Here is a 72,089-nt window from a genome sequence, read left to right as displayed (position 1 = left end):
TCATTCCAGTTAACTTCTATTAAGTCCTCCTCATCATTAGAAGAGTTATCTGAGTCGATTTCATTTAATAAATTTGATTTTAATTGTGCTGCCAAAATGTAAGATTCTGCTCCTTGGGTTCTAGCTTCTTGATGCGCTTGAGAAATATGTATTGAAAGTGCATGTTTATCTCTATTGATACAATCTAGTTCTTTACAAATAACAATATTTTGTGTGTTAGTAAAATAGGATAAATCTTTAATGTTAAGATTTTTTCTACAAATATAGATTAATTGAGCCCAAATTACTCCGAATTCTTTAATTAACAATGATGCATCATGGTGATATTTTGCTAAATGATTTCTGAATGGATCTCTTTTATCTGAAATATAATCACATAATAAACAAAAGAAAGGTCTAAAGTTTGTATCTTTAGTTTTCCAAATAATCTTCTTATTATGTATTGCTTCAATTAATAAACATATTTCACTATCTAAATTATTTTCATTATGTTTCTCTAATAGGTGTTTCTTTCTGCTGTTAGCATGTTTAGGTGATAAACAATTTGGGTGTGTACATGCAAACATTCCAGTTGATGGAAATTGTTTTTTTGACAATCAGTTGGATAAGTAAAGAAGTATAATTAGATCTATATAATAGCTCGTCTTCATTCATTTCTTTTAATTCTTCAATTAGTTTGTCTAATTCTGTTCTATTATTAATATTAGCAATTTTGTCTTCTATATATATAATATGTTGCTGATTATTATTGAAAACAAAATCTTGTTGATCATCTTGTTGATTATTCTGATTATTAATGTTGTTATGGTCATTATTAATTATAATATTTATTGTATTTTGGGGTTGTTCATTTTGTTGAATGTTATTGTTAGGTTGATTTTGTGTATTGTTATTTTGATTTTGAATATTCATAATGGAATTTGTGGTTACCTTCAATAAGTTGGTTAAAATATATTGTACATTTTCCATAAATTTATTAAATAAATCATTTTGTTGGTTAAGGTTCTCAGTTTGATGAGTTAGAACATTGACTATAGCCAAGTCTGCAATCTCTCGATTTTCTTTTTGTTCCAAAATGAAATTTCGATTAATTTCCATTAATTCTTGGTTATAAGTCATAATTTTATCTAAATGTTCTTTATAAAGGTTTGATTGTGCTATTAATTCTGAATTTTTAAAAGTAATTAACGAATTAATATTTTCACTCCATTTATCAATTAGAGTGTTATTATTTTCAAATATTTTAGTTAAGTTCGATGAATTTAAAACTTGAGCTTCTTTAAAAACTGAAATTATAAGATTATGATTTTTATTAATATTATCTACAATGTTCTGATTTTGATTCTGTAGTAATGCTTTATAATCATCATTTGGATTTAGTTTGATTTTAATTAAATTTTGGATTAAATCTTTATTAAATATGTTTTGATTGGAGACGAAATTTTCAATTAGGTCAGTAGTATTTTTATTCTCATTGATCTTGGTATTTTCAATGTTTTTAATTTGATAGATTATATTATTCATAATTTCATTTTGTAACTCTAATTTATTCTGTAAATTAAATATTTTGATATCTTGTTCTTGTTGTAATTTTAGGAATTGGTCAAAAGTTACCTGATGATAGTTTTCCATTGTTGCTAAGGCGTAGTGTATGCTATTTAGTAAATTTTGATCGAAAGTTTGATTTATGTAAAAATTAAATTCGAGATTATTGTTTATGATTGGATTTTGGACACTATTTTGTGCAGGAACTACCGGATTCTCTGTTTCTGGGTTTCTTAAGTAGTTTAAATCAAAGTTGTTTTGCATTAGTAGATCAATAAAATTGTCTTCAAAAATCCGAGGTGAAATACCTGAATTCGATATGCTAATGATATAGAATGCAAACATGAGACCCATTCTTCTGAATAATAAATTAATGTTTGGAGATGTTAATAAATATTTATTACGTAACTCTATTGGGACAAAGTGTCTTTCATTATTAAGATTGAAGGTGAATTTGTAGGGTTTCGTAAGTAGTAAGTTAGAGAATTCGTATAGTTGAATGACCGCATTTTTTAACAAATTCCTGCAGATACGCACTTTTTCCTAGTGATAAAATGTAATAGTCGATAAAGAGTAAAGTTAGTAAATTTGAGAGATCTTGTAGTTGGTGGTCGACTAAATTCTTAAAATGACACTCAAAATTGACTAGGTCTGTTTGGATGTTGGGTGTCGAAAAATCAGGAAAAAGAGCTTGAAAGAAGTCCAGGGAGACCGGTTTCGTAATTGGTTTCATTAATATGTTATCCCATAGTTCAAACGGAAAGATCAACAGTGAAATGGGAAGGACATCATATTCACCGAGATCATATTTGGTGATGCTCAAATTTTCTTCAATATTTTGTAAAAAAATTAATATCTATCTTGTTTTGTGTTGTAAGGTGGTGTCGTGCGTAGTTTCTGAGCTGTTCTGGGTGGGTGTCTTCCGGCCGATATGCAATTTGTAAAATGAAAGTTTTGAGTTGAGACGCGAGACTAGTACCGTTGTGCTCTACTCCAGGTAAGCTTTCTAAATCTGCAACCTGGGGTAAAAATAAGCTCGATTTAAAAAATGAAAAAAACATGGTCCCGCAGGGACTTGAACCCTAGACCTTTGCGTTATCAGCACAACGCTCTACCGACTGAGCTACGAGACCTTTACATTTTTGTGAAAAATCTAGTAAAATAATTTATATTAAGAAATTCGGTATTAAAAAATGGCTGAAGTGGAAATAAACTATTTGAAAAATTTCAATCAAAACCGATCAAAAATCATTCAAAACCCACCTGAAAAACAAGATGCCTTAAATTCTTTTCAAGCTTCAAAACTAGTTTGTATTAAAACTCATATTCGTTATCAGCTGCTTCAAAAAGGAAAAAAAGAAAGAAAGAGAAGAAAAATGATATAAAGGCTGAAGATGATGAAATAAAATCACAGAAATCATCTTCGGATACGCCAATCGTTGTCGCATTTGAACTTCCAAATGAAGAAAGTCCAAAGCCTAAAGACACAAAACAAAATATTGAAAAAGAGAAAAATGAAAACGTAAAAATGACTGAAAACAATATCAATAAAATTAAGGCTGTAAGCCAAAAGAAACACAAAAAAGAACTGAAAACATAAAAGAAAATGAAAATATTAATAAAAATATAAATAGTAATAAAAATGAAACAAAAAGCAACAATAAGAAAGAAGTGGAAGTAGAAAAGGGAAACGAAGCTGAAAATTTAATTAAAACTGCAGTAGCAAATACTAATTATTATTCTTATATTAGTAATAACAGTAATGAAAATAGAATTGTAAGTGAAAACGGAAATAAGCAGGTAACTAAAGAAGAAAATGTTTTAAAAAATACTTCCGATGAGAGCAAACAAAATAAAGAAACATCGCAAACAGAAGAAAGTAACGAAAACACAGAAAACGTTCCACAAAGCCAAAGAAACACACAAGAAGCGAATGAGGAGAATGCAAATAATGATAATGTTTAAGAAAGAACACTTACAGAATATCTTTCATAAAGTGATGGTTTTATTCTTTGATTAAAATCAAAATTTTCTTGTGATGATATTTCTTGAAGTTTTTCGATTTCATCATTTCGAATTATTTTTGCAATTTCATTTGGATTATGACCTTCTTTAATTAGTTTCTTATGTAATTCCCAATCATTCTTTGAAAGTTCTTCATAATTTGGTAAGGCACGTTCTAATGAATATTCCCTTAAATGGATTGCTAATTTATCTTTAGACATATAATGTGCAAAATAAGCACTCTGGTTGTTTTTTACAATGTTTGGTTCAATCATAGCTTCAAGAAGATAAGTTGATTCATTTGTATTATTATTAAGAAATTGTCCAAATATATCAAATATATTAGATTTGATTTTATTACACTCTTCAAATTTTCTTAATTCTTTTATAAAATTCAAAAATAAATATACGTTATTATTTTTAATTACAAAGGAATAATATATCATTTGAATAATAAATAAATCATAAGATAAAGGATGGATTTCATCAAATTTGTTGATTATTAAACCTAAAGATCTCAAGAAATTTTCTTCATTCAAACCAAAAATTGCTTGACCTATGAGTAGAAATGGTTCCCAGTCGCAATGTTCCTTTGGTTTCATGTGGAAAAAGAACCATTTCAATGATAACCGGTTATCAATTCAAACTAGTTTGTCATCGTCGATGTATAGAAAAGTGACTATAAAAAATATGATAGGGAAAATCAGTAAAATTCAATTCTCTCAAAATGTATAATAATCTATTTTTATATTTTTTATGACGTATTTCATTTAACATATTTGTAATTTGTGTTGTTTGATCTCAAAGTATGAGATATTAAATTTTAATTTTTGCCGTTGTGTGATACGATTAAAATCAACAGTAAAAGTCAAAAATTGAGTCTATCGTGTTCAATACCTAATTTTTTGATGTATGGTTCTTATTCAAAAGAAGATTCCTTAAATATGAAAGTGAATCAGTCGCCACCATTTCCTGTGTCAGTTATACAAAAAAAAACAAAAGAAACATATAAATAAGATTCAAAATAGATCTAAAAGAAGTTGCTGATAAAACATTAAAAGAGCCCAATTCTGTCTATGTAACATCAAATGAAAATTTTCATGGGCCAATCTTTCTTACAGGATTCAAATATTTGAAATAAATATTTATTTATAAAAACTTTATCATTATCAATTTTACAACTTAAACACCTTGTCATCATCATCATATGCTTGTTCAAAATCGAAGGATATATCATGATCGGAATTATTTTGTTGTGGGTTTGGTGGAACATTCTCTTGTTTCTTCAAATTTTCCCTGAAATCGTATTCAAACATTTCTCCTCCATCGCCTGCATCACCATTCGCATTGTATTGATGATTTGTTTGATATTGACCATTCAAGTAATCCAACAGAAGATTTTCGTCGAATAAGTATTCTGGTAGATTTGAGAGAGCCAAATTTCGTCTTTTCTTTTTACCAGATAGATAGTCCATATCTGTTAATGAGACAAATTGCGAAAACCCGAATCTATCATCTATTAATAAGGTTTTCATGCTGTCAATTCCATATTCTAATAGTAGTGTTAAGTACTTTTTGTTGTGGAAATCGCTCCATTCAGCGGTTTCCTCCACGTTCAAAATTGAATCAATTTTTTCTGGGATTTTGTGAAGTATTTCAATTCTCGTTTTAATTTCGCGTATCGTTCTCACTTCGACTTTTTTCCATGTTTTGAATCCTTTCATATTTTGGAATATATCTGGTGCCAATTCTATTTTGTGCATCATTTCCGGGAGTGAGAAAAAGCCTTTAGTATAACTTACAATTATTGCATAAAAGCTTTCAACAAAATCTTTAATTTCATCTGTAGTTTTATCTACAATTAATGATTTTATATGAAACAATTTTGGATTATTTTGATCAAGCAAATAATTTTTACAAGAGGAAACAATTAAATTAAATTCAATTGGATTCCAAAAATCAAAATGAATTGTTAACTCATTTGATTTGTCTTGTATTATAATATCAGCTTTAAACTTATTTATAATTGCTTGAATCCTTGGATTAAAAGGATTAAATTCTTGATTATCAACTATTGACATGAAAAAATTATTATCTTTTTGTGTCACAGGTGGATTTAAGTCATTTATATCAAATGATTCTTTCGAATTAAATTGTAGCCAATATTTTGTAATTAATTTCATTTCTAAAATCGAAAGGAATTCAAATGCGTTTTGGAAAATGAAATTTTTCGCTTTAATACATGAAGCAATTTCTTTCATAAATTCATTGTGTCCAAAGTTTAAGTCTTCCCATGAATTTTCATCGATACATATTAATTGTTCGATATTAAATTTCTCATTTTCTTGAAGTAAACTCTTTATTAGAAATGGAAAATTAAACATTTCACATGACTTAAATGATCTAAAAGAAAATATAACAAAAATCGAACAAAACATTCCGATTTCAACTTCTCCATCTAATGATAAATCGGAAAGAATTTTAAACCATTCACCAAATCCATATAACTTTAATTTTTTATAAATATTATAAATCATTTCAAAATTAAATGATAATTCATTATAATTATTTTTGATATCATTTAAATCAGTAACTGGAAATGATTCAATAAATTCTTCATCATTTTGATATACAACTTCACTAATATTTTTTAATGATTCTTCAAAAATTTTAATATCATTTGTCGAAAAATCATTTATAAGAGAACAAATTCTTGGAATTAATTCAGTTTTGAAATCTAAATCAAAATTTGTATTGTTTTCGATTGTCGGAGGATTTGTTATTACAATATCATCTTTAGTATCATTAACTTGATCTTTTAATCCTAAAATCTTTTGCCATAATTCGATTTTCTTTTCACTTTGGATAAATTCTTCATGTTCTAACGTTTGATATGTAATTAATCGATAAATATCAATGTTTTTAATTCGATCGAATAAATTTTGTAATTTGAAATAATTTTGTGGCTTTAATTTAGGATCAATAATAATTATAACATAATTCGATAATTCATTAAAATTAAGTTCTTCGAAATTAGTTCTTAATGATATTAACTGTATAAAAGTTGATTTGACTTCATCATAGTTAACATTACCAATTAACATTTCAGTTTCATAATTTCGTAATAAACAAAATTCATTTATTAGTCTTAAAACTTCATCTTTAATACTGAATATTATAACATTACAATTTCTCATTTGTAATGCTTTTAATACATTATCAAGCCATTGGAACTTAGTGGAAACAGTTAATAATAAATCAATTCGTTCTAAACCATCGAATTTCTTTTGATAAAATTCTTCTGCGCCTGGAATGAGGAATGGATGAACACAAATTTTTAAGATTTGTTGTCTTTCGATTTGTAAATCGATATCTTTTTTGTTTTGTCTTCCATTTAATCTCCATAACATGTGAAGTTTTGTTAATCGAATTAAATCATTTTGGACTTCTGTTAGATTAATTAATGCAATGTTTCCTTCGTTAATTGTATTTCGTTGATTGATTCTTGCAAATAAATGTTTTGATATTAAAAGACGTGATTCAGAATTATAAAAATCATTAAGTTTAATATCTTTACGAAAAAGTTCAATTTCATTTATTGTTTCATTTGGAGCTACATATTGTATTAATAAATAAACATCGCCAAGTGAACTAAATGTTGAAGGTTTTGTTAATATGATCTTTTGTTTATATTTTTGCCGTAATATTAAATCATTTTTATTATTATAGTCAATGGCAATTACATTCCAATAAATATTCCTTAGAAATTCGGAGTCGTTGTTTATGAGTTTAGATGATGAAAGTAATATATGAAACTTATAAAAATCTAATTGTGGTTTCCCATATTCATCTAATGAATAAAATTGATATTCACGAATAAGTTTTCGACTATTTGATTTCCCAACATATTCAACATATGTTAAATTGGTCCATTTTTTAATTAACGTACGCCAATATTCAATATCAGATGTAACAATAAGAAATGGACCTTTCCATTCAGTACAATTAACAAGATATGATAAAAATGTTAAAAGTTCAATGGAATTGTCACTTTTGACTTCACTTGTGAGGATGGAACCGTTACCGTTCACCCAGCAGTCAAAAAGCCAATGATAACCGTCGACTTGATGAGGTTGGATCTGTTTGGGGCAATTTAGGAATATGTTTTTATTAGGATCTGGATAATTATCACATGGTGTTTGTGGCCTGGCATTTTCATATTTGATTTGTGATGTATTATATTTAACAAGTGTTTCATCATCTGGAATTTCCCAATAAAACAAAATATTATCATCATATGAAAGACGAAAAAGAAGTTCAGGCTTATCGTTTGGGTTATCACGACGGTGAGCAATTGGAATGTTATTTGCTTCAATATTTGGAATATTCTCAAATGAGATTGGATGACGAATAAATCGATTAAGATGAGATTTAGAATCAGGAATCATCTCAAACAAATATTCAGGAACCCATTGACATATTTCTTCTTGTGCTTTTTTGAACCGAACAAGATATTGAATTTCTCCATCCTTAATACGACTCATAAATATGTGTTCAATACGTTCGGATTTTTTGGAGTTTCTTTTCACAAAATATTCATCTTCTTCCGAAATATCATCTTCGTAATTAAAATCATTATATGTTTGAGTGTGTTTGCGATTTTCTCGAATTTGCATACGACTTTCTGTAATAAACATACTGTCATATTCGTCGCTGTCTTCTGAAGACTCATCCTCATAGAATTTTTTTTTATTTTTTTTACGTTTGGACTTTGATTTTTCTTGTTTTCTTGGACGAGTCGGCTGATTCTTTTGTCTATTTAATTGATACATATATTGGCATAATGCAGGACTTATTGCTAGCGTTTGCCATTGCTTGAATATTTCGTCACTTACATTTGATGCGCCTACTTCGTTGATATAATCGGATAATTTAATAAAAGTTTGATAATCTTGTTGAGGATCTGAAGGAATAAATATTGGATTATCTTGTGATTTACATTTTTTTGATTGCTTGTTATTTCTTTGTGTTCTCTTTTTGTTTTTTGATCGAGGCAGAGTGAATTCATCATCATATTCTCGTTCTTCGTCAAACTCTTCGTAATCTTCCATTTGTTGTTTTCTGTGGCGGGTAACCGAAAAATCGATTGAAAACTTGGCGTTCGACAGCTTTCTCCCCAATGAAAAATCGGCGAGATAAAAATTTCAATGTAAACGCGTTTTTCGATACGGTACATCATCCCACATAAAATTCAAAGAATTTATTACCTGTGCCCTAACAAAATGTCGCATTAAATTGAGATTTTTTTATCGATCAGTTGGATATTATGATGATCACATCACATGATATTTGAATAAAAAATTGAATTTTAAATATTACAAAGCAAGCGATCGTGATTTCAAATATAACTTACGCATATAATTATTCAATAGCAAATTCAAAGCGATTTTTTTGATCCTACTTGGGCGTTAAACGTTCGCCAAAGCGACAAATTTAAAAAAGAATTTGAAATCACATAAATGTGTTATAGTTCAAACCTCGAAAATGGTAAAAAAAAATAAAGACATAAATAATTATTTATTACATGTTTAATATATAATAAACTTAAAGAATGTTATCAAGAATATTAATGGACAAATGTGGAACATTTTCTATGTCTTCTTTTTCCTTCTTTTTCTTCTTGTACATTGTAAACACAACGACAAGTGCAACAATTATAATGACAACAAATGGAACGCCGATGTAAACAAGATACATTAACTTATCAAATTCACTAAATTTTGTATATCCATCGCATTTATCCTTCAAATCATTATTAACCTCAATATTAATACCTAACCATAACGCATCATTACAAATATTAACATCGCTGCAATTGTTTTGATAATTTTCATAATCATCTTCATTCGGTAAACAAATACTTAAATTTTTATTCTGAAAGATATTATTATTAAATGTTATAGGTGGTGTTGATGCTAAAACAATAGCTTTTATGTTGTTACAATTATAAAATATATTCGTGGAATTAATTGATACTGTTTTTAGGCTGGGAAGATAAATATATTCCAAATTAGTACAATTATAGAAATGATTATCACCTTCGAAATAATTCAAATCTTCAAAGAATGCTGTACGTAATGAAATACAATCTCTAAAACATGATGAAGGTAATGTCGTTAATGAATTTAATGTAATGTTTGCAAGTTTAATACATCCTAAAAATGCATTATCTCCAATACGTACGATATGATGTATGTTAACTCTTTCGAGTGATATACAATGTTCGAATGTGTTTGTTCCTTGAATACGCATTAAATTTTCCATATTTATTGCTTTTAATGATGAACAATGTGAAAATTCAAATCCTGAATTATATTGATTCATATATTTTATGTTCGGCATATTAATTTGTGTTAATTTAATACAATTATAAAATAAAAATCCTTTACTTTCATTGAGATTTTGTAATGACACATATTCCAATGTTTTAATGTTACTAAATAAATATAATGGCGACGTGATCAATGAATCCATGTAAATATGTGTCAATGAACTACAATTAATTGCAATTGGTCCATATTCAACATGTTTTATAGTGTTTAATTTTAATGTTTGTAATGAACTACAATTAATAAATGCTGTGTTAGATATATTAATAACTTTTGGTAATGTAACATTAAAAATATTGGGACAGCTACATATGAAATGTTTTCCAAATGTTTTTAGTTCTGGAAAATAAATAACTTCGATTTTGTTGCATGAATGAATGAATTCAGATACAAAACTTTCTAATTTTGGTAATGATATATTAATTAAATTATCACAAAATAAAAATGAATATGAACCAATGTATTCAAGTTTTGGTAATTCGATTTCCTTTACTTTATCACAATTATATAAAAAATAATCACCAATCGTTGTAACATTAGGGAAACTGATCGTTTCAACAATATCAGAAGCATTTGTAAATGCATGATTACCTATGCTAATTAAATTATTAAATTCAAAATTTATAATGTTAACATGTGTTATGAAATTATTCGATGCATAACATAAATTTGGTAAATTTATTGTTGTTAATTTCTCTGAGTATAAAAACGGACTACTTCCAATTGTATGAAGTTTAGGAAGAGTTAAGTTTACTAGATTCGGAATATTAGCAAATGCATAATCAGAACATGTTTCAAGTTCTGGTAAATATATTTCAGTTATAGATTTACAATTATCCAATATATATGAACCACAACTTTTAAGTTTTGGTAATGTTAAAACTTTTATCTCTGCTTCTTTAAAAACATAACTTCCAATATGTTCACAATGATCAAATGATAAATATGAGTCATCAATAAATGCATAATTATAAAAAGCATAATCATCTATTGTTTTAATTTTTGTATCCTTAAAACAATTATTTTTTACACTGCAATAATAGAACGCGTACTTTCCAATAGATTGCACTTCCGATAATATAAGTGTAAACGAGTGCAAGAACTTAGCAAATAGCTTATCTGGAATATGTGTTAAATTTGGTAATATAATATAACTTAAGATGATACAACCGTCTACGAATGGTCCACTTGCATATCTAAGGGAAGTTAAATTAAGAATTTCTAAATTGATGTTGCGGTAAAATGCATTGGTTGAAATATTTAGAATTTTGGGCAAGTTTATGGATTTAAGTGAGAAGCAATTAGCAAATGCTCCTTCATATACTATTGTTACCTTTGGGAAATCAATGGCTTCCAGAGAATTACAATGAGTAAACGAATACGGATAAATTCGTTCAAGTGAAGGAAAATAAATTGAAACAAGGTTATAACAATCCTGAAAAGCATAATCATGACAGTATTTTAAAGACGGAAGTGAAACATTTCGAAGGGAGACACAGCCATCAAATGAATTGCTATAAATTTCGTCAACATCTGGAAAATATATTGTTTCAAGACTTTTACACATTTGAAATGCAGTTTTCATAAGATATCTCAAGCCGTGTGCCTCAATATGAACCAAATTTACGCATTCAGTAAACGAATTAGAAGTGAAAGATTCGACATACGCATAATAAACATACCTTAATTTTGGACAGAATTTTAAATTATCAAGACCATATTCCATTTTAGTACTTATGTTGAGCTTTTCCATGTTTGTTAAAAATATTAAATAGGTACTGAATTCAGTAATTTCAAATTTAGTATCACTTGAAATAGAAAAATTTACAATTAATGGGCAAAAAACATTCAGAATATATAAGTTTCCAAATGTAAGGTCGCCACTGATTACATCAACTTCTGCATAATCATTCACATATGTAATATTTTTAGCGAGTGCATTTAAAAATGCTTCTGCTAGAGACTCACCACTGACAATTACGGTTTTATTTATAAGGACTTCAAGTAATGAGAATGATAAGATTGGAAATAAACAAAGCAACATTGAGGAGAAAATTGACAAATTGGATGTGTCTCAAATTTTGAATGAGTAAAAAAAAAAGTTATTGCAATAACCATACAATTTTTGTATTCTATGATCATATATAAATATTTGACAGGGAAAATCATCAACATCGGGTTACCCCAGCAACTGCCTCGAAATGTAGTAAACGTTCAGATGAGAACGTTAAGCAGAGAAATAAAAGATTTAATAAATGTGGAAAATTTTCTAAATTAATCACACCAAAATAGAGATATAAAATACGCAGGTTTTACTTAGCTATTTAAATAATGTAATATTCAAATCAGAGTAATCGACATTAAATTATTATCCTTTGTCACAATAATCTTTCAACTAAAAAAAAAAAAAAATAGTTCAATCATAAGCCATGTTTGTAATTTCTGGAAATTAGGAATATATAAATTATACTTAAATTTTTTAAATTGATCAAAGGTTGAAGCAGAACCTTCAGTGGCAAATGTCATTATGTTCACAAAACCAGTTATTTGCGTTTACGAAATGGATTTAAAATCATTAAACTATGAACATAATTTAAAATACAGAAAAACATATTATCTTTTTATAAAACTACAAAAATGAGATTTATTCATTTATTAGAGTTCTTCGTCTGATCCATCTTCATCAACTTTTGGCGCAAGGTAAAATTTAACAAATCCGCCTTCGTTCAGTTGGTATTCTACAAGCAATGGAAAGTTTGGTGAGAAGTGTAGTGATACGCGACTTGCGAGCCCAGACGCAGCGGATATTGCCTTCAAATATCTTAACGCATATGATACTCGACATGATTCAGTAACTTGAACTTCAACATCTTCCTCCATATTTTCGGGTACTTCGCCGGAGCTGAACGTTGTGATAGCGTCGACAAGTGAATCTGAAACGGAGAATGAGACTGAACCATCTGTACAACTTACAGATACTGAGTCATTGACTTCAGAAAGACTTTTGACAAGCTTAGTAAGTCCATCAGAACCAAGAGAAAGCTTCGCTCTGTACTGATGTTCTGGAATTGATACTGGTTCCTTTTGAACATCAACAGGTTTAAGCCTGAAACGAGTTGATTTCTCATCGTTGGGTGAATTTAATTGCATTTCAATATCTTCGTTTTGATGATCAGTTTTGATTGTAAGAAGATCATTTGATGCTGCACTCTTTAAAACTTTAATTAAAGTTCCAACATTGAACGACAATTCTAATGGTTCGGTGCATGTATAGGATGAGAATGTTTCAGCTGGTAGTTCAATGGAAATAAGGGAAACATGGCTGACATCAATTGCTTGAAGTGTCATTCCATCTGAATCACAATTAAACGTGACATCTTCAACAAGATCCTTTAAGCTGTCAACAATGCGTTTGAAAAAAGATGCTTGGTGGAATACAATTTCGACCATTTTTTATAAATGGCACTTCCATACGTTTAAAAATTCATTCAATAGAAACCGTTAATAAAATCCCCCTAAAAATAACAATACAATTGCTCCACGCTGCCTAAATTTCTTAATTATTTTTTTTATTTTTTCTTTTAAAAATTATAATTATGACTAATTTTCATTAATTAGCGTTTTTATATATCTTGAAATGATTTCATAATTAATTAGGAATAACATTTAAAGCCTATCTTGAATTAGAAAAAGGGATGTTAACTCTTTAGAAAAAAAATTTCATATATATATATATTAAATTTTCCTTTTCAGGATTTCATAATAAAAACTTTAAGTAATTATCTTAATTCGAATTTATTTTATTCGAAAGTGGTATTAAAAATTTACTAAAAAACAATTCTAAGATATGTTAATACAAATTATTTACTAAACTTCGGCATCGATTTTTTTGAAATTGGATTTTATTGACTCCAAAAAGTGCACTTTTGAAGATGGAATTGATTTGAAGTATTCCAAAATTGGTTCTTGTTTCGGCAAGAACAAATCTCTTTGCTTTATTGACAAGAACATTTGGATAGCTGAGCAAATCATTGATAACAAATCATTTGTATCTTTTACAATTAATTTGTTTTCGAATATACTCCAAAACAATTCGCAATTAGTAACTGTTTGGATGTAATATTTCTCTTTTTCTAGTCTACGGACAAATATTTTTAGTTTACTATTTGGGAATCCTTTATAATTTATATTAATCATATCTGGTGATTCCGAATAAATAATTGAAATCATTTGTTCAGATTCACAATTCTCCTTAACATACAAAGAAATCAAACCCAAAGGAATCATTTCACCATTCTTAAATATGGAATAAAATTCATTGAAGTAATTACTTTCGTCAATTTTATAAACCGGCACGTAAACTTCTGAAATGACATTAATTTTTTTCAGATCACATATCACTTTTTCAATTGGTTCGTTAATTTCCTTAACGTACTCGTAAATTCCCGATTCGATCAAATATTGAATGCAAACCGCCTTTTGTTTTTCAGTTGCTAATTGTTCACTTAACAAATCTTTTTGATCATCAGCAGAAGAATCAGATACATATTCTTCCTCCTTAATAATGTTTCTAAGTTGTTTAAAATAAAATGACACGTTAAACAACTGATTATTTTTCCTTTCTGAAATCGGAGTTGAGAAACTAAATTCTTTGGATGTTAAATTCCAATAATAAAATCCGAAAGAATCGAAAATTTGTATTACGTTTTCATTAAACATTAAAATTGCTTTATTTCCTATTAAGTAATTAATTGTATTTTTATATATTATATTATTTTCTGTTTTCGAACATATTATACCTTTTAAATAATTTATATATTTTATTGGTATTAAATCCTTTTCATATATATCACTTAAGAAGTTCGAGAACGTAAGTTGAAAGTTATTATTAAATGATAATTCATTGTTCAATTTATTCAACTGAAGAATTAACAACAAAAATGAAATTATTATATTTTGATCGTTTTGTGCATTTATTACACTTAATATCATAAATATCGTCTTAAACAAATCTTCGAAATTAATAAATGGTAATAACGATGATAAATAATTATTATATGTCGGAATGATAAAGAAATCTTTTTTATATAATTCGATAATTTGCTTAAGAAACAAATCACTGTTTTGTTTAGATAAAACAAAAAGTAAATTTAAATCAACTTTTCGATTATTACAATTGTTAAAGATATGTTTAATGATATCTTTTGGAATTTTGCGATAAAATGATAAATTCACAATTAATAATGAATAGTTAATCCAAAGCGTTTCATCAAAATCATTTGTTTGTGATGGTATTAATTCATCAAATAAGGAATTGATTAAAGTTTCGGATAATATAATTTGATTCTTAAATAAATGATACGAATTTTCAATGAATTTTTGAGTCGAAATGATATTTGTAATTGTTTCACTTAAATCTGTAAAATGTTTTTGAGTTAAAGATAACGTAGAAATACTTAAAAGTTCAAATAAATTATTAATAAGTTCAAAATGTTCACTTTTATATTCTTTTGTTTGATATGATGAAAAAATAAAATCACCAAAAATATCAAAAAATATATCAAGTGGAAAGAAGGAAATATGTTCCGTTGTTTGTGCTCGCATGTATGACTTAAAATAATTGATTGTATTAGAAATGATTTGACTTATTGTTTTAATTTTTATGTTTTCATCAATGCAATTCAATGATTTATCGAAAAGTGAAAAAAACGTTTCGAGTTTTTGGAATTCATTGGTTTCATTAAGTTTCCCTTGCAAATAAGAGTCAGTGACTGTGCACAATAATTCAAATGTTTTGTTGCTCCATGAATTCAAGAAATAATTAAATTTTCCCCAATTTTTACAAAATTGAACAAATATGTCCCAAAGAGTAGAGTCGGAATAATTATCTAAAACGCAGACAAACAACAAGTTAAGAAGGTTTTGAAGGATTTTCGTATATTGCTGATAAGTTTCATTGATAAAGATATAATCAATGATACCAATAATGAGTTTGATAAATACTTGCGTCGTCTCTTGATCAAATTGTTGATGTAGGTCTTTGTAGAAGGTTCCATATTCTTGTGATAATTCTAATAATATGGACTTTTTTTTAGGAATTGAGGTGTCGAATAAACATGATAGAATCTTGAAAGACCTACGTAAAAACTCATTTCTTTGATTAGTATCTTCAAAAAAGTTTTCTTTAAATATCCAATAATGAAATATTTTAATTGCTTTTGATATACTATCACTATACATAGAAGGTAATAACATACAATATGAAACAGATTGAATAATCCAATCAAGTTGCTCTGGTGTTTGAATTATATTTAAATTTCCATTTGAAGAAAAACAAGAAACAGCAGTAATTGCAAAAGTGGAAGAGACAAACTCTGGCAGTTTATATATGACTTCATTTGGATTTTCTTCTTCTAAAAGGCCTATTTTGAAAACATGCTGCAAAACGGATTTCGACATCTTTTCAAAAAGTGGCACTTCTTTGGATGAAAGAAGAAAAAAAATCATGAAAAAATATATTGATTTGTTATTAAACATTCCACAAACTACATCTCAAGTATCGGCATAGCCTTTTGTATCGTGAAATTTTTCATGATCATTTAAATGGTCCATTCCAAATTTCACTTTCCTCCACTGATTTAGATATATTCATATATTTTTATATAAATATTTTTTTTATTTTTAGAAAATTTATAACTTACAGTTAAAGCAGAAATAGAAATTTTATTACAAAATAGGAAGCATACAAGTTTTTGTATTAAAATTAGATAAATTATGACAAGTAGGAAAATTATTTATAAACAATAAGCATGCTTATTTTTTATTCATATAAAAATATACTATCATGTATTATAGAATGCAAACAACATAAGGATTGGAACATATTCTGCTTTATGTTTTTATATGCTCGCTTTTTTAAAAAGATTTATAAGTTTAAATATGCTTACAATTTAATTTATTCTAAAAATATAATTTTTATAAAAAACTTTTTCCTAGTGATTTAGTAAGTATATTTGAATATATATTCAGATTTATACGCTAATAATTATAGAGTTTTTTAGTTTATCATTCATTAAATGACAATAGTAAGATTTAATATAGGAAATTTTGAAACATATCTATTTACATCATTTAGAATCAGTAAAATTTTAGCTCATGGTGATTAAAATGATGCTTACAATAAAAGAAGTATTTTTCTTGAATATTTTAGACTCTTTCATTGCCACCTGAAATTCTAAAAATATGGCAAGCAAGCAGGCAAAAAAATGGCAACACATTTTTTGAAAAGTGACTACAAAAAAACTCTATCGGAGCGGTTATTGTCGTAATAACAAAAAGTGACATCGAACGATAAGATTAGAAATTGTTTGGTTTATTTTTTGAAAATTAGCACTTTTGCATTTCTGAAGGAATTGTGATATGAAAAACGATCGTTACCATATGGCACAATTGCCCTTGGTTGAAAGAGTCTAGAATTTTATTATGAAAAAATAATATTCGTTCATTATTACGCATAAATGGGAATATATTTTCAAACATGGGGATTGAATGATGATGGCATTTATTCACATGTAAAAATGTTAATATTTGAATCGTATAAATTTTATTGAAATACAGTAAATTTACGATCAAAATATATTCAAAAAGTCATACACCCCAAAAAAAAATAAAAATGCCACTTTTGGCAAAAAATTTGATACACTGTATTCAATTTCTTTGTGTTTATTTGAATCATATCAATTCAAACAAATGGGAAGACGTTCGTTCAACTACACACCAATGCGCGTGATAATCTTTAGTCCAACTGCAAATAATACAATTACTTTTGAAGTTAAAGATCAAAAATTCACAGATGCTTCTCTAGCAAAACTTAATCAACTTGAAAATATGGATTCTCAATCACCAACTCAGAACAGCACCAATACGCATCCACACCCACCTCTACAGATGCAATATTTTGTTCCATTTCATTCTGTTCCTTATAGACCACCACTGCCATTTGACATTGAGCTTCATCCAATTAAAATGTATCCTCCAATTCTCCGTGACAAAATCCTTAACAAAATTCTACAGCCACTTTCTTCTTCTGCGAAGAAGTAAATTTTAATTGGAATTAAACCAACGCAAAAATTTTATTTTTCAATTCATTAAAATTTTACATAAACAATTTCAACGTATTAATGTATAATTATTGTAAATGTAAACAAAATCAAATTGATACTTTGTGACAATATAAAAAGTAAACCATTGAATATTTACCACAATTTTAAAATCTTTGACTACCGATAGAGGTCACTTTCCCACTTTTTATGAGAATATTCTCAAACAAAAAAAGTTTGTCATTGTCACTTTTAGTACCTAACTCCAAAGATTTTTCTGGTTTCCCTTTCGATAAACGGTCTAATTCTTGCTGGTGAGTTAGCATCTGCGAAGCGGTTAACAGGGAATACGTTCCATTCGTGTGGCGATGCACGGTACATGACGCAGAAGAATAAGCCGGTGTGTCTTGTTGACTTGCTAAGGTTGATACGAAAAACTTCGACATTTTCGCCAACAACCAAATGGAGATGGCACTTCTTAACATTCTTGAAAGGAACGTTGTTGAATGATGTGATCATGAAGCACAAGTAATGAGCTGCTGGTGGTAAAACTGGGAGATTGACAGCGATGATTTCATCATCACCACTTCCAACGCCTGTCCTATTATCACCAGAATGACGGATAGCGCCACCGAATTCTTGGAGCTTACTGAAGGAGACAGTGGAGACATATCTGAAGTTAGGATCAAAGATCATAACTGATGCATCGAGATCTGTCTTTGTATCCCAGCCAAGACCGACACGGACAAGCTGAAGGCTGTTGTAGCCTTGAAGTAGAAGTGCACGGTTGATAGAAATTGGAACTCCGGGAACAAATGCGATCCTCCTCTTGATGAAGCGTGGGTCAAATCCACAGATCTGTGCAAGTTCTGGGGCAACTTCAATGACTGAGTATGGAACAACTGGAACATTCGGATTAGGGAAGCACCAGGAATATGGTTGGACAGCAACGCCTTGTGGTGTGATTGTAAGAACTGCAATAACTGCTACGGTGGCTCCTGGTTGGATTTGTGCTGATAATCTTTGATGGAAGAATGGTTGAAGTTGATTTGGATCACGGCAAATAACACGCTTGCCAAATGGTTGGAAGGCTGACTCCGGTGAAAGGTAAAAGTCGACGGCAATCCATTGGAATTTGTCGAGTGTAACTTTGGGATCATTTGTTGATACTGTAATGAGAGCTTTGACAGCACCTTTGCCTTTTTTGTGGAAGAACATCTTTGCGAGATCAAGACGAAGGCTTGGACCATATGTATCATAGCAGAAACAGAAATTGATTCCAGAATGCTTAACACCTTTTCCTTTAGTCTCGCCATTGAATACGCATGAACGAAGTTCACCTCTTTGGCCAAAGGAAATAAGGCCAAGATCAAGTGGGCATGGGATATATCCAAGTCCATAATTTTGAATTGGAAGTGGTGGCTTGTATGCTGGAGCGAATGCAAGGTTGACATAAGCTGTTTGGTTTGGTGGAATTGGTGATCCTGGGAATTGTGATTGGAGTGGTTGGGAAGCCATGGTTTCGACTTTGATAAGAAGTGCTGGTTGCCAACCTTGTGGAAGCTTAGATTCATCAAAGGCTGGGTAAACTGGTACCCAAACTTCTTGGTTTAATGGGTAGAAAATTGGGTCAAAAACGGCAGATCCTAACTTATCATGTTTCTTACCTTGATCAAAGTCAAAAATTTCGAACTTGAATCTCATTCCACGAATACCGTGGCAAACAAATGATTGGTTCCATGTAGGATTAAGGTTTCTTGGGATAACATTTGTCATACCGATTTGGATCTTGGCAAGAGAATCTTGAAGAACAATAACATATGGGTCGGAAGTTCCATTTGCATCAGCAATTGGAAGTTGGCGTCCAGCTATCACATGAACCCTGAAGTTCATAATTTGAAGTAATTGACGTTTCTCAATTAACTGACTAAATTGATTCAAATTTTCCGGTTGCAGTTTTCGTGGTTTTTAATAAAATTGACCTCACAATCAAATTTGAAAGGAGCGGCCTTTCAATTCTTTTTGAAAACATAGTGGTGGTTATTCAAGGGCAAAACAAAGGCGGGATTAACTTTTTGCGCACTTTACAACGCTGATAATTTTTATGACCGAATTTTTTCTGATGTTTACATGTGTTGTTCAAGTAAGGAATTTTATAATCTGGTCAAATAACTCGTTTTGATAAAGAAATCTTTGTTCAACAATTGTTTATAAAGTCCCCAATCATTCTTTGAAAGTTTCGGAATTTTCAGTGAAACATGGATAAAATAATTTAATGTTTTTATAACTAAGAAAATCACCATTTTTCCCTAATAGATATTGTGCTTCATTATAAGAGAAGAAGAAGATGTATTGAGCATATTCAAACCATGTTTGCTTTTAATATATGTAATTAAAATTAAATTAACATTGCATTCGAGATAAAAAGAACATGTGGTTCTACATATCATGTAGTAAATAAAAATGGTTACAATCCATCAAATAATGAAAACATTTTTTTGATTCAATGTTATCTTGTAACAAATTGAAAATTGTGTCTTCAAAAGATAGTACTATATTTAAGTTTGTTTTTAGTATTTTGTATATTGTTTTGTATATAAGTAATTACATGTAATCGTGAGATTTATGAGCATTTGTTAGGTGAACTGAAAAATTATTTTAATCGCAATTCATATTTTCATATAAATGTCTTATTAATCAATTTCAACCAGCACAAATAATTTAGGAGAAAATATTAAACCCAAAAGCAAAACAATTGATTTAAATTTTCTTATTTCACTTGAATAATTAATATTTAATTAAAAAGAAGAAAATCTTGTTTTATCAATTGAACAAACAATTAAACTATTTGATTCAAATTTTCCATATTCATTTGATTATATTATAAACAATTTAGTTTACTATGCATCTTTTACGCAAATCAAAGATAGTTCTCTATATATCAATTATTTACGAACAATTCAAACAGAAGAAGAAATTAATAACAACATTCCCAAAATCATTGAATTTTTAATGAGTACATTTATGATTTCAAGTCACAAGAAGCTTATTATCTGATCGAAAAATGATTCAAAGAAATTTAATTAGGCAAAACTTTTCAAAAAAGATTCACTCAAAATATGATAATGATTTGATATGTTATTGTATTCGAAGTGGGAATTATGAAGTTATTTCATTTTTAGAAGAAAAAATGAAAATTAATGACAATGATATCATTGAATCAGTAGGAATTGGTAACTTATATCTTACTAAACATTTTCTCCAAAATAATAAAATTCCAAAAAATATAATACTTTTTTTTGGTGAGTCTAAAAATAATGAGCTTATTAAACATATTTTAGAACAGGATGGAATCGATGTTAATGCAAGAAATGTTTTTATATTTTTAAAATAAAACAAAGTTTGCATTAATATTTTAAAATTTCAAAATAATATTTGGAAATTATTTAAATTAATGTTCATTTCAATAATTTTATATTTAAAAGTAATATTTGGACTTTTTTTGAAATATTTTATACAGCACTAATATATGCATTGAAAAAGTTCATACAGAAATAGTTAAATTACTTCTTGAACAAGAAGGAATTGATATCAATGCTAAGGATAAAATTTATTTTAATAATTTTTTGATTTAAAATAATATTTGGTAATTATATCAAATATTTTGGACAGAACTTATGTTTGTATCTTACAAAGGTTATACAGAAATCTTTAAATTACTTCTTGAACAGGAAAATATTGATATTGATTTATTTTTTATAAAATTTATTCTGATAACTTGAACATACAATATAATATTTGGAAATTGTTTAATTTATTTAAAACAGCCCCCCTACCCGCAGCTTCAAATGGAAATATAGATATATTTAAATTGCTTTTTGCACTCAAGAGGGCCTATATTAATGATAAAAATCTGTTTATAATTTTCTTTGATAATTTTTTATTACATCATAATATTTGGAATCTATTTAAAATTATTCATACAGCTCTTATCCTTGCATCTAAATTTAATCAGAGAGAACCGTTAAATTCCTTCTTGAACAAAGAGGAATTGACATCAATTTAAAAGATATTTTTTGTTTTAATTTAAATTTGTTATAATGATTTAATACTCATTAATCATATTTGGAAATTGTTTAAACTATTTTATACAGCTATTTTTTATGCATCAGAAAAAGGAAATAAAAGAGTAGTTAATTTACTTCTTGAAAAAGGCGCTAAAGAAAGTTTGTGATGTTAAATGTCGCATTAAAAGATATTAAATACAATTAGTTTTTATAAAAATTTATCACATTTTAGTTTATTTACAACAAATCATCTAAAATGTCATCGAATGAGTCGTTTTCTTCATGATTTGAAAACATTGACTTCGTAACATTTTTAATACGTGAATTGGATTGAAGTGTTCTAACTTGTATTTTTTCTGCTTCACAACCATCCATTTTCTGTTCTTCCTTTAACTTAATTGGTTTTGATTCAATGTTTTCATTAATAGTTGGATTTTTTCGAATTGGTTCAGATATTCCTTTAAAGAATGGATGTAATAATGCTTGTTTAGCACTAATTCTTTTCAAAGGGTCCATTTTTAGCATTTGGTTAAGTAGATCTATAGCTTCTGGTGAAGCATTGGGAATAATAGTGGAAAGAGGAGTAGGAGCAAATTGGGGCACCCTGATTCCAAGTTTAGCTGCTAACCTAGAACCGTCCGGCCAACTATATTCAGGGCACCCCAAAATGGAACATATTTTGAAAATTTGATCTGTTTCTGATGTGCCCTGAAAAAGCGGCTTTAATGTGTAAAGTTCTCCCATGATAGCACCTACTGCCCATATATCAACAGGTGAGTTGTAAAATTCATGTCTAAGAACAATTTCTGGGGCCCTATACCATCTTGTTGAAATGTATTGTGTGTAAGGAGGACGACTTCTAATTTCTCGAGCGAGTCCAAAGTCAGCTATTTTTAGTACATCGCCTTTCCAAAGTAAATTTTCTGGTTTGATATCTCTATGGAAAAAACCACATTTATGTACATATGCAATTCCTTCAAGAAGTTGTGAGATGATAAATCGAATTTCTGGCTCACTAAAAGGACCATTATGTTCGTTTATTGTTTTTAATAAGCTTCCTTCAAGAAACTCGAAAACCAAGTATAAATGCTCATTTTCGCGAAATACTTGAATAAGACGCTCTACATTTTTGTGTTTAATTTTACGAAGGCTTTTGACTTCTTTTGTTTGGAGGCATTCATCAAAAGAAGAATATTTTTGTTTCATCTTTTTAATAGCAACAATTTCATTTGTTTCTTTTTCACGGCATTTAGTAACAGTACCAAATGCACCATTACCAACCACTTCTATTTCATCGAAGCGTTTCATGTTTTAGCTAAGCAAACTTAATCCGAAAACTCTTTTCAATTAATATTCGGTCATATAAATTTTTATTTAACGTTCTCTTATTTACTTGAATTTGACAACACCAACTTCTATCGTTCAGTTATACCAGCAAAAATGCAAGAATCAAAAAATGTCCTTAGGAGTCAACTTAAAAAGATATCAGATACCACTAAAACCCTAGAAGGTGCTAGCTTCATTCAAGAAGAAATTCTTTCACAGATCAATCCAAATTCATACTTTGCACGGAAAGTCAATTTTACTTTTGATAAGTTTTACTATGCTCCCTATGGTGGCATTATAGGAGTTGAGCATAACAATAGTGAATCTAATCTTAAAATTGTTGATTTTTATGATAGTAATTTAAATCATATACTTGCACTTTTTCCACCAGTTGATCATCTCAAAGGCCATAATGACTTATATATTACACCTGAAGATATGATTCTTTGCATATATGACAACATGCTCCATGTATATGACATTCGAAATCATTTAATTTCCAAAGACAAAATCTTTGAATTCTCGAACGAGGAGACCTATCTCTTTTCCACCTTTTTTGAGCATGGACTTTTTGTTGGTACCTCCAAAGGTAATATCTATTTTGTTGATGATTTCTCCGAATTTTCATGCAAGTTATTTGGTACATTTGATGCCAGCACCTTACCCACATATGCAGCATGTTTACCTCCCACATATTATTCCTATGATGAATCAATACCAAATGTCAAACATGGCGCCGTTGTATATATTCCAATCGTCAAAGATGCTCAACAGCAACTAATTTGTGTTCAGCAAGACCAAATAGATGTTATTGATTTTCCGTTTACAATTCGAAGCATTGAATTCAACGCATCATATTCCATGTTATTCATTATCACAGAGTTTGAGCTCATAGTCTATGATTATAAGTTCTCACAATGTTATCTCCAATTAGATCTGAGTGATTGCTCATATATTCGCGCATGTTGGTGTGGCAATTCCACGATTTTATTAACGCGCGAAAACTCGGCAGTGATGGTTGGCATCTCAGAGGAATCGATCATATACGAAACAGAAAGCGGATGTTTAATCACTCCAGAGGTTGATGGTGCACGTTTAATCACGCGTGAAAACGTTCGATATATTCGAGAGATACCGAAATATACGTTAGAAATCGCAAAAAGAAAACGCGGAAATCTTTCGGCGAAATTGTTATTTAGTTGTAGCGAGAAGTTGGCAATGGCTACAAGAGATACTATGACCGAATTAGGAGATGGACTTATCGAAGCTATTAATGGTTGCTTGGATGCAATTACTTATTTTAGAGAACCTGAAATTACACATCAAATATTAAAGGTGATAATACAAGCAAAACAACACTTAAAGGAATTCGATCATAACAAAATATCTAAAATTATCATCAACAAAAGAATATGTGAACAAATAGCTAAAAGTCCGTACAAAATGAACTTGACTTACGAACAATTGTTGGCGTTGGGCCATAAAAGACTGTTGATGAGACTTTGTAATCATCAGTTCCATTATTTGGCATTCAAAATAGCAGATTACTTAAACGTTTCGGACGAGTTCATATTTGATAATTGGGCGTACGCTGTTTTGTTGTCTGGAGCGAAGAACGAAAATATTGTCAAAAAGTTGAAGGCTTCAAATGACGTTCTTGACTTCGTAAAGTTGGCAAAAATTGCATACGAAAGAAATTTGAATACATCGAAGTTTTCTTTACTCGCTTTCAATCATGATAATTCAATTAATTCAAATAACGCAAACTCAGAAAATAAGGTTTCAATGAAGGAGTACGTTAGGCAAATGATTCAAAAGGAAACGGAGGTTTTGAAGAACGATAACCTTAAATTGGCAACTTTACTCCTTGATGCAAACCCTGTAAAGGCTCGTTCAGTCCCTTTGTTGATACAATGGGGACAATGGCCTGCTGCTATTTCGGCTGCTGCTAAATCAAATGACGCTGCTTTAATTTCTTATACTATTGATCGTGCTGAAGAACATATTAATGAATCAACTGAAATTGCTCAAATGGTTAAGAAGGTTTTGGTTGAAAATCCAATTGCTCTTAGGGTTTGGATAATAATGCATCCAAATGATAATCGAATATCTCAATATCTTATTCAAAGTAATCATTCGAAAGAAGCTGTAAGCTCCGAATTCGTTCGATACGTTGATGGTATTGATGATCTCCAAAGTGCCCAAACGATTATTAAGAAACATGGAGATAGTTTCGATAGCAAAGTCATGAAACGGATGGCCGCTTCCAATTCTTTATGCGACGAATTACACATCCCAAAGATGTCTTCTCCATACGAAGTGTTTGATTACATTCTCATAAATTCACCATCGAAGGCAAAAAGTGCCGCGCGTAAACTCGATTTGTCAAATGACGAAATTACAGCGCGTAAAATATTTGTTGGACAACAACAGTCAGTTGATAGTGTGCCATGCAAATTACTTCTTGAGACATTGAACTCTCTCGAAGATGCTGACTTCGAAGAGGCAATAAATGTGCTGCTGTTCGACTACAAACGAAGAGACCTCGTGCTGGAGCTGCAGGAGAAAATAGAAAATAAGATATCGAGAGACATTTTGCAGGAAATTGTGAACAACTCAAACGAAGTTTATTAAATCATTAATCATTTAAACTTTTTGCGAAAGAGAAATGAAAACATTTCGTGAATAAATATTATGAAACAATAAATATTTTGAATCGAGTGCATCTTACGAATCATAAAATATTCACAATCAAACACATTTTCTGAAACATATAAATATTTTGAATCGAGTGCATCTTACGAATCATATAAATATTCAATCGAATACATATTCTAAATCGAATACATATTATGAATCATATAAATATTCACAATCAAACACATTTTCTGAAACATATAAATATTTTGAATCGAGTGCATCTTACGAATCATATAAATATTCACAATCAAACGCATTTTCTGAATCGAATACATATTTACAATAGAATACTTATTCACAATCAAATCCATATTCTAAATCAAATACATGAATCACATAAATATTCACAATCGAATACTATAATCGTAAAACGGGTTCTTTAATTAAAATTATGAAAAATATGAAACAAAAAATAATAATGTAATGCTTAAAAAAATGATTTCATTTAGAATACACTATATTTTATTATATATTTATCTAAATTACATTTGCTCAATGAATTTATCTTCTTTGAAGTCATCTGCAAAAGGATCTTCTTCAATATTCGATATAGGTATTCCTGTTGTGAATGTGTTTGTTGTTTTGTTATCATTTTGTTGATCTGAAATTTCATTTTCATTTTCGTCAATTTCTTCTTTTTTATTTTTAATTCGAATAAATAATATTATAAACAATGAAATTATAATAATAACAACAACAATAACACAAACAATTATTATGATAATTGTTGTTTTATTATCATTTGAATGAATTTCATTTATATAAACAAATGTGAAGAAATTCGAATAATAATTATAATATGTCGAATAAATAATAACTGTGTAATCATAATAAATAAATTCAGTTTCGATATAAATATACGACGAATTAATTGTAATTAATGAAATTGTTTGTATTTGCGTTTTACAATAAGTAAATGAATTTGTAATTGATAATGTAATTGTTAATAAATATGAAAAAGATTGCGTTAAATCATTTTGAAGTGATTCAGTAGCTGTCTTCGATTGTGATAATATTGTATATGACTGTGAGTATGTATTTGACTGTGAATATGTATTCGATTCAGAGTATGTATTACTTCTACTGAATGTGTGCGATGCTGAAAATGATATCGTTGAAATTGGATTGCAGTTTCCTTCAGTATATTCTGGAGTAACAGATAAACTTCCAAATGTTTCATTTTTATATGTTGAATATGTGATAACTGTCGTTGTAACATTAGAAAATGCATTTATTCCAATGTTTGGCTCTTTGTCACCATAATAATAAATACATTCAAGTGAATAACAATTGCAAAATCCCGATTCACCAATTTCTTTTATTCCATTCCCAAGTATTAATGTCGTTAAATTAGAACATGATGAAAATGCATAACTTCCAATTGAAGTGACTGAATTTGGAATTGTAATGTTTTTGATTGATGAACACAATGAGAATGCTGAACCACCAATTGTTGTGACATTTCCGCCAAAATTAATCGTTTCTAAATGTGAACATGACGAAAATGCATAACTTCCAATAGATGATACAGAATCACCAAAATTCACTGAGATAACTGAATTCCATTCTGAAAATTCACCACCTAAAACTGAATAAATTCCTTCACAAATATTTATAAATTTCGTTTTATTTTGATATTGTTCAATATCAACAAAATCATCTTTATTTGTTATTATTAATGTTGAATTATCGTCATTAAATATTTGAAAAGAACATATGAAAAATATAACAAAAATTAAAACATTTTCCTGTTTTTTCTTTTCGTTTGTTTTCAATTCATAGTTGGCCAAAAATAATTTCTGTAAAACTGATTTTTTTTGAAATAAATTGACATAAACCAACCAAAATATAATTGAAAAAACGGCGGTTAAACGACCAAAAGCATTGAATTTATTTGGTCGGTCTTTTTTATCGTTTCGCATCAATGAAAAATAATGAAATTTATGCTGGATCAAAGATATATTCTCATAACATCGATTCGTTCTTTGTTTTGGGATATTGTTTTCAATAAGGATTCTGGTCATAAAGGATTTATTTTTTGTAAATATAATGTATGATGTTGGGAATTTTATTTTGTCATAAAAGAATTGAAGTACTAATGATGTAAACCTGTTGTTAGCCAAGAAATTTAAAAATAAACTAGTTTTAAAGAAATTAGAATTAATGTTAAATATATCAAAATTTTTGTTCTTTATTCGGAATGTTGGAACTTTTGCATTGTGTCTATGAGCAATTTGTTCTTTGTTAAAACTCTTTTTTATATTTGATATTTTTGTAGTTGTAAAAAATGGAATTCCTATTATTGTATCGGTTCTATATTGTTTTACTATGTTCCAAATGAACAGTAAATGAATGATTTTCATGCTTCAAGATCTATATTAACTAATATAGTTAAGGACCTTTACTAAATACACATCGGCTAATACAAAAGTTAAAAATCATACGGTTAACTAGTAAAAAATTTGTTGTTATATTGAAGTTTTTCAATCTAACCTAAATTTTTTTATTTCAATATTTAAAAACACACTTAAAAGTTATTGTAATAAATGATTACAAAGCCACTTTTAAATAATATAATTAATGTATGTGATAGAGCAGAATTTGCTGATTAAAATGATATATCTTTCTTGTTATAAAACGTTTTTATACCTGTTAAATTTTATTATTTTTAGGGTATGAATTGGGGGTTCATTAAATACTTATGATATATATAATTAAATGATTCATTAAAAAGAAAACCTATTAATGTATTTTGATATACAACAAACAAAGTTATACCAATTGTAATTGTAAATATTTCGATTTAATGAAATGATTCTTTTTAACTTAATGATTATTCAATATTATTTACTATTTACTTTAATATTTAATGACCATAAAATATATCAATAGTTTATAAAAAAAATCGATCACAAACTATTTTGATAATGAAAAATTTATATTTCCATTTGATCTTTATAATTTTACATCAAAACATTATTCACTATATAATTTCAATGTTTTTAAAAATTTGATTAATATTTCAAATATTATCGTTTCTCATTGAAATTATTTCAAACTTTTTAAAAATAATAAAAATTCACCAAATAAAAACATACATTTTATTTTACAATTAAATCATAGCCAATTGTCTTCATCTTCTTTAACAATATCTTCAACTAAAGTATTGACATCTTCCTTTTGATTTAAACTTGATGTAGTCGAATCTTTAAATTGTAATGTTGATGTCGATTTTACTTTTTTGTTATTACTTTTTATTAGGAATATAACAATTCCAACAATTATCAACACAAATGCAATTGATCCGCAAACAATTCCAATCAATGCATTAGTTGTAAGTCCATTCGTATGTAAAATGTTCGTGTGAAACATCGTAATAAAATTCGAAAAATAATTATAATGTGTCGAGTAAATAATAACTGTGTAATCATAATAAAGAAATTCTGTTTCGATATAAGAAAATGTTGAATTAAATATGGACAATGAAAGTGACCTTGTTTGCGTTTCAAAATAAGTAAATGAATTTGTAATTGTCAATGTATATGTTAATGTATATGAATATGTCATATCGCTTTGAAATGATCCAGTAAATGTATTCGATTGTGAATATGTATTCGACTGAGAAAATGTATTTGAATGTGAATATGTATTCGATTGTGAATATGTATTTGACTGTGAATATGTATTCGATTCAGAGTATGTATTACTTCTACTGAATGTGTGCGATGCTGAAAATGATATCGTTGAAATTGGATTGCAGTTTCCTTCAGTATATTCTGGAGTAACAGATAAACTTCCAAATGTTTCATTTTTATATGTTGAATATGTGATAACTGTCGTTGTAACATTAGAAAATGCATTTATTCCAATGTTTGGCTCTTTGTCACCATAATAATAAATACATTCAAGTGAATAACAATTGCAAAATCCCGATTCACCAATTTCTTTTATTCCATTCCCAAGTATTAATGTCGTTAAATTAGAACATGATGAAAATGCATAACTTCCAATTGAAGTGACTGAATTTGGAATTGTAATGTTTTTTGATTGATGAACACAATGAGAATGCTGAACCACCAATTGTTGTGACATTTCCGCCAAAATTAATCGTTTCTAAATGTGAACATGACGAAAATGCATAACTTCCAATAGATGATACAGAATCACCAAAATTCACTGAGATAACTGAATTCCATTCTGAAAATTCACCACCTAAAACTGAATAAATTCCTTCACAAATATTTATAAATTTCGTTTTATTTTGATATTGTTCAATATCATTAAAATCATCTTTATTTGTTATTATCAATGTTGAATTATCGTCGTTAAATATTTGAAAAGAACTTATGAAAAATATAACAAAAATTAAAACATTTTTCTGTTTTTTCTTTTCGCTTGTTTTCAATTTATAAATTAAAGATTTGATTTCATAAAATAAAAAAAATCCCAAAATAAAAAAGTAACGCATTAGAAATTGAACATTTTCATTGAATTTGAACATTTTCTTCATGAAGTTAATATTCAGCGAAAGTGGTAAATAAGCTTTTAATGAAAAATGCTTAAGTATCAAAGAAAAGAATTTAAAATAACACCCAACATATGATATCGGTATCTTTAACAAAGAGGAAAGATACTGATATCCTTCTGTGATGATATGAAATAAATTCGTTTCATTCTCTTTTGGCATGATAAAATTTGTGTTTACTTTAATGGATACATTCTCTTTGTTATGAGTTGGGAATGATAAACATGTATACACTTTGGGCTCTAAAGTAAGGCAAGGGGAGCGTTTGAGAGTTTGAGGAATAGATAATTGATCAGTAAAAATCTTTGAACCTGAATTTTTTGGAGAGATTTGTAATAAGCAAAAGAAATACATGGGGAAAGCCAAGAAGAAAAAACGCATTCGTGAGAAAACTTGAGAAACTTGTTGATAAATCAGCCAAAAACGATACAGAGAGCTTCAACCGCTTCGCCTTTTCGTCAATTCGTTGGTGAAACTTTTGCTGATGATGTGTGGTTTATTGTTTTTGCAATCGGAATATGTTTACAAATCTGAAACACAATGTTTTTTTATGAAAAGTGACAGATAATTCCCTCATTTAAATTGTTGAAGCAGACAAAAAACTTAAAGAAAGAAGATGATATCGTTCATCATCACTTAACAGATTTTTGAATGAAAAATGCTCAAAAAGTTTGCTCCAATACAGTTAACACGTATTGAATTTTGAATGCAATATTTCCCTCCAAATAACCGTTCGCGCATTATTTTTTTGTTCTCATTTAAAATGTTTGGACGACGAAATCAAATACGAGAATTTATATTTTATTATAACATTAAAACATTATGACAGTTGGAACGAATCTTGTCCTTCATGAATTGCCAATAGAATTTTTTCTCTCATTATGTCCTTATTTGTATATGAAGGCACCTTAAAATAGTTGGTGCATGTCATGACAGAAGGAAGTTGTGTATTTGGATCCGTATTTTCATCGTCAAATGATCTCTTTGCAATTGTAAGTTTTGGATCTAATGCAGCTAACCCACCAATGGGAAGTTGGTAATAACCCGTAATAAACTGAATCAAAAGGTGTTGATCATCTTCTTCGAGTTCAGAAAGTGTTTCAAATAACATTGCAATTTGAGGTGAATCGCGTTCATACCCATGAGATATTTCTACGTTCTCTTCGAGGTCCTTATAAGTAAACTTAGGTCCATCACCACGAATAATTCTACAAATTTCATTTTCATTAAAAATGTCAAGATAACTAAATGGAAATATTTCTGAGAATCCTTCTATAAACGCGTTTCTTAAGTGGTCCAACTTTGATCCACAAGTATATTCTTTTATCAGGCTTACAAATTCATCAAGGTTTTCCTCTGTCACATCAAAGCTATCGTCGCTATCGGACGGTTTAAGTGGAAAATCCAAACCGGGATAATTGAAAGGTAATCCGATCAATCCTTCGGGGCGCCCCAAAGCTCTAGCTAAATCTTCATCAACTTCCCAAACATCGACATTATCCCCTCTAATAAACTTAAATATAGCTGGGTTAAAGTTAATATCTATCAAGCATTCCATTTGTATAGATTTTGCGATGAATCTTCCTAATAACTTCACAGCATTATCAGAAGCTAAAGGGGAGAAGAACATACCTTTTTTAGCTATAGCTAAACCTGGTTTAATTGTATCACTTTTAAATATTTTCCTTTCATTTAAACATAACTCATGAGAGAACAACGTAAAGAATTCTCTTGTTGGCCCAACACCAATACCAGGTTCATCATTAAATATAATTTCTAACTTTTGTAAGTTTTGACTAAAATAATTAAAGATATTACATCCGTCATTAAATAAAGAATCTCTACTTACATGTACTTTAAATGTTTGAGTTTGTGGTACATTCGTTAAATCTATAGATTGGATATTAAATTCTTTAATTATCTTAAGAATTGAACGTTTCGGCTCTAAAATTCTTAAATAAAATGTAAATAATCGTAAGTCAAATGGAAATATTAATGGATATGAATATATTACTTTCATTGCAATTGAGTTTTCACTTAATGAATTAAAAGGATCGAATAATAAGTCATGAATTTTCTTATTAAATGTTGAATTAAATTTTATTTTCGTATATTTCGATAACAATTTTATAATTTTTATAATTCCTTCTAATGTTACATCAATTTTATAATTTAAGTTATCATTAAATGTATTAATTTCTCCTTTATGAATATATATTTTATTCGGAGAAATTAAATCATTTTTATCACGTATATTAAATAACGATGAATTAATATCATAAGAAATATCTTTATATGTGATATATATCTTTTCATATTCTTCTCCAAGAAATGCGCGATATAATATCGACATTTGTGTTGTAGATATTTGTCGGAAATCTTCGATGTTAATTATCGATCGAAGAAATGATTTATTATTATTTTTATTTAACGTTTCAATTAGTTTCTTCGCACCATATCCATTAACATGTTCATTATACCATCCTTCGATAGTACGAACTGAACAATGTAATGGTAACGAAATACATATTCGATCATTATTAGGTAATAATGTAATAAACGTCGAAATTTTGGATAAATATTTTATCATTTTCCGTATCGATTCTTGATTAAAATCATTCGGAAATGAGATAAATGATAAAAGTGAAACCATAAAATCCATTAACGTTATGATGTTATCAATTGGTAATGAATCATAATCATAATTAAGGAATTGATCTAAATTAAGTTTTAAGAATTTAAGTTTAGAAATGTTATTATTTAGAATTAAGTTAATAATTTCATTGGTTTCTAATAATGAATAATCTGTTTCTTGTTGAATTTGTATCGATACTTTGTTACTGATGTTTTTATACGTCTTATAAAACCAATTTCGTTGTGTGGGTTGTATTGTTGAGAAATTCATTGACTCTAAAATACGTGAACTCGCTAACAATGAAGAATTTTCATAATATGTTAAAATTAGTAAAACATATGAACATAAAGTTCGTGATAAATTCTTAAGAATTACAATGATTTCTTCAGTAAGATCAAATAAATTGGATTCAAGTGTGGATGCAAGACTTAAAAGTATTAATTTGGGACATAAATTGTTCTCAATTAAATTGTGAAGTAGTAACGGTTGGACACTTTTTGCAAATTCAGAGGAAACCGCCGGCCTGTTGTGTTTGGAACATTCGAAATTATGCATTTTAGAAGTATATGGAAGAAGATTAAGCATAAGAATAAGAATTTGAGATTGCTTGTCGGACGTCTTAGCTTCAGTTAAAAGAGTTTTAAAGTCAATGTTAGATGATATAATTTTGCTTATGAAATTCATTTTCTTAGAAAGATATATAAGAGATGTTATAAACTTAGAGGAACTACAAAGAAATGTTATGGTGTCATCGGAAATGAGATCTGGATTAACATGGCATGAAATGTTATTTATGCTTTTAATAGCACTTTTCTGGATAAATAGATTGTTATGACTACAAAGCTCTTGAAGCTTAGGGAGGTAGGCAGCTTGGGAGTTAATTGAACAAGTTGATGTGATTTGTTGAATAATTTCCATTGCTTTTCGTTGTGTTGGTATGTCAAGAAGTGGAAGAGCTTCTAGAATAGGACCAATTCCAATCATTTCGCCAATATCTGATGCTTTAAAATTCGAAATAAAATTTAATGCACTGATGCAATTACTGACTGTTTCTGACCATTCTGCCTTTTTAATTAAATTTGCAAATATTTGGAGGACTTTGTTTGACAATAAAAATATAATTGACCGATTTTGAACTTCTAAAATTAATGATATACAAGCAGTTCCAAGATTTACTATTTTTTCGTTTTCAGAATCCAAAAGTATCTTGGTAATTCTATAACAAAATTGCTCTGTTGGGAATGAAGTTAAGAAATCTGGATCGCCATATGTCAAAATCGTCAAAATTATTGATAATCCATCTTCCAAATCTTTTTCATTATTACTCTGTATTAACCTGAATGCATTAGCTAATTTCCTAATTGATAGCTGTTCCTCAAAATCGCCCATAATTTGTTTTAATTGCAGTTTAATTCAAATGGATGAAAAATTTTGCAAAGCATAAAATTAATTGAAATGGTTATGATAATAACCCAAATCCCTTAATCTATAAAAACCTTTTCGAGTGCAGAAGAAAGAAGTAAAGATAACAATTTTTGGATTAAAAAAATGATGTAAAATTTGCGAAGTATCATCATGATTAGAAAAGAACATAAAAAAAAATTGAACTTTAAATTTTGCAAACTACGAAATGTTACATAATTTTTATTGATGATTTGTTTTGTTTTTGTAAAAGAAAATAATTTAAAAGCTGTTTTTGGAAATATGTTAAATTAAATTTTTTTTTAATTGTTATAAATTCTTTGACACAACAGCTTGTTCTAAGTATCTTAGTCAATATATTTTTAATTAATATATTTTAATCTGAATATTTGTTCAAATTAATAAATATTTGTATAATGAAATTAATTTCTTGTAAATGCATTTCATAGCATAACAATTTGTTGATGCCCGATTACGTTTTTTATTTAAAAAAAAATTCGAATTTAATGTTTCTGCTTGTTTTTATGATTTTATAATGACATGTGACATTAAATTCAAAACATATAATGGGAGAAGAAGAAAATGAAAAAGCTTTATGCATTTGTTCAATCTGTGGAGCTTTAGTATATTTTAAAGGATCCACATTTTTTAAAGAAAAGCGTAAACAAAAAAAATCAAAAGAAAAATTAAAAATTATTAATATTGTAAACACAAAATGGAAATATATGGATATATTTGATGAAATTAAGCAAAAATCGCAAGAGTATGATTTTGTTTCTTTTCCATTTTGTCCTTCTTGTTGTTCTAATCAAATTAATCAGATTAAAATTTCCACAAAAATAATGCAAAAAACGATTTCTTCTTTAAATGAGCTACCATTAAGTAATATAGAAACTTTTTTATTACAGATAAAGCAAGATAACGAAACAATACCAAAACAGCAACAAATACATTATCAGACAAGTCGAGAACAATCAACATTCTTTTTTGATCCTTCAATAATTCCATCATTAGATATTGACCCAATAGAACAAGATCAGTCTAAAGACATAAAAATCCCTAATTTTGGATTTTCATTATTTTTAACTTTTCGTATATCAACAAATCGACATTATATTACAATTAATAATTGTCGAATAGGTTTTTATCAATACAGTAAGAATTCTATTGACGAAAACAATAGTGGGCTTTGTTTTGTATCACATTTAATTTTCTCATTTTTATCCAAATTTGATATCCAAACGAAAAACTTTAAGATAAATCCGAACGGAGAAATAACAATCCAAAACAAAAAGATTAAATTTAATGTTCCGATCAAAATTATCGGAGAAAACTTAGCTGAGTTTAACGAAGCCAATTTGCGGATTTTTGAGGCTTCTTTCTTAATATTTGACTCGGCGAATTTGATAAGCGAAATCGGGACATGTATTCCTTTCATGATTAACATCGAGAAAAAGACAATCGCAAACACATCATTTGTATTCGACCCACCGAAAGCAGACATCTGGTCGAAAGCAATGAAGCTTCTTTTGTTTGATTTCAAAATGATACAAATGGTTCTAACTGGAAGATCAAATGCTTAAGAAATCAAAATTATAATAAATATATAGAATTTTTGTTTTATTACGTTTTTTAAATCTAGAAATACATAATTAGATATCTTAAAACAATTGCAGAGTATAATTTTTAGATTAAAATCATTTCCGATAATTTTTGATTTTAACGGTCGTTTCCTAGCGCTTGTCAAGTCTTTTTCTTCACCTTTTTATATTTTGGTATATTTTTTTAAATTATTTTCATTAAATTAAATAATAAATAAACCAAAAAATTGGAATGTATAAGAAAAATTTGAGATTTTAATAGTTAAAATTTGATTTTCAACTTCTAATTTAAAATATATTATTTTTTAACAACATTTAATGTCAATCTAAAATATTTATGAAATTTATCAAGTAGTTGTGAACTGAATTTAAAAAATAAAAAAGATAAATATATTTTATAGATATTTCATTTTTTCGGTTCAACAACAATTGAAATCAATGACCTCATCATTCAATTTATTGAAATTTCCAATGGTCAGACCAGTCGCCATTTTTTTTAATGCAAGAAGAAAAAGTCTACCGTTTTGATGTATCAGTTCCACCAACACATATTGTCCGCGTCAAGGAAGCATTAGCAAATGCTGGTGCAGGTCAACTTGGAAAATATGACTCATGCATGTGGACTACAAACGGTCTTAGCCAATACCGTTCTAATCCAAATGGAGAACCATACACTGGTGTTCTTCAACATACTGAAGAAGCAAAGATTGAATGTATTGTTCGCGAATCAGTCCTCAAAGATGTTATTGCAGCAATGAAAAGCGCACATCCATACGAATGCCCACCATTCCAATACTGGGAAGTCAATATTAAAGTCCCACAATAAATATAATAAGTAAAAAATCGATTTTTTAAAATAAACCAGCGTCCAAATATTCAAGTATAACCTTTCCATCTTTCTCGGTCTTACGTTTGAAGTATTCATCTTCTTCTAGAATGTTGAGAATATTTCGTATAGTAGTAAGTTCTGGTCTAAAGAATTTGCTTAAATCTGTTATAATTAATCTTTCAAGTTCACTTTGTTCAATTTTTCTTTCCTTCTTAAGGAATCGAACAATAGCCGCCTTAATTGATAATTCCTTATCAATTTCAACTTTTTGTTGAACTTTAGCCATATTCTTTTTATGTTCATCAATAATTGATTGTATTGTAATATGTGATGAACCATAAACGAACAATGGGTTTATTTGAAATTTATCATAGTCGTTAATCTTTTTATCATCTTGTTTTATCGCAATTCGTTTTAAGATAGGACAAGACGCCGAACATAACCGTTTCAAGTAAAGTCCGACCAAAACTTTGTTATTCAAAATGTCTTTCAAATCCTTAAACGTTTTCGGGCCCCCCGAGACCGCATCAATGATTGATGCACAAAATATATCTGATGTTACAGTATAAATTCTTTGAAGTTTTGATCTCGGATTCTTTGGTATTACGAGTTGCCCATCCACAGTCGATACGTTGGCTAAGAGATGTAACTCAGAATTTGTTTTTTCAGAAGAATAAAATTCTTTAAATGCATTATTAATGATACTAAGTTTTGATGACATATCATTAGTTTCAGTTGTATCTAAAGGGAAACCTCTTCTTTCAAAAATGATTGGCGAGAACTTAATCTTCGAAAGTTGGATACATTTATCTTGGAATCTTTCATTTAATGAACTTGAATTTTGTATTACTTTAATGTAATCCCTAAAACCTTTACAAAAGTCTGGCGATTTCTCTCTTCGAATAGCTTGAATTATAGGCGGCTCAATATCTGCAACTTTTTCTTTCATTTTAATGAATCGCATTACCAAATTACTATTATAAATTTCTTGGAAAAGTCTTTTGTCGATTAATCTTGAATAGAACAATGCCACGACTTTAGGGAATTTTTCTTTTTCATCAGCTGATAAATTCTTAAATTCATTTCTAATATGTGTATCTATATAAATACAAAAGTTTTCGACAATATTAAATCTCTTATCATTCCAAGCTTTCTTAATTTCTTCTTCCACAACAAAATGCGCGTCATTATTATTATTAAATATAATTTCATATGAATTGGAAAGAGAATTTGTTAATTCGATTAACTCCGATACATTTCGAGTGATTTCACTACTTTTCATATCATTTGTAAAATTCGAAGTTAACTTTAACATTTCATTACATATGAATTTGGCACATGACTTATATACATTCTCAAGACTGACATCAAATCGTTCATAAGTTTCAACGAGCCATTTCATTGGCGTTATATTATTTGATACTAATGAAGTACTAATTGGAGGTTCATCGCCTAAAAGGAAATCGTCTTCATTTAACACTAATAATCTTTGAAGACATATTCCAAGGATTTGATATATTTCTTTATCCTTTTTATCGAAAATTACTTTTAATATGTTTTCTTCTTTCTTAAATTGTTCTTCAATAGTTTGCAAATACGTTTGGAATGTGTTTCCATTAAATTTGTTCTTGTAGAAAGCGAAGTAATGTTTGTCGGTATCTTGTTGAAGTACTTCGAAGAATTCGTCGAAAAGTTTTATTTCGTTTTTGAAGCTATAATACGCGTCGATCAGATTTGATATCTTTTGTAAATCAATTTCAAGTCCTGAACGTGCTGATGCGATATCCTTTCGAATGCTTTGCGTTGTGTAACTTAAAAGTGTTCGATCTGTTAAAATGATTTGACAGAAATTCGATCGAATTATATTTAATGACCGATCATTAGTTTCTTGTTTGTCATATAACATATATACTTTAGGGATCACAAGACAGTAATTCCGAAAGTCATTGTAGAGATTAGAAAAAAGATTAACTAACGGATTTCCTGAGATTTGTGATAATTGTGTCTTCCATTGTGTAAAATGTGTAACTAAAAGTTTCGAAAGACCTTCCGAAAGAACTTTGGATTGAGATGAGGAAACTAATGCACTAACTGACGTATGAAGAGTCGATAAAAGTAAATCTGACTGTTTGCACGCAAGAATGTCGCTGATGCCGTTGGAAACCGTTGCCCAATGTTTCTCTGTGCTGTCTGACTGTTGTATTGGTTTACGTGGCATTGAGTTTGGTTTGTTGGAAGAACGATTCTATCGTTTGGAGGTTGCCATTTTAACGGTTTCTTTATAAGTAAAACAGAAAATGGAAAGAAAAGATTTTGTTCCGATGAGTTTTAGTGCTGATAAAAGTCTGAAGGTGTTGTCGAACATTTCGGTGGTGGCGCTCGTGATTTCGTTTGCTTTCCTCGGAGCACTTGTTCTGTTTCGGATATTTAATGTAAATATTAAATTGACAATTTGTAATTTGGCGAATCGATATCGACTTATGCGTGAAGAAGAAATAGAAAATATGTGACAACGGCTATTGAATTATATATTGTTATTAAATGAAATTTATACGAAATAAGAAAAATGAATTTTAATTGTTTGTTATGTTATTTTATTCACAAAAGCTTTAAAAAGAGAATAAGTAATAAGTAAATTTTTTTTTTTTTGCTTTTGAAAAGAATTAAATTAAATGCCATTACGCTCCATGCTAATTTGAATGATAAAATTACGGTTGATAAAAACAGCCGAATAAATCTTTGGTCGAATTAGATAAAATTTATGGAAAAACTTGCAACATCCGCTGGAAAATCATTTATTTATGGTTACGGAACTGGTTTTGCTGCTGGCTCAGTGGCATCTCTTGCATTAAATATTGATGAACTTCCTTTAGTTAGATTAAATCAAACACTTAATAATGGTGTTAAATATGGTGAAATATTAGGATACAAAGCTGCAATGACAACAACATTATTCATGACAACAAAAAGTCTTGTCAATAAGAAAATAAATAATCCTATTATCACAAATGCTATTGGCGGTGCAGCTTCTGGTGCATTTCTAGGATCTCACTGGGGTTACAAAGGCGCAATTGGTGGAGGAATCGCAGGTTCTTTGGTGGGTGCTCTCTATGGTTATGGCATCAAAGCAAACGAAAAATCTCAGGAGACATTTAACTAAGACGAACGAACTTCTAATGCAATTAATGCTAATAGTATTAGTATCTATAAATATAGGTAAAAAGACAATTGAATTTTCCAACCATTCTTTTGAGTAACTTGTTAGAAATAAGTAATTAAGCTCTTAAAGAATATTTAATTAAGAAGTGTTTTAAATTAAGTTTCGGTTGATAACGATGAATCAAGTTTCGTAATTATAATATAACCATTTCCATAATGGTCAAATTCTTTTGTTTCTTTGCTAACACCAAATTTTGATTCAAGGTCACTACTAACGTATCCTGATCCACCGCCTCCTGCACCACCATTATAACCGCCAGCACCACCATAATAACCACCTCCGCCTCCACCGGCTGAGTAGCTACCATTTGGCACTCCATTGCCGCCGCAATTGTTACTTCCATTTGCACCATTATGACTATTATTATAACCTGGTGCTGATTGTGTCCCACCATTAGCGTAATTATTAGTTCCACTTGCTCCATTTGTGCCACCGCCATTGCCACCAATTACATCAGTTCCACTATTAGTACCAGCAGAGCCGCCACCGCCTCCGGCTACAATAATTCTTTGAGCTAAGCCAAGACTGTCTTTTCTAATATCAGTTGCACCACCTCCAGAACCAACGGCATATCCATAACTTCCTGTATTACCTCTACCGCCGCCATTATATCCTCCAGGACATTGTACATTTTGGACACCTGAAATAGATTTGCCTTTACCTCCAATAAGTAAATAAAGAACTGTCTCTTTCTCAATTGAAAGGACACCACATGAATATCCACCTTTTCCACCTTTTTTGAAGAAACCTTTTCCTCCACTTGCACCTACACATTCAAGCTTGTAACTTCCTGGAATAAGTATAACACTAAATATAAATTTACAATCAGTACTATCATCGCTTGGATAAAGGAATTGATATGATTTTGGATTAATGATTTGTAAATATTTTTGTATATATTGTTCTTGTATTGATGTGTTTGAATTCATTTTGATGAAAGGTCTATATCTATTCATTTTTTGCAATAGGGAATAAGATAATTTTGGTGTTTGAATACCTTCATTACATAAACAGTCAAGAACATTACTAATAGAATTATAAATATTTGGCTTTTTCTCCATCAAATAATTTTTAAATTTTTTACGAGATTCAAGATTGCAATACTCAAGTTTAACATATTTTAAAGGCGGATCATAATTTTGTTTCATATTACAAAGATTAATAAGAAAATCTAGTAATTGTTCTTCTTCATTCAAAGATAACTTTGGACTTTCTAAAATTTTTTCAATTCGTTCTGCTTTCGAAGCGCAACAAAAATTAAGAAATGACGTTTTTGTTGCAAGAGAGAAAAAGTTTTCACTAAGAAAAGTAAGAAGTGTGTCTTCTTTATCAGTGAGATTAAAAAGATCCATAAAATCAATTAAATTAAATACATTTTCTTCGCTTAAATTATTGCTGATTTCAAATGAAGCATACTTTTCGAATGGTGTAATGAAGTAAGGGCATCCAAATTCTTTACCAAATAATGCTAGGTCATAGAGAGCATCAGAAGAATCTACTTCAATTTCTAAATTCTGACCATCTTTATCAGTAAGAATATCAATAATTTTTTGAATAATTTTGGAATCACGAAAATTAATTTTTAAGGATATTTTACGTTTATCCGGATTACTTTTCAATAGGGACCAGATTTTGCTTGAATAACAAATTGCAATTTCAAGAGGCAATGAAAATAGATTATTATTAAGTATAACCTGAAAATACTGAGGATTACTTTTGCATGTATACAGGTATTCCTTTAAATTTGATATATTCACATTATCAATTTTAACAGGATCAAAATGTTGTTCCATAAAATAAAAATGAAATGAATGTTAAAAATGCCAAAAATGTTTTAAATATCAAACGGTTAAAAACAGACCATAATTGGGGTGCCTTATTTATGTCACTTTTCCTTATTGATATATTTATCTAAAAAGTGCTAATTAAATACCGTTTAAATTCCACTTTGCAAATGTCTGAAAATCAATACAGTGGATGCCCATACGAAAAAATTCTCCAAGAACGCAAAGGCGCAGATGGCCAAACCGAATATTTTATGAAAATAGATGAAAAAGGTTCTTCAGAATCAAAATGGATATCAAAAGACGAATTAGAAAAGTACCCAGAAAGCAAAGCTCTTTTAAGTCAATACGCACATAGTAAGCCTGATGGTCCAAGCGGACAATACCATGATTCAAAATATAAAAAAATTGATAGAATTCTTAAGAAAGAAGATGATAAGTATTTTGTAATATGGTATGGGCTTCCTGTTGAAGATGGCACATGGGAAACAAATGTTGGAGGTGAACCACTAAAACTATTCAACAAAAGAATATCATTCCAAATGCCATTCAAACAGGGTGATATTGATGTACCTCCTCCTAATGAAATTATTTCACTAGATTCATATGAGAATCTTTCTTTACGTGAAATCACATTTCTCAATGAAATATTAACATGTCATCAAACATGTAATAACATAATTATTAGGGATTACTTAGACTTTCCTTGCCTTCCAACATGTATTTCCTTCCTTAAAATTCTTCAAACCCAAGTACAAGAGATTGGTCCATATCTAATAATTTCTGATCATTTAACACAACTTAACAAAATGCTTAAAAATGTATCAGAGCTCTTGCCCATCATATACACTGGCAGTGCAGATTCACGAGATCGTCTTAAATCCTTATTTTTTACGAATGATAATGTGACTTTTGATGCGAATCTTGTAATTACAACCCCATCAATTCTATCGGCTGACAAAACCGTTTTATCAACGGTTTTCTATCGTTCTGCTATCATTTTAAGTCAAAATATAACTCAAGTATTTAAAGACTTACATGATTTTCATATTCGTGAAAAGATATTTATTGCACCAACAGATCCTTCACCTGTTAGTTCAGAACTTCATGATTTAATTTCATTATTTCAAGATGGAGAAAACAATGAACTTTCTAAATCTTGTATATCATCAGCAAAAACAGCTCTCACTCAAATACAGCCATCATTTCAGAAGATGCAAAAGCATGGAATTTCATCATTTGTTGTCCCACCAATACAATATATAAATTGTCCATTATCAGATATTCAAAAAAAAGTTTGTAACTGGGTATTATCAAAACATTCCAAATCATTACAAATGGCTGCACAAAATGTTTTACGTTTATGTTCACATCCATTTACAATTTCCGGAGTTGAATTTTTACTTAAATCACCAGATTTTATTCTATCGTCGACAAAATTTACTGTTCTTCAGAAAATCATTGAATCTTGTCAAAATAATTTTCAGAGGCTTTTGATCATCACCCAATTCAATTCTAATTTAGATTTAATTATTGATTTATTAGATACTATGGAAATCGAATATATAAATCTATCATCTGAATTCGAGGAAGAAGAAGATAATACAGATAAAAACATTATATTATATAATCCAAGATATACTAAATCAACTATACCTATTGATACACTTAATTGCGTTGTGATTTTCGATGGCGAAACTTCAATTTGGAGATCATTAATCTTAAAACATCGGAACTCACGCGCTCCAATATTTAAAGTTACATCAATATATCAACTTGAATGTCAAGATTGTTGTGAACAAGAATTATTAAACTTATGTACAAGTTCGACATTTAATGAAAGACAAGCGGATGAGTTAATGAAAGTTGCTTATGTAAATGCACATTCGAACTTTAATGAAAATGAAGATCCTGATGAATTACTTAATAACGCAAAAACTGAACAAACAATTTCATCTTTAGTTAACATTATACAAAACATTGATTCAAATACATTTTGGAATAATATGAATGAAAACGATGACTTCCAAATGTTTGAACCACAACAACCAAAAATTAATGAAAAATTTGAATGGAATGTACACCAAAGAAATCAATTATTCAGAGGTTTATTCCGAATTGGGTATTCACGATGGGATATAATACAACAGATAAACGGTCTCTTTTTGCCGAAGAGCGTTATTCAAAAAGTGTCGCAAATACTTTTACGGTTTTTGGCGGTTTGTAACGGTAACCATGGATTTCAAAAAGCTAAAGAACTTAGTGGTGTTACTGAATCATTAGAAGCTGATTATGAATTTATGACAAAAACAGTTTTCGGGAAAGAGAATTTCCAGGGAATATTGAAAAAACATTGTTCAAACCTCCTCAAAAGAGTCGAGTCACTTTTTTCATTGAACTCGGCACTTGAGGCGAACGTTAACTCGAGTGACTTTCAAGGCTATCGTTTAGGGGGGGCCGCGTTCACTGATTGGTGGAGTGAAGAGTATGACAAAGCGTTAACATATATTACATGGAAGTTTGGACTGAATTGCTATGATAGAACACCAGGCTTTTTGGAAGATAAACTTGCAGACATGTTTAACCATTTACAAGAAGGAGTTGATGAGAAAATGTTAATTGATAGAGCAATACATCTTTGTGATGCATCAAAGAAATCACAAATGACTGACGAAAAGGTCATAGAAACTGTTTCCCAAAGATCTCATAAATTATCTCAACAAAATCAAAAAATTATTATTACAAATATCCTTAATTTTGGAATTGATGAGGACGAAAAAGGAGAGAAAGACTACGAATCATTTGCTAAACGCTGTAAAATTGCTAAATGTTCACCAGAAGATATCAAATCATATGTTGAAGATCTCCTTGAAAGATGTAATAACCCGGATATTGGTAACGACATTCCTTATAACAGTGCTATTCGTATTACACAAAGAGTTGCTGCAATGACACAACTCAGAAAAATATTCCGAAAATATCCTGAACAAGAACAACTTATTACTTTCTTCACAGAAGCTCCAAATTGGCGTAACATGAGGAAGAAATGGACACCCGAGTGTGAGATTACATATTTTAGATCTCTATTACATTCTGGATTTGGTTCATTAAATGAAATCATTCAAAACGAAGATATCAGTTCAACATTTGAAGGAGCATCACCACCATCATTTTTAACTGATCCATATAGTATCATAAAACGGATCAACAAACTTTATGACTATATGGAGCACCCCTATTCAAAGAAAACGTCCTCCTTTGGGGCGCCCCGCAAATCTAAACGTCTCGACGCGCCCGTTAAGCCCATTTCATTACAAAGTCTTAAAGGACTTGGCGATAACATTAAATATCCTATAGCCATTACACAAACTTCATCCATAATTGACATAGGACATATAGTATATGATCGAAAAGGATTTTCTAGTGCAAGATATATTTATCCAGCTGGATACAAATCATTGAGATTACATACTTCTATGAAAGATGTAACTCAAAGGGTTCCATGGATAAGTGAAATTGTTGATACTGGTGGACCAAATCCATTGTTTAGAGTTTATATGGAAGAAGATCCATCAGTTTCATATGAAGGAGATACGCCATCTTCGCCATGGGTACAAATCCTTAAGGCAATATCCGCCAAAAAGAAGGAGAAAAAGGCGAACGCCGTCTCTGGTCCTGAGGCATATCTTCTTGCGTCGCCGATCACGTCATATTTGATACAAAAACTGCCAAATGCAAAGTTATGTCCCGGTTATAAGTGGAAACCGATAGAAGGAGAAGAGGAATAAATATTATTTTCATTCGTCTTTTGTGTTACAAAGTAAATCATTTTTATTAAAATAATATTTGTATAATTGTAATTTTTTATAGAAAGTTACGAAACAACAAAATTTCGCTCTTAAGAAAACAAAGACCTAAAAATGATTTAATATATTTTCATAAAGATAATGAAAGTTATAATTTTGATGAAATTTCAATTGCTGCTTAATATGGTTCTTTGAATATCACATGGCTTTGTTCACATATGTGAATTGCTTCTGAGCTATTCCAATTTTATTTATAACATTTTTTGTTAATACAATGAAAACATATAATGAAACATATAAAATTCTCAATTTGCTTCAGATGATTTTTCGAATGATTACAAGTTCTTAAGAACATGCTATGATTAATGAAGTTAGAGATCTTAAAGATAATGTATTCAGTTGAAACAATAAACAGAGCATTTGCATCATGTAAAAAATTAGAATATAACCAATTTCCAGAAACATCAGAATGGAATTGGAGATATTGCATTATGTGAATGTATTTCATGAATTAATATTACAATTCGTTGTAATGACATTGGTGGTAATGCATTTTCAAAATGTATAGGTTGATACAATAACTTAACCAATACAATTGGTGATCATGCATTTAATGTATATATATTTTTATTTTATTAAAGCATATTTCAATTTATTTGTTTTATTTTCTGCACTTGTGTATGCGTGGGGAGTAATATACCAGAAATTTTTAACTACACTTTTTCACCAAATTATTATCGATCTCATGGCTGACACTTTTTTATTATTTATGGTAACTACCGCTAAATAACCGTTGTTAGGTTCTTAAAAAAGAATATCATTCAAAAAAGTAAACTCATTTGAAAGCACACCGATAAAAACGGAGGTTTCCTCTATGAAAAGCACTTATAAGTGCAAAATAGTCAAAAAGTCGGATAGAATTTCACGATTTGACCTGAAAATTTGTTCAAATTGCTCAAATGCTTCCTTGTCATTTATTTTTTTTAACACACATCTATTTCCTGACCATACCAAATGAATTAGAAATGCCAATGCTCACTAAAGATTTATTATGTCAAAATACAAAATTTGACAATCGATCAATTTCACACAAAACAATAAGTTTGTTTTATTACAATCGTTCTTTTTGTCATGCCGCAAGACATAGTAATATCTTTCGGTTATTCTATAATGATTTATTTTTGAAACAAATTAATCTTTATTTTATGACTCTTAGCAATTCATTATTCCAAGTTAACGTCTTTATTCATTAATAAATTAATAAGACATTTTAACAATTTATCATCTCAATTGACTCATATTTTAAATATGTACAAAAAATTATTTTTCGTATTTGATAGATTTGTTCAAGATTCTTTTTGTTTTCGTATATTACTAAACCTTATTTTTTATATGATTTATAATTTTTTGAAGATATCTTTTCAAAATATTCAAAATAAAGAAAAATTTAACAATAAAATTCTTTTTTTATTCTTTGTTATCTTTTTTACAGAATCGTTTGAAATATATAATTCAACAACTGGAACACTTATTATATCTAATTCAACTGAATATGAACAAATAAATGATTTTAATGGTGCAAAACATGTTATAATCGAAGGTGGTGCTGAAGAAATAGATAATGATACTTTCCATTTTTTCTTTTCACTAATTTCACTTGAGATTGGAGATTCAGTAGTTTCGATTTCATCATCAGCATTCTATCCGTGTGCCAGCCTTCAATATTTTAAAATATCAGAAGGAAATAAACATTTTGCAAATGATAATAATGGAATTTTATATAATAAAAATTTTACAAAACTTCTTTCTTATCCACAAGGAAACGCCAATGAATCATTTGAAATTCCAATTTTTGTTGAAAAAGTTGGAGATTATGCATTTTGTTACACATTATTAACTAATATAACAATTCCAAACTCGGTAATATCAATTGGAAATTATGCATTTTTCCAATGTTATCACCTCAAAACAGTTTTAATTGGCGAAAATAATTGGGAGCAATGCATTTGTATGGTGTGATTCATTAGCGGAAATTGAAATTCCAAACTTAGTTACAACAATTGGAGAAAGCTCATTTTGTTGGTGTGCTTCATTAGAGAAAATTGAAATTCCAAACTTAGTTACTTCAATCAGTAATTCTTTGTTTTATGGATGTACTAAATTGGAATTAGTTTTATTTGGTGAAAATGTGTCAACAATTGAGGATGAGGCATTTTGTTCGAGCGGAATAACAAATATTACAATTCCTAAGTCAGTTACTTCAATTTCATTAAAAGCTTTCCATGAGTGTTCTAAACTTCAATTTATTAATGTATCAAATGAAAATAATTTCTATTCAAATGATATTAATGGAATATTATATAACAAAAATCGAACTGCAATTATTTGTTGTCCAATTGGAATAAAGAATAAAACATTCGATATGCCAAAATCAGTTACATTAATTAGTGATTATGCATTTTGTCAATCCAAATTAGAATTAGTTAACATCAGTGAAAATGTAATAACAATTGGACAACAAGCATTTTATGAGTCATTATTACAAAATTTAATAATTCCAAACTTAGTTACTTCAATTGAATACGGGACCTTTTATTCTTGTGAATACTTAATGGAAGTAACTATTGGTCAAAATGTAAAAACAATTGGTAACTATAGTTTTTCATTCTGTAGGATATTGTCAAATATTACAATTCCAAATTCTGTCATACATATTGAAAATTATTCCTTTAGTTGTTGTGGATTGGAAACACTTATCATTGGTGAAAATTTAAATACAATTGGAGAAGGTGCATTTACTCAATGTAGTCGTCTGCACTGTATATATTTTTTAGGATTTGAAGAACCAGCTGTGATTGCATTGAATGCATTTGATAGGATAGCAACAAGTTATGTCATGACATCTGATTTATATCAAAATGAAAAGTTTGGTACATTTTTCATATCAAAAGTAACACCTACTGAGGAATGCAATCAATTTAATTGGCCGACATATACATTTACGCAATCAAATACATATACACAGTCCGAAACTTTTTCAAATACATTTTCTCAATCAAGTACATTTACGAAATCAAATACATTTACTATGTCAAATACATTTACTATGTCAAATTCATTTTCTAGTTCAAATACATTTACAGCTTCATTACAGTTTGGAGCAACGTATATAAATACATTGATTTATACGCAAATAATTACTGAAACAATTAATTCTAAATCCATATTTACTAATACTATATCTATTTCTATGTTTGGTTCAATATATTCCTATTTTAAAACTGAATTTATATATTACGAATATATAATTATTAAATATTCATCATATATTATATTTTATACAGGTTTTTATACAGTTTTTAATCAAAATGATAACACGACAAATAGTAATCAAAATGAAACCATTTTAATTATATGTATTTGTATTGCGATAATTATATTTATTTCTATATTTATTATTTTACTTATTCGCATTCGTAACAAAAAACAGAGTACTAATGAATTTACAAATGAGATAGATATTAATAATAATGATCTTTCAATGAAGAATGTTATAGATTTCTCCAATATTGAAGATGATCCATTTGCAAAAGATTTTCAAGAGAGTAAATACAATTTTAATATTTAAGGAAGGAGACCAAATTTAAATACACTTTTCAAACAAAAATATCTTTCAACCATTTATTAATCGTATGTAGTAAAATATTAGTTTAATTTAATTTATTTTTTTTTTTTTTGTTATTTGGGAAAAAAATGGAATTTATTATTCAGAAAAAACCCTTAGATTCATGTAAAAATACATTTTTCGAAAATGAAGACGCAAATCAAAATTTTGGTTTAAGCGAATTATTTATAATGCACTGGAGAATATTCTCAAGAGAATATTATCTGGCTAAATTTTTTTGTAATCCAGAGTTGATATTCATTTTAAAATTATCAAGAATAATATTTAAGGTTATATTTAATTTCAAAAATCATATGTTTTTATAATCTGAAATTAAAAAAATGATTTTCAAAAAAATTATTCAAATCAAAAATTTAGTTAATAGGAATTGTAATGAATTTTTTGTAAAGTTGAGTGATATCATTATAATCAAATAATATTAAATATCTGCTGACATCTATTCATTTTAAAATTAAAAAAAAAAATGAAATCGATTTCTCTAATATTAATATGTTTAATAGAATTCTTTTCTAAAACCATGAAAACCATCTAAAATAATTGTCATTTTATAAGATATTTTATAAAAATTTTATTTAATTTTTAGTAAGATATTTTTATTCACACCTTTACTTAACTCTAAAAGTGCTCTAGGGCACCCCAATATCTATTTTCCGTTCAAAAAGTGCCATTCCGCTAAGTGGCCGGACACCTTATTTCTGAGGATTAAAGTGGCCGAGTAAACCGTTTTCACTTTATTTCATGAGTGAACAAGTTGAAAGCTTTGAGTTTCAAGCTGAAATCAACCAATTGATGAGCCTTATCATCAATGCATTCTACACAAACAAAGAAATCTTTTTACGTGAATTGATTTCTAACGCATCCGATGCTTGCGACAAGATCCGTTATGAATCCCTCAAGAACCCAGAACGCCTTGGTAATCAAAAGGAACTTTTCATCAAGATTCTCCCAGACAAAGAAAACCGTGTTCTTTCAATCATTGATTCTGGTGTTGGTATGACCAAATCACACTTAATCAACAACCTTGGTACAATCGCACGCTCTGGCACACGTCAATTTATGCAAGCCATTGAAGAAGGTGCTGATCTTTCCCTTATCGGTCAATTCGGTGTCGGTTTCTTCTCCGCCTTCCTTGTTGCAGATCGTGTTGTTGTTACATCACACCACACAGATGATGACCAATACATTTGGGAATCAGAAGCAGGCCAAAAACTTCACAATCAGACGTGATACAACTGGTGAAGATCTTATCCGTGGTACACGTATTGATCTTTATCTTAAGGAAGATATGACCGAATTCCTTGAAGAAAAGCGTCTTAAGGACCTTATCAAGAAGCATTCCGAATTTATCGGATATCCAATTTACCTCTATGTTGAGAAGACAAAGGAAGAAGAAGTCACTGACGATGATGACGAAGGCGAAAAGAAGGTTGAAGAAGAAGGTGAAAAGAAAGATGAAGATAAGATTGAAGAAGTTGAAGATGAAAGCAAGAAATCCGAGAAAAAGAAGAAGAAGATCACCACAGTTGAACACGAATGGGAAGTTGTCAACAAGAACAAACCACTTTGGCTTCGTAATCCATCTGAAATCACTGATGATGAGTATGCCGAATTCTACAAATCCATTTCCAATGACTGGGAGAAGCATCTTGCAGTCAAGCACTTCAAGACAGAAGGTGATGTTAACTTCACAGTTCTCTTATTTGTTCCACGTCGTGCACCATATGACTTATTCGAGCCAAAGAAGAAGCTCAACAACATCAAATTATATGTCCGTCGTGTCTTTGTTATGGACAACTGCGAAGACCTCATTCCAGAGTACCTTAACTTCCTCAAAGGTATTGTTGATTCTGATGACTTACCACTTAACATTTCACGTGAAACACTCCAACAGAACCGTATCATCAAGCTCATCAAGAAGAACATTGTAAAGCGTGCAATCGAATTGTTCAACCAAATCGCAGAGAACAAAGAAGACTTCAAGATCTTCTATGAACAATTCTCCAAGAACATCAAACTCGGCATTCACGAAGACTCACAAAACCGCGCCAAGCTTGCCAAGTTATTACGCTTCAACTCAACACAATCACCAGAAGAACTCACATCATTCGACGAATACATCGAAAGAATGAAAGAGAACCAAAAGGGCATCTATTGGATCTCCGGCGAATCTAAAGAAGCAGTCATGAACTCGCCAATGCTTGAGTACTTCAGACATAAGGGAATCGAAGTGTTATTCTTAACTGACCCAATCGATGAGTATTGCTTCCAACAATTACGCGAATACTCCGACCATAAGTTGATTTGCATCACAAAGGAGAACTGCGAAATCGATGAAACAGAAGAAGAAAAGGCCGAATTCGAAGAGTTGAAGAAGAAGTTCGAGCCAACATGCACAAAGATTAAGGAGATCATCGGCTCCGACTGCGAGAAAGTCGTCGTGTCAAAGCGCCTCGTCGTCACACCATGCGTAATCGTTACCGGCGAGTTCGGATGGACAGCAAACTTCCAAAGGCTTATGAACGCACAAGCGCTCAGAGATAACACAATGTCATCGTACATGACACCGAAGAAGACATTGGAAATCAACGCAAAGCACCCAGTCATTGTGAAGTTGGCAAACCAATTGGAGAACGAATCAGAAGAAAAGGTCAAGGACATGCTGTCAATGCTTTGGGACACAGCGCTCTTGTCGTCCGGCTTCACGCTCGCTAACCCAGCAGGATTCAGCGCAAGAATCAATAGAATGGTCGCAGTCGCACTCGACGTAGCTGACCAACTCGAAGAATTACCACCAATCGTAGAACCAGAAGCCGAAAAGAAGGACGATGGCGAATCAGCCGATGCTGCTGATGTTGATAAGTTTAATGATGTTGACTAAACAAAGCAATCCAACTAAGTTGTCGTTTTAAAACATTTTTGTAGTACAATTGAGAAGTTCGAATGTGTTTAATTGCTTCAGCTTTGGTATAAAACGTTGTGAAGAATTTTGTGCATTGCTGTAATACATAGTGAAGAAATTATATGAAATATCTTTACAATAAAATTTTTAATTTGATCAGAGAATTGAGCGACACTTATGAATGATTTAATACAGCATTAAGTTATCATAGAAATGAAATTGCACAATTACTTCAATCATCCCGAGAAAAAAGTTCGGCGATATAAAGGGACTAACTTAGCAATTGATTAAGAGAGGAAAACATTGTTTAAAAAGTGACCGAATAACGATAGGAATAAATGAATGGGAAACCGTTAGTAATAAATAAACTTTTCAAATAAAAATCACATCAAAACTTTGATGCTTAAACTATTTTTCATAATGAGCAGTGTTGTTGTTAGCACATTTTTTTGGAATAGTTCAATTGTACAGCAGATGAGGTTGATATGTCCAAAAGGGGAAAAATTTCGTGAATCAGATTCAATTACATCAGACTTATTATTTCCTTTTTATGGAAGCATTGCAGTTTCTATTTTTTATCCAGACCATTTAAATGACATTGGTGTACAAAAAGTACAAAAAATGTCTGAATCATTTCCAATTTGTATAGTAATTATTTGTATATCAGTTGAAGAATCAGAACAATATAAACATTTTTTAATGAAAATCCCACCAAAGATATCAGCTGTTGTTTGTTTTCCACCTGAACAATTTTCTAAGCACGCGGCCGAATTTATATGGAAAACAGTTGAAAACACTAAACCAATGAAACGAAAGTTTGATCAAATTATTGAAGAAAAGCGAAGATTAGCTATGGATCCTGACTATCAATCAACCAAAATATTTAGTTCTCTTATTAAAGACACACATAAACGAGATGAAATAATAAAAATAATGACAACACGAACAGGGACAATTCGAAAAACATTTATAGAAGAATTACCCGAAGTAATAGAAAAAGATTTTTTCTTACAACCAAAAGAAGACTATTAACAATTTATTTATTCATTACTAACAATCAAATCTTCCCATTCATCGTCACTACTTTGACTTTTCTTATCATAATTCTTAGCACCGAAGAATTGCAAATCTGCTCCTTTACTTCCTTTATTCTTTTTCTTTATGAATTTTTTAATAATTTTATTTATTTGTTCTTGGAATTCTTTATCCATTGACTTATAAATTATTCGTATTAAAGGGCCGGAATTCATTGATATCAAACGAATTATTTTTATTGATTCCATTATAATTGAATCTTTTTCATTATATTGTAATATACAACGAAAATAAAACATTATAACATTAGTTAAAAATGAATCCAAATTATCAATATAAGTTTCATATTCATTAAGAATAAATTGAACGAAATTTGTAAAATCGAAAATTAAATTTGAATCATCATAAATATCTTCCAAATATTTATTCATTTGTTTCGAATTTAATATTCTCATTGAATCTTCTTGAAATATCCTTATGAAATGTATTAATAATTTCATTCCACCAAAATTAAAATATTCCCAAATGAATTTAGATAATGTATGAAAATGAATTAAATTCTTTTCTTTTGCCAAAAATATTAATAATTTATGTAAAAATTCGAATTTAAATTGAAGAATTTTTTCATTATTTGGTTTCATTCGAATTATTCCGACCATGAAATCAAAGTTATATTGTGGTGCAACATAAAATAACATAATACAAAGTGAAATAGTTTCATCGAAATTATATAAATTTTCATTAAATTTTTCGATTATAATTCCAATTAATTTTAATGCATATTTCGAAATTATTTTTTCATTTGAATTCTTTATTAAATAACACATAATTTTAGGATGAAAATTATTATCGTTCATTAATATCATTAATTGTTTCCATGTTTCAATATTATCCTTTTGAATTGCAGCTGATGAATATATTAAAAAGTCAATGATCAATGGTTTAATTAAAGAATTTTTCTTTTGATATAAATTAAATATAAGAAAAACTGATTTACAAATTGTTTTATTTGATATTTTTTCTGGTAAATATTTAAGTATTGTAATTATACCATTAATTGATGAAATTATTAACCAATTTTTCATATTCTTTTGTTCAATTATTTGCGTCAAAAAACGTGAAAATTGTTTTATGTCAATTATTTCTTCATTTAATATATATTGACTCCAAATAAATGAACAAATTATATCAGAAAAAATTGATGAAAAAAGACTTTCGAATTTATTAATTTCTTTTTCATTTTTCAACAAATTTACAAATTCTATAATTTTATTAGAAAATTGATTCATAAGTTTAGAAAGAATTGGACGAATAATTTTTAATAATTTCTCATTTTTTTGTGAAATAATACATAACTTAGAAGCAATAGCAAAATAATTTGGAGTCAAAGAAACACATTCAGAAATCCCTTTAACAAATATATTAAAGAAATCAAAATTATCTTTTTCATTAATATATTTCATATGAAAATCCAAAAATGTCAATAAGAATTCACAAGAATCAGAAATGTCAAATCTAGAAAAAGCAAATTTAACACAAGATAAAAATTGTATATCATAAAGTATTAATATTGGTGTACCTTCATTGACTTCTTTATCTTTAAATAACTCAATCACTTGGGTCAAAATTGGATTTGCGATATTTTGTAAATGTAAATTTCGACTTTCGATTGAATGTGTTAAAATTGTTATAATATCATCAATTGATTCAATTAATAATGGATTCGTTTTAGCTATAATTGGAAGAATAATTTTTGTAGTTTTAAGCATACAAATTTTAACTGATTCACATGAAGCTATTCGAACATTACCAGTTTCAGGTAAACATCCATTAGAAACACAAATTTTAATTAATTTCGTATACATTAATAACTTTTCTTTAATTTTTGTTTTGTTTGGATTTGCAAATTTCGAAAAATTCGTTGCAATTGAACATATAAATTTCATTGCATTTTTATCATTAGTTCTTTGTATTAATAATAATACTTTAGGTATTAACCAATCTAAATCACTTACGAAGTTAATTAATTTGATCATTTTCGAAAACGCTTTACATGCTTCGATTTGACATGACAAAGGTATTCCTTTACTTGATGGATATTTTATATTAATTTCTTTAAGAGATATTTTTAATTCTTTAAATACCGTTGATAAACACATATAAAATGACTGTAAACAATATGGGTTTTGATAAGAAGAAATTAATTTCAAGATAATCTTAAAAAGTAATTCTAATGAATTCGATTGTAAAATTCGTTCTTTAATTGTAACTATTAAAACATTAAAACATTTTACTATATAATATAAGTTATAAGGATTAATTGACTTATTATTACATAATAAACGTAACAAAAAATTAAGTTGTGAATCAGTGAATGGTAAATTCTTTAATTGTTCTGAATGATATTTAAACAAATTATATAACGCATGTAAAGAATATATTAAATTCGTATTTGATATTTCATTTAATACAATAATTTCTTCAATGATTATATCATCTGTAAATTTAACATATGAAAATAATGAACTTAATATAAAGCAGACGCATTTATTCTTTTTCCCTTTAATACAATTCATAATAATTGGAACAACTCCTTTTTTAATCGCTGATATTCGTGCGACACATTCAGCAATTAATTGAAGTTCGATATCATTAACAATCGAAAACGCAAATTTCAAAAGAGAATAAATTATCGACTTTTTGATATATTTATGCGTAACTTCATTATTAATTAATGTCATTACTAATACTACGGCAATAATTGAATTATTACATATGTTATTTAACCAATTGATCCATTGTATTTTCCATTGCTCAGAAATTGACATGAAAAAATTCGGAAAATTTTTCATAAGTAAATTCGCTAAATCTTCTGATGTAATTTCAGTGAAAATTGGATACAATTTAATTTTATCATTTGTTAAATATAATAATTGCGTTTCAGTAACTAACGGTGACTTAACCATTGATGTAATTAATGTTTTCGAAGGCTTCGAATTTAATATTAATTCGCCAATGCAATTAAACATTTTATTTAATTCGTCTGTTTCTAACTTCAAAATTGGAAACACTAAAAAGAGACAAAACTTATTCATCCAACTTTGTATGAAAGTGTTTGATACAATTAACCTAAAGAATTCCAATGTTATATCCAAAAACTTATTATGTACAGTTAAAAATAATGAAATTGAATTCGCAATTTCGATTAATTCATTGACATTAATATCTTTTTTATTCTTTTCTTTGTTAATATAATCAATGAATAATTTAATGTTTTTGTTTATATGTTTTTTGATCACAAATCGTTTCGGTAAACTCGTTAATAATATAAAAGAAGACTTAAAAATAGGATCGAAAATGTTATTACATTTCCAACTTTCTTTGATGAATTTTATGATATTATCTTCGACAATAGATATTAATCCATTTCGATTTGTTGTCGAAGATGATAAAATCGATGCAGAGACTATTGACATTCCATATATTTCATTTTTCGTCGATGGATTTGCTAAATATGTTATCGAAGTATTTAAAAACATTAATGAAAGTTCAATATCATTTTGTACTAAATCAGAAAAAAATTCGGCGCCTTTAGTTTGCGATGCATTATCTCTTTTCGTAGTAAGTTGCATCGCAAGTGCTGTTACTTCTGCTAATGTTTCATAATTAAATGATAACATTCGCATCACTTCAAAATGTTCTATGGAATTCAATTGATATTTGGCCATCTCATTGAATAATTCAGAACGGACATCTGAACCAAGTAATGTAACTAATGTACCAATCGATTTAATATTATATTTAATGATGAAATTGAAAAGCTCTGTTCGAATCGAGTGAATGAATTCTGGTTTAAGTAACGATAGAAAACGACTTAAAATTTGATCGAAAAATTGCGGAAATTGTGAAATGACATGTAAAGCATTCAAAATATGGGGCACCCCTTTACGAACATTTAAATTTTCTTTTTCTGTGAATGAGATTTGAGAAATTGCACATTTCGAAATAACATAAACTGATTCATCAATAACAAACGGTGAAATTTGATTAGTGAAAAGTTGTTGTAGGATTTGAATTATTTTGGGAATTGATATATCTTTTGTCTTTAAAAGTTTCCGTAAAAGTTTGAGCGAAATGATTTTCGTTGGTTCATTTCCATTTAAAATTTGATATTTCGCAAAATTAAAACATCGAACTGAATATCCTTTTAATGAGTTCAACGCCGCTTTAAAACATCCGACTAAACAAAACGCGTGTGGGAAATATCCGTAGGACTCAAATGGAGGGAGTGTTAATATGCATTCGACGACTCCGGGAGTTACAGATTTGGAATATTTACCAATGGACTTAAGCGTATAACCAGTCGCAAATATTATGGGCGGGTTTCGATTTGTGGTCATTGATGTGATTAAATTCCATATTTTGATTTTTCGATCTCCGTCATATAACTTGAGTAAATGTTCTGCAATTATAATGGAACATTGGAATGAAAGTGTTCCATTGTTTATGTTCAGACATTTGATGAGAACTTGTTCAATTGACTCAAACAATGCATCTGATAACTTGTTTTGGGACTGAAGGATTTCATCAAATTGAAAGAGATATGGTAATATTCGCTGCTCTGGTTCAAGTAATTTCTTTTGGCTAAGAAGTTCATTGAGTTCAGCCAAAAGATTTTCCATTCTGGAAAATTTAGGGCGCCCCAAAGTAAAATGTAATAAAATGATATCGCAAATGTGTAAATATTGTGAATGGGAATGAATTTTGTTGATAAGTGTGATATATAATGTCGTAAGTTTCTTCTTTACAATTGTTTTTTGTTGGTGATTTTAAAATTGATAATTTATCAGCATTTCTTTTGTTTGGATATGTTAGAGCAATTTGAGATTCAAATTCGCATAGAACAGTTAGTGCTATAACAAAATAAAGGTGTTTTGGATATTTATGCATTATTATTTGAAAACTGAAATTTGATCAAAAATAAAGTATCGCATACGCAGCAACCATCAATGCAAAAGCATAGAATGAGATATTAGATCATGGTAACAAGAAGCAAAAAATTCTTATTGTTAATGTAGAACGTTTAATAAGTATAATAACGGTTTCAGATTTTTTTTTTTTTTTTTTTTTTGAGCAAATATTGAAACATACGACAAATTTAATCGTGATAAGGACTATTTGTTTAAAAATTAAATGGCATCGATCAGTTGATTTTCTATCACGCAATCAAGGAATGTTTTTTTACTTGATAAATTGAAGGAAATATGAAAATTTGAATATATTTAATATCTCGAAATGTAGCGCTGATATAGAGTTTAAGATTTAATCAATCATTTTATAATCCTTGAAAAATGTTTTTCCCGTAAAATTTTGCCCTTAATGAAATAAAGATATAAAATCATTGAGTTATATCATTATAAGTATTTTCATTTCAAAACGAAATATGCCTTCCATATAAAAGGATGATTTACAGTTATTTTTACTAAAAACGTTCAAATTTTATATTTTTCTGAGTGATCGTCTGTCAATTTTTGCCAGACAGATAACCTAAATCAACCGCCAATTTTCAGTGCGTACGAATTGATTTTTCCAATGGTCCATTGTTTATCACAAAATTGAATTAAATCCCCGGAATGTGATAACTTTTTGATAGAAGCATTCCAGAATCTTAAATCCCCAAAAAAGAAGCTATGAGCGACGAATTAAAGGTCAGAATTCAATGGCTACCCGGCGCAATTTTACCAGTAGTAACAAGGTATTCTGCTACGGCTGCTGACTTATCAAATCTTTTACAATTTTCATGTTTTAACAACGAAAAGGTATATTTGTTTCACAATGGAGAAGTATTAACACCTTCAATGACATTGCAAAGTCAAGGTGTTCATAAAGATGATGTTATTGAATGTAAAATTGTCAGTCAAGTTGATAAGTTTGGTCCTATCCTCCCACCAGAACGACAATCTATTGCACGTGAAATGGCGCGTGTTTTAGATATGAGGACAGACATGACTGAACCAACAAAAGATTTCAAAAAGTCAGATTCAAATTCTTCTTATTCTTCAGACTCAGATTCATATAAATATTTGATGAATGATGACAATGACTTAACTACAGCCAATGACATATCATCAGAACCACTTCCTATTATTTGGCAAAATGATGAACAAGAAAACATTCAGTATCGAAACAAGACAAGCATTAAAAGTGAAGCACAAGCAAGTCCAGAAACGAGTAAGGGAATAGAAAAAAACATATTATGAGTGAAACATGTTTTTTAATAAATAAATTTGTTTTTCTCAAGATAGTTTTCCCTAAGTATGATTAAATAGAAACCCAAGAAGTTTGAAAATCGTGTAAATTGTCGGTAATAGAATTTGATGATGATTTAGAAGATCTTAGAACAAAAGCAAAAATTTATTGGCACTTTTATGTCAAAAAGTTGATTACTTAAAATTCATTCAAAATATATTGGAGCATAATGGCATTAAAATTTGCTTTGCCGCCAAAGTTTCGTGAAATGATCATTCCATAAAAATAAATGTCCGGAAGAGGAAAAGGTGGTAAAGGTCTCGGTAAGGGAGGTGCTAAGCGTCATAGGAAGGTTATGCGTGAAAACATCCAAGGTATTACAAAGCCAGCTATCAGAAGATTAGCTCGACGTGGTGGTGTCAAGCGTATCAGTGGTGACATCTATGAAGAAATTCGTGGAGTTCTTCGTCATTTCCTTGAAAATGTAATCCGTGATTCAGTCACATATACAGAACATGCAAGAAGGAAGACAGTTACAGCAATGGATGTTGTTTATGCACTTAAGCGCCAAGGCAGAACACTTTATGGTTTCTGAGTAATTTTTTTGAAATTAATAAAAATCGATAAATATAAAATTTAAATTTTCATTTCGTTGCTTTAACGTAAGCGTAGAAATGGTTGCGAAATTGAGAATTCATTGTAATGTTTTTCTTTATAATGCGCCAAAAAAAATTTTCAGTGAAATTTTTAATAATATATGTCAAAAATAACAAATGGATGGAAAAGAAGCCATTTTAGATCAAATCGAACCAGTAAATTTTTCTTATTCTCATAATTCTCAATTTCCAAATTCCATTTCATTTTCAGATGTTCAAGTTGGTCTTCTTCTTGCATATTCATCTTCAAATTTAATTATTGTTTTATATGAAGGAAGAGAAATTATTTCGATATTAAACGGACATAAAAGCGATGTCTGTACCGTAGCATTTGAAAATCACGGATGCGATATTATATCATGTGATGTTGAATCAAATTGTTGTTTTTGGCATTTTCAAGATTCAACTTGGCAAAATACAAAAACAATTAAATTAGGTTCTCCTGCTACATGCATTGCATGGAATTCAGTTCGTAGAGATATTTTTTATTCAAACAAAAATGGATTATTTAAATGTTCTCTTTCTGATTTTGGAACTAGTAGTAACAAAGCTTGTTCCAGTTCTTCTTTTTGCAGCTTTAATTTTGATGCATCTCTTTTAGCATCACATGATTTCAAAACTCTTGTAACAATATTTGTATTTTCTGTTTCTCCTTCATATACCACTGTCATACGTCATAGCTCTCCAATTATTATGTTTGATTTTCATCCATCAAAACCTGCTTTTCTTACAATTACAAATGATTATATATTACGTATTTGGGAACTTTCACAATTTTCCACATTTTCAATTACATCTTCATTTAAAGTACCAACAATGGGTATGTTTTTACATTATCCTTTTTTAATTGATAGCAAAATGCATGTTCCAACTAAAATCATTTTTGTCTGCCAAAACAAAATCCATAAAATTGAAATAAACGAAAATTGCCAGCCGATACAACCGCCAAAATTACCCCTTTTAGGGAAAAATGAAAAACGGAAATTATATGCTGCATATCGAACAAATTTAGGAACAGAAGCCTTTTTAATTGAAAATAATTCTATTGATATTGTGTCTAGGGAACCACGGACTTTTCTTTTCCATGATAAACCAATTATTCAATCACAATTTGCGCCGTTATCAAATTGGCTTTTTACACTTGATTCAAGTGGGATAATCATTATATGGCCAATACTTGGCCCATATGAGAAGCCAATTATGCTAAATAAATTGGTTGGAAATGCAATTTGGATAAATTCTAATGAGTTAATATACTTAAAAGAAAATTTATTATTTTCATATAATACGAAAACTAAAGAGAAAAACGAATTCAAATTTCCTAAATTTGATTCATTTAAATCATTTTATTATGCAAAAAATTCTAAAAAGTTATATATATTAACAAATTATTCTTTAATATCTGACGAAAACGAATTTAAGTTTAATGAGAAAATTGATTTATATTCATTTTCATTAGAATATTTAAATCAATTTTTATTAATTTTAAATGATAATGAACAAATAATTATATATTTACTTCCATCGATGAAAGTTATTAAATGTGAACAACGAAAAGGAAAAATCGAAAAAATTTTATCAATTTCATTTTCGACGTTTATAATATATTCGAATAATGAAATTGAATTTTGGAATAATATCAATGAATGTTTTGTACTTCAACATAAAATCAAATTCTCTAATTTAAAAGGTTTTTATTGTCATGAGAATTTATTAAGTGGACAACTTTATGCATATGATAATGAAAACATTTATCACATATCAAATGAGATAACAAAAATTTCATCAAAACATAAAATTACAAATATGATAATTAGTGACATAAATCATTTTCTAATTATAAATCAAAATCATTTCCAAATATTTCCTTCATTTATATTACCGAAACCAATCACAAATAATAACAATGAAGAAAATAACATAAATTATTTAATAAATTCCAATGATATTATAAACTTAAATGAAAATTTAATTGATGTAATTCAATCGACGATGTTTTATTTATTAGAATTTACGCAAATTAATAACTTAAATAATTATAAACCTCAACAAATCCCTGCGATACCAAATCAATATCCAATTCCAGATGCATTAAAGTTACCCGAAACAAGTAAAAATGAATTTCAAGAATATTCCAAAAAGTTATTATCAATTAAAGAAGATATTGACTTATTTGGAATGCGATATTTATTATCAATTATTAATCAAAGTCCAAATTCTTCATCAGTTATTTGGTGTTCATTTAGTTCACGTCAATCACAAATTATTAAATATTTAATACCAATTATTAATACGATTAATTTATCTAAGTTTTATATCCCTATTTGTATTCATCAACATAACTTATTAGAATTAATTGTTAAGTCTGCATTAGAAAACACTTGGAAAACATTCCAAAAAGTTGATTTAGTTGCTTTATATTATATAGCAATGGGTAATCAATCAAAAATATCAAAGTTATATAACGTTTTAGGTGATGGACCACGTTCGAATTTCTTTAGTCATGATTTTAAACAAGAGAAATGGCGTAAGAGTGCATTAAAGAATGCATATTCATCATTATCTCATCAAAACTATGAAATGGCTGCAGCTTTATTCTTATTAGTGAATGATATTAATTCATGTATAAGTGTCATCACTGGTAAAATGCATGATTTATTAACTGCGTTTTTGATTTTAAGATTAGTAGAAAAGTCAAATTATAACTCGAAAAATATTATAACATTTTTAAAAGATGCAAAATGGAATGATGATATAATACCAATAATAATTTCGAACTTAATTAAGAATAATGATAATGAAATATTATTAAAAAATGTAATTTTAGAAAAGAATAAAAATAAAAATATTTCGAAATTCGGAGATCGTCGAATTGTATTATATGAAATTTATAATTATATTACTAAGAAAAATGACATTTTATCCGAATTAATATCAAATTTATTAAACGATGGATTAATACCTTTAGCGAATTATTTAATACATTTCAATGAATGTCCATATACATTTGTTAGATCAACATTCGAAGTCGAAAATAAAGTCGAAGAAGAAGAAGAAATATCTGAAAAAGAAATAATGGAACCAATACAACAAGTAAAGACAACTTCTGTATTTGACTTTGGCGGTGCTAATAATTGGGACATTGATGATGATTATGATGAAAGTGATTGGAGTTCAGATTCCGAAAGTGAAAGTGATAAAAGTGAAAAAAGTGATAAAAATGAAGAAGAAAAAGTTATTATTAATGAAAAAGAAGAAGAAAAAGTTACTATTTTTAATGAATTTCTATTTTATCAATGTGAAAAATTCCAATTATTATATAATGATAAACTTAATGATGAAGAAGAAGACATTAGTTTTTGTATATTACATTTTCATACATATATTAATAATTATCAAAAGCTTCCGAACAAATTCCAAATTTTTATCAAAGAACAATTATCATTATTCATTGATTATTGTTCGATCCAATTCTTACGATCAATACCATTACCATTAACGCCCAAACAACTAATTGATTTATGTGTATCTTTATTTGTTATGATTGATTCACATAAGAAAATATCACTTGATTCACAAACAATTAAATCATTACCTAATGATGGATTTGTTCATTCCATTTTATTCGGATCATTTGTAGTTTCTCTTTGGTCATATTTACATTCATTGTTATTACAATTAATAAGTAAAACGAATGAAATAATCGATTATAATACACTCGATTATAAATCTTGTTCATTATTCGACGTCGATTTTACGTCGCCTCGTTTCCCTGATTCAGTTCCACATTTATTAATTAGCTTCTCACAAGACCCAATTTTCTACGTTTCGACATTAGAAAGAAATCGTTTGTTAATTATGTTATTAATATTTCATAAGTTTTTAAATGAATCTTCATATTTCACTCAAAATGGTGATAAAAATTGGCAAGAATATTTAATTAATATTAGATTCGCTTCGATGTTAAGATCATTAAAATATTATCAAATAGCATTAAATTGTCCTTCAATTTTGCCTCATGAGAACTTAACTCAAAATGAAAATCTTTTAATAAATTTAATACAAAACGAGCACGTTAATAACCGTAACCTGTTTCAAAGTATTCAGGAAAGCTCAATTCAAAAACTCGGAATACCGCCAATTTCAAGAAACGGTTTAATTTCAGTGGGTTCGTCTGAAGTTTTGCCGATACAATTCGATGAGTTGAAAACGTTCTTCGCGTTGCCATCAAATCCTAAGAACATGATTGTAAGCGCTAATAAGAAAGTTTTAAAGATCACAATCAAAGGGCCACAAAATATCGAAGTGACTGAGTTTGATAAGACGATACAACAAATTGAATTTTTCGAATTAATACCACATCCAGACTTTCACTTATTTTTAGCTGTCTCTACACAATTCTGTGTGTTGTATGACCAACAATTGGGCGTTAACTTGTACACATTCCAATCTTTAACACATGGGAAAATTTCATGTTCAGCATTTTCGACCAATGGAATGCGAATTGCAATTTGTTCGAACTATATCGACATATATAGCTTCGATTCGAGCAAATGGTGCTCTGATCCTGCGATATCCATTGACATGAAACATCAAATTATTGCGATTGCTTGGCTAAATAGTGACACTTTATTAGCGATATCAACAGTTGTCGGGTTATTTGTTGTCGACGTGTTGAATAATTTCATCATGCCAATCGAATTAGAGAAAGATTGGGGAGTAGTGACACATTTGAAAGTAGATCATAAGAATGGAATGTTAGTGTTTTGCGCGAATGGCGGAGTCGCCGGAATTTGTGACATACGGAAAAATTTTGAGAAAATTTGTATATATAATTTGGGATGTGGAATAACTTCGATTTCTTCAATCGATAATATATTCGTCATAAGTACTGATAATGGAAATGTTGTGATGTTTAACACATTAAAACCGAACGAAACTTCAACGCTGGAGGCGAAGTTTAAAATTAATAATATTCAGATATTAAATGATAGAATATTGGCATGCGGAGATGCTAATAAAATTATAAGATGGATTGCTAATAGAATATAAACAGTTTTTTATTTTGATTTTGGTTTTTAATTTGATATTATGAAATAATGGATTGTAAACAGCTTATTGCTTTAATTTCTTTTTTTGATATTTGATATTATGAAATGGATTGTAAACAGTTTATTGCTTTAATTTCTTTTTTTGATATTTGATATTATGAAATAATGGATTGTAAACAGTTTATTGCTTTAATTTTGGTTTTAAATCGATTTTAATATCTTATGAAATATGGAATGATAATGAATCTCAAATTGTTTTAGCTTTGTTTAAATTTTTTTCAAATGAAGCTAACAATGGATATAATGTAATGTTTAATGCTGAAAAAATGTTAAATTTTAAATATTTACAATGAACAAAAATGTACATAGACAAAAATTTTGAGCTTGTAAGCAGTTTTTGTGTTGATATCCAATGAAATTTTTTTAAATGCATATTATACTGAACATTCTGGAAGCAAAAATTGACTCCATCATTTGTTTTTGACTAACAACTGATAGCAACTTTTTAACATTTTGTAGGTTTTATTAAAATCGATCCTGGCAATTTTCAAAAATTTTTGTTTTTTCACATTAGCAATTTTCAGGGTTTTTTAACTAAGTCTGTTAGATATTTGAAGGACTTAAAGGCACTAAAATTTTTTCTTCGCGATAAGTCTTAACTAAAAATCAGAAATGACAGAACAATATCTCGTTCTGATAAATAATAACTACCTAATGTGTAAAATTCAACAAAAAAATTTTGGCGATAGCGAGCAAAATTATAACCGTAAAATCTATTCAATACAACTGATAAATGAATTCAAAATGTTAAAATAGAAATATCTCGAAATTGTCTTGATGATTTCCAAAAATGCGAGAATTCTCAGGAAAAAAATCAAATGTAATGTTATATTTTATTAGTTAGTTATAAGGTCAAAATATCAATGACTGCTTTCTGTCGTCATAAAGAAGTAAACGGTTGAACTGTAATTCAAAAGTGCATTCGGCTGTCGTCACTTTTGATGACCGTTTGAATAAAACGGTGAATTTTGGCGATGGAATCTGATAATTCACAGAATATCCCCATGTTTTGGGATTTAATCAATGACGTTGACAAGGCTGCTTACTTGAAGATTCAAAACACATTGGCCTCTTCCGCTTGTAAACATAGAAGACATCATTCCAAAGCTATTAACAACGATATTTTGCTGACAATAAAATCATTTATATTAAGAGGCGATGAAGATGATTGGAAAAGATCCCTTGTTTGTGGAATTGGTTGGATTAATGACTCAGTTGTTATCAATACAAGACAATTAAGAATTCTTATATCAAAGTGTAAGTCTTCAATTAATGCAATGTTCCAAAACAGTGGGTATGTGACAGTTTCAACAACAAATGAGTTTTCAAGCGCAATGTCACAATACTATCCAGCGATCAAAGATAACTTCTCTGAAATAAGGAAGTGGACAGTTAGGTGCCTCAAAGATCATACTGCAGATAATCATCCTGTAGATAACACTGGAACTGGAAATTTAGGCGAATATATTCCAGATGTAAATCAAGTTTCAGAAGAAAAAACACCATCGCCTCAACAAGAAGAAACACAGTAATTGAGGAATATTCTTTTTAAAAATATTTTAAAATGAACTTCTTTTTTTTTGGCTAAAAAATCCCATATTGAGTTAATTATGTTTTATTATCAGTTTTTCTCGATTTGAGTTTTTATTTCCTTTAACGATTTGGGATTTTATTATAATTAAGTCATGTCACTAATTAACTTAACTATTTCATCATTACCTTTTTTATTTGCTAACATAAGTGATGTTTGAAATAATTTAAATGTTTCCCAAATATTATTTTGGAACATTATATTGTTAAAATAAATATTATCTTCAGCATCAATATCAATTCCATCTTGTTCAAGAAGTAATTCGACTATTTCTGTATGACCTTTTGAAGATGCTAAGATAAGAGCTGTTCTAAATAATTTAAATAATTTCCAAATATTATTTTGAAATATCATGTAAAACATATTAATATTATCTGTGGCATTAATATCAATATCTTCTTGCTCAAGAAGTAATTCGATTACTTCTGGATTATCATATGCAGGTATTAAATAATTTAAATATTAAATACATCTAGCTTTAATATCAATTCCATTCTGTTCAATAAGTAATTTAACTATTTCTATATGACCATTTAAAGATGGTCAATCATAAACACCAAAAAATATGACTAAATATTAAAACTTTAAATAAAACAATAAAAAATTTATATCATTAATATTCATCCCTCCTTTCATATTGGGGTTGTCGGTTTTTAAATCATGCTTTGGCAACATTATTACTAGTTGTAATGAAAAATAATAGTGAGCTGCTTCAGAATGGCTTTATGATGTCAATCTTTTTTTAACATTAAAATCGAACATAATCAGAATATATTTTCAACATATTGTATGATTTAGAGTGAATATATATAATTATTTGGAAAAGAATGAAATTTCTGAACATAACTAATCTAACAAATTATACCCACTTTCCATAATTACAAAATGAAGTTAAAATTATATATTTTCCTTTTACAACATTTTTTGATGAAAAACAAAATTATCTAGAATTAAAGTTTATTAAAATTTTTGAAAATCAAAGCATCTTCATCACCTTTTACATAGTAACAAAAAACAATTCGTAAAACTAATTTATTTCAAAGTGTTTCGTATCCCAACTCTTCCTTATCTTCGCTTTTAATCTTACTATATTTGTTCATTCTCTTCCTCACAACAAACACATATATAACAACAACAACGCCAATGATAAGCAGTCCTCCAACTGTTATTTTAATCGCCAATCCGATTTTGCTATTGTTTCCTGAAGTTTCGTCACTTTTTATCTTAACGTCCACCGAAAGACATTGGCCTGTTCCTCTTTGGATGCATTTCCAACTATAAATGTCTCGTTGGACAAATGCTCGTTCTACAAATGCATTACATTGGAAATCTGAGCCGCCACAAATTATTTCAGCCCATTGTGATTTTGATGAATTTGATGATAGTGAAAGAGTTGTAATTTCATCATCATGGAAGTTACTAATGCATGGAGTTAAGTCATAGTTCATTTCCATTGTAACAGATTTAATTAATGTTCCTGGTGAATCTAAATAACTTTTTCCTTTCATCATTAAAGAACTAACGGTTGCATCGTTGACTACAAGTGATGCCTCATTCGAAACATTTACTGAGTCAATCACTAATTCTCCATAAATTTTTATATCTCCTTTCACATCAATCTTTGGAATTCTGAGGTTTACACGATTGCTGACCGTTAACATATTCAATGATAATTCATCGTATGGAAAAGTGTCGATGATTTGAAGCTCATTCAAATTTGAATCGAAGTAAACCGTTTTGTCTGAAATTTCGTCTGAAAAAGTTATCGGAACGACGGTTGAAAAATGATCGTTAATCAAAATTGATTCATCTTTGATGTTCTGAATGATTAAAGCCGGAACATGAACAATAGACCAATTTCCAGAAACACTTATTTCATTAACATTAACTACATTTAATGCAGAATAAGATGTAGTTGATTGTGCAATATCGATTTGAAGTGAAGAATAATGTGTACCATCAATAGTTATTTTGTTTTGAAGAGAATTCGAAAGTTTTTTTGTGTTTCCAAATTCCCATTGACCATTTTCGAAACGAATTATATTTGCATTCTCTTGTGGGTACAAAGTTATTACAGAGTTTGTTGCATTTTCAAAGTTAAAAGATGAAAGTGAATCAAATGTTGCTTCAATTTTGCTGAAACTTGTTGCAGAAAGAGATTTCGAAATTGTTGTGCTGATTAATGTTATAGTATGTGTAACGCCACGAATAGACGGCGAAGCATCAATAACATTTATGGATAAATCGGATGATTCGAAATATCGCGGAAAGTTTCCAATGTTTTGGACGTGAATTTGTAACGTTTCGGTGGTAGGAACGCCAATAAACTTCATTGAAACAATCTTGTTTTGGTTCTCAATGTCGATTGCTGTGGTGGAATTAATGGGTTCTTCGATTATGAACGTGACATCTTTGGTAACATCTCTTATTTGCGATTGCCAATTGTTAATTCCAAACTCTCCGTCATAGTTAGGATATGATACTATTAAAGAAACATATGAAAGATCTGCACTGTGTTCAAAGTAAACATGATTTTGCCCATCAAATGATAATGATATGTCATAACTTGAAATTGTATGATCTTCATAAAGATCAAAGGTTCCTTCCTTAAGGACCTCGGTTTGGGAGTAAATGAGTTTCTTGTCTGATTCTGAAAATGTTGTTACTTGATTAAAATCAAAATCATTAAAATCGTTATAGAATTTAAAACCATAAAGTAAAGTCTTCGTACCAACGTACTCTTGTGCATTAATTGTGTAAGCTGCAATAAGTGAGTAACTATCTTCAATTGGAATAATTATTCCTTCAAAACCATTGCCAACATTAAACTTTGTAAGAGTAAGATCGCCTGAAAGTTGTATTATTTCGTCAATTGTTGTAGTACCTTCATCAACAATTACGAATGATTTTGTTGGTTCATCACATGAGCTTCGGAGCACTTTTGCATTTAAATTCTTTACATGTATCGTTGAACTTCCTCCAGTCAAATTTGTGACAAAAAGTGACGAGGGAAGTAAAACATTTTGGTTTTCTCCAACAATGATTTCGCCAATTGTTGGACTGTAAGAACTTATAGATATCTTTGATGATGATGTGGATTCGGAAGGGAGATCATTGAATGAGAAAAGATAATTTGGACAACTATTTTCAAAACTTGCGACAAGATGGTCCATGTAAAGCTTTATTGGAGTGAGCGTATCTAAAGTTGTTGATGTAACATCAAGAGATTGTGAATAAATCTGAATATCACTTTCTTGACTTTGAAGTAAATTAATGTCAGTAATGGATAATTTTGTATCTCCATCAACGTTATTGAAATATAATTGGAAAGGACATTGGTTGACAAAAGAAAATGATAATGTTGAATCTTGATTTTGTATTTTAAGTTGTGTTTTTGTAAAATTAAGATTAAAAGAATCTTTGTCAACATTGATTGAAATATAGTTCTTGTAAAATGAGGTCATTTGAATTTCTTGGGTTGATTTTAATTCTGAAGTTAATGAAAGATTAGAAGTTGAGATGGAACTGAAAGAATCCAAATAAGAACCATCTGTGCAAAGGCTATTCGCATTAAGAGAAATTTTCTTTGTTGGCTTTGAATTAATCAGAGTCAATGACTTAGCGTTCATGTTATCTGTTTCACCTTGTTCTCCCATCACAGTGAAATTTAATGAGTCAAATGTATAATGAATTGTTTCTTTCATTTTGATCTTTAATAAGGAATTTGAACTTTTACCGACAAATTCTAAATTGATACATTTATCCACGTTATCTGTATTAACATTTGCTGGTAAATTAGGCGAACTTATAATGTAAATTCGATAATTACTGAAACCTTCTTGTTCCTTAAATTTAGTCCAATCACTTATTGTTTCAATATCTTCTGGACATACACCTTCTGATGTTTTGAAACATACTTCATAAAATGAACAATTAATAAAGCTTAGTAGAAACAAAAACATCTTATTAAATAGTATGTTGAAAAAAAGTGTCAATCTTCTTGTTACTAACAAATGAAACCTTCATAATAAACAATGTTAATAAATAAATGATTTTAATGCTTTTTTGTCCATACTGGTCTGTTACTTTATTTCTAGATGAGAGAAATAAAAACATTTGGCCAACGAATTATTTGTATGAAGTTAAAATAGTATCAACTTTATTAAGGGGGTGAGGGGAAAGATTATAAAATTATAAAAAAAAATAATGAAATAACACTTTAAATATACAAACTTTCTTTTTTTTGAACCTAAAGTCACAGGAACGTTAAAAAGATGTCAACATACAAGGGAAAGCTCATCGATTTTGAACTAAGCAAAGTTTTAGACGACAATACACAGATAGAGCCTTTAGCCCCACAAATGGATATTGATGGCTTTTATGAATTTTTAAAAAATAAGATTATGAATTTCATTGACGGGTTCAATTCTAATGATCATGATAAAATAGGGGAATCGTTAAGTGATATTCCTGATATCAAGTTGTATGGGAATTTTATGATAAGAAATTTAATTATTCAAAATTCTGTTATTCCAAATCTCATACAAATTATTATGAGCAACGAAATTCCTGAAATCGTTTCATTGGCATTCCATTTTATTGATGTTTTAGCAAAATATTCGACAAATATCACAAATATTCTCAAAGATTTAAATTTTATACAATTAATCCTTCCAATATTTCCTTCGTTTCCTCTCAACGCTCAACAACAATTCGTGACTATATTTTACTATATTATTTTTGATTATAAAAATGTTTTTGATTATCCATACCTTGATTTCATTATCAATAATTTTTCTGTGGCACCAATTCAATTTGCTTCCATTCTTCTATTTGCTATTCGCAATAAATTTGATTTTGCTGATAATTTTTTCATCCCTTTAATCGCAATAATTCTTGATAACGCTGACC

At 28.8% G+C, this 72,089-nt stretch overlaps 18 protein-coding genes across 18 annotated transcripts; 10 read left to right on the top strand and 8 right to left on the bottom strand.

Annotated features, from left to right (window-relative positions):
* Nucleotides 1-4,724: 4,724 nt before the first annotated feature.
* GO595_009523 (SNF2 family N-terminal domain containing protein) lies at nucleotides 4,725-5,315 on the bottom strand (the record flags this gene model as incomplete). The annotated part of the gene is made up of 1 exon (XM_067923218.1): nucleotides 4,725-5,315. The coding sequence occupies one exon, from the start codon at nucleotides 5,313-5,315 to the stop codon at nucleotides 4,725-4,727; it is 591 nt and encodes a 196-aa protein (XP_067770525.1).
* Nucleotides 5,316-12,593: 7,278 nt separating this feature from the next.
* GO595_009522 (proliferating cell nuclear antigen) lies at nucleotides 12,594-13,388 on the bottom strand (the record flags this gene model as incomplete). The annotated part of the gene is made up of 1 exon (XM_067923217.1): nucleotides 12,594-13,388. The coding sequence occupies one exon, from the start codon at nucleotides 13,386-13,388 to the stop codon at nucleotides 12,594-12,596; it is 795 nt and encodes a 264-aa protein (XP_067770524.1).
* Nucleotides 13,389-17,687: 4,299 nt separating this feature from the next.
* GO595_009521 (uncharacterized protein) lies at nucleotides 17,688-18,038 on the top strand (the record flags this gene model as incomplete). Its single annotated transcript, XM_067923216.1, has 1 exon — nucleotides 17,688-18,038. One exon carries the CDS (start codon nucleotides 17,688-17,690, stop codon nucleotides 18,036-18,038), a length of 351 nt encoding a protein of 116 aa, XP_067770523.1.
* Nucleotides 18,039-18,289: 251 nt separating this feature from the next.
* On the bottom strand, nucleotides 18,290-19,930 carry GO595_009520 (stress-induced protein; the record flags this gene model as incomplete). Its single annotated transcript, XM_067923215.1, has 1 exon — nucleotides 18,290-19,930. One exon carries the CDS (start codon nucleotides 19,928-19,930, stop codon nucleotides 18,290-18,292), a length of 1,641 nt encoding a protein of 546 aa, XP_067770522.1.
* Nucleotides 19,931-22,341: 2,411 nt separating this feature from the next.
* Nucleotides 22,342-23,412, bottom strand: GO595_009519 (CMGC family protein kinase; the record flags this gene model as incomplete). The annotated part of the gene is made up of 1 exon (XM_067923214.1): nucleotides 22,342-23,412. The coding sequence occupies one exon, from the start codon at nucleotides 23,410-23,412 to the stop codon at nucleotides 22,342-22,344; it is 1,071 nt and encodes a 356-aa protein (XP_067770521.1).
* A 132-nt stretch (nucleotides 23,413-23,544) lies between these two features.
* GO595_009518 (vacuolar assembling/sorting protein VPS16) lies at nucleotides 23,545-26,064 on the top strand (the record flags this gene model as incomplete). Its single annotated transcript, XM_067923213.1, has 1 exon — nucleotides 23,545-26,064. The coding sequence occupies one exon, from the start codon at nucleotides 23,545-23,547 to the stop codon at nucleotides 26,062-26,064; it is 2,520 nt and encodes an 839-aa protein (XP_067770520.1).
* Nucleotides 26,065-31,475: 5,411 nt separating this feature from the next.
* Nucleotides 31,476-32,285, bottom strand: GO595_009517 (E3 ubiquitin-protein ligase UPL4-like; the record flags this gene model as incomplete). Its single annotated transcript, XM_067923211.1, has 1 exon — nucleotides 31,476-32,285. One exon carries the CDS (start codon nucleotides 32,283-32,285, stop codon nucleotides 31,476-31,478), a length of 810 nt encoding a protein of 269 aa, XP_067770519.1.
* A 4,527-nt stretch (nucleotides 32,286-36,812) lies between these two features.
* GO595_009516 (NGG1p interacting factor NIF3) lies at nucleotides 36,813-37,139 on the top strand (the record flags this gene model as incomplete). The annotated part of the gene is made up of 1 exon (XM_067923210.1): nucleotides 36,813-37,139. One exon carries the CDS (start codon nucleotides 36,813-36,815, stop codon nucleotides 37,137-37,139), a length of 327 nt encoding a protein of 108 aa, XP_067770518.1.
* Nucleotides 37,140-37,164: 25 nt separating this feature from the next.
* GO595_009515 (Cullin-domain-containing protein) lies at nucleotides 37,165-39,360 on the bottom strand (the record flags this gene model as incomplete). Its single annotated transcript, XM_067923209.1, has 1 exon — nucleotides 37,165-39,360. One exon carries the CDS (start codon nucleotides 39,358-39,360, stop codon nucleotides 37,165-37,167), a length of 2,196 nt encoding a protein of 731 aa, XP_067770517.1.
* A 543-nt stretch (nucleotides 39,361-39,903) lies between these two features.
* Nucleotides 39,904-40,302, top strand: GO595_009514 (Mitochondrial import inner membrane translocase subunit Tim17 family protein; the record flags this gene model as incomplete). The annotated part of the gene is made up of 1 exon (XM_067923208.1): nucleotides 39,904-40,302. The coding sequence occupies one exon, from the start codon at nucleotides 39,904-39,906 to the stop codon at nucleotides 40,300-40,302; it is 399 nt and encodes a 132-aa protein (XP_067770516.1).
* Nucleotides 40,303-40,457: 155 nt separating this feature from the next.
* GO595_009513 (Glycine rich protein) lies at nucleotides 40,458-41,291 on the bottom strand (the record flags this gene model as incomplete). The annotated part of the gene is made up of 1 exon (XM_067923207.1): nucleotides 40,458-41,291. The coding sequence occupies one exon, from the start codon at nucleotides 41,289-41,291 to the stop codon at nucleotides 40,458-40,460; it is 834 nt and encodes a 277-aa protein (XP_067770515.1).
* Nucleotides 41,292-42,316: 1,025 nt separating this feature from the next.
* Nucleotides 42,317-45,934, top strand: GO595_009512 (F/Y-rich N-terminus family protein; the record flags this gene model as incomplete). Its single annotated transcript, XM_067923206.1, has 1 exon — nucleotides 42,317-45,934. The coding sequence occupies one exon, from the start codon at nucleotides 42,317-42,319 to the stop codon at nucleotides 45,932-45,934; it is 3,618 nt and encodes a 1,205-aa protein (XP_067770514.1).
* A 4,441-nt stretch (nucleotides 45,935-50,375) lies between these two features.
* On the top strand, nucleotides 50,376-50,864 carry GO595_009511 (Heat shock protein 90-2; the record flags this gene model as incomplete). Its single annotated transcript, XM_067923205.1, has 1 exon — nucleotides 50,376-50,864. One exon carries the CDS (start codon nucleotides 50,376-50,378, stop codon nucleotides 50,862-50,864), a length of 489 nt encoding a protein of 162 aa, XP_067770513.1.
* Nucleotides 50,865-50,922: 58 nt separating this feature from the next.
* Nucleotides 50,923-52,515, top strand: GO595_009510 (heat shock protein 83; the record flags this gene model as incomplete). Its single annotated transcript, XM_067923204.1, has 1 exon — nucleotides 50,923-52,515. The coding sequence occupies one exon, from the start codon at nucleotides 50,923-50,925 to the stop codon at nucleotides 52,513-52,515; it is 1,593 nt and encodes a 530-aa protein (XP_067770512.1).
* A 6,746-nt stretch (nucleotides 52,516-59,261) lies between these two features.
* On the top strand, nucleotides 59,262-59,831 carry GO595_009509 (uncharacterized protein; the record flags this gene model as incomplete). Its single annotated transcript, XM_067923203.1, has 1 exon — nucleotides 59,262-59,831. One exon carries the CDS (start codon nucleotides 59,262-59,264, stop codon nucleotides 59,829-59,831), a length of 570 nt encoding a protein of 189 aa, XP_067770511.1.
* A 278-nt stretch (nucleotides 59,832-60,109) lies between these two features.
* On the top strand, nucleotides 60,110-60,415 carry GO595_009508 (histone H4-3; the record flags this gene model as incomplete). The annotated part of the gene is made up of 1 exon (XM_067923202.1): nucleotides 60,110-60,415. One exon carries the CDS (start codon nucleotides 60,110-60,112, stop codon nucleotides 60,413-60,415), a length of 306 nt encoding a protein of 101 aa, XP_067770510.1.
* A 6,146-nt stretch (nucleotides 60,416-66,561) lies between these two features.
* GO595_009507 (potassium/sodium hyperpolarization-activated cyclic nucleotide-gated channel 1) lies at nucleotides 66,562-67,119 on the top strand (the record flags this gene model as incomplete). Its single annotated transcript, XM_067923200.1, has 1 exon — nucleotides 66,562-67,119. One exon carries the CDS (start codon nucleotides 66,562-66,564, stop codon nucleotides 67,117-67,119), a length of 558 nt encoding a protein of 185 aa, XP_067770509.1.
* Nucleotides 67,120-68,215: 1,096 nt separating this feature from the next.
* GO595_009506 (uncharacterized protein) lies at nucleotides 68,216-70,834 on the bottom strand (the record flags this gene model as incomplete). The annotated part of the gene is made up of 1 exon (XM_067923199.1): nucleotides 68,216-70,834. The coding sequence occupies one exon, from the start codon at nucleotides 70,832-70,834 to the stop codon at nucleotides 68,216-68,218; it is 2,619 nt and encodes an 872-aa protein (XP_067770508.1).
* Between the last annotated feature and the right edge of the window lie 1,255 nt (nucleotides 70,835-72,089).

The sequence above is a fragment of the Histomonas meleagridis genome (genome assembly GCF_020186115.1).
Source record: "Histomonas meleagridis strain 2922-C6/04-10x chromosome Unknown contig_9, whole genome shotgun sequence".
Lineage (NCBI taxonomy): Eukaryota > Parabasalia > Tritrichomonadida > Dientamoebidae > Histomonas > Histomonas meleagridis.
Note: the sequence above shows the minus strand (reverse complement) of the source record. Positions and strands in the feature narration are given on the sequence as shown.